This window comes from Typha angustifolia, chromosome 1 (genome assembly GCF_048772165.1).
Source record: "Typha angustifolia cultivar Huaian chromosome 1, ASM4877216v1, whole genome shotgun sequence".
NCBI lineage: Eukaryota > Viridiplantae > Streptophyta > Magnoliopsida > Poales > Typhaceae > Typha > Typha angustifolia.
The window spans coordinates 8,686,184-8,758,272 of record NC_133239.1 but is presented as its reverse complement, the minus strand read 5'-3'; the positions used below and the strand labels follow the sequence as shown (position 1 = coordinate 8,758,272).

General features: G+C 41.7%; 1 protein-coding gene across 1 annotated transcript; it reads right to left on the bottom strand.

Moving 5' to 3' along the window:
* Positions 1–35,429: 35,429 nt before the first annotated feature.
* On the bottom strand, positions 35,430–41,028 carry LOC140760036 (MACPF domain-containing protein At4g24290-like). Its single transcript, XM_073096819.1, has 7 exons — positions 40,595–41,028; positions 39,798–40,036; positions 39,071–39,272; positions 38,919–38,996; positions 38,664–38,847; positions 38,279–38,445; positions 35,430–36,304 (listed from the first exon to the last, which is right to left on the bottom strand). Exons 1-7 carry the CDS (start codon positions 40,862–40,864, stop codon positions 35,591–35,593), a joined length of 1,854 nt encoding a protein of 617 aa, XP_072952920.1. The 5' UTR covers positions 40,865–41,028; the 3' UTR covers positions 35,430–35,590.
* Positions 41,029–72,089: the final 31,061 nt, after the last annotated feature.

The window sequence follows — 72,089 nt, the reverse complement described above, 5'->3', positions numbered from 1 at the left end:
CTCCAATCCGTCGATTAGCATCACCGATCCCATTGGTTTAGAGCAACGATGCTCGAGCACAAACTTCTCATCACAACAAAAGCACAAGCCCTTGGCCCTTCGTTCCTCCACTTGAGCAGGTGTGAGTGCTTGTCTCGGACCTCAAGGTGTGTACTTCACATCTTGGGATGGCTTCAAGGGTGCTCGAGGATGTACCATTGCAGCGGCAATTCTTGGTACTTCGGTAGTATTTCCCGCCGCTATGGTTGGTTCAGCTTGATTGCGGCTCCCTTGGCTCGTCCAACACTATTTCAGGTGTAACCTCATGGCCCTATGTTTGTCTTTCATAAGCACCACATCTTCGAAGGCTTCCTTTAAGGTTCTAGGCCTTAAAGTCCTTACATCGGCTTGTATGTCTCCCCGCAGCCCGAAGATGAAGGTGCTGCGAAGTTGTTGATCTGTCCATGGTGGATGACATCGACTACTAATCCTCTCAAATTTTTCTTGGTATGCCCCAACCATGGTCTTTTGCACCGTCTTTGAGAGGAGAGCATCAAAATCTTCATACCTCGACGCTCCAAATCGCTGCGTGATATTAGCATAAAATTCATCCCCAGTTTCGATAACCTCAATGACATTGGCTGCTCGAAACCAATGAAGCGCCGCATCCTCAAGGTGGAAGCTCGCAAGCGTCACCTTGTATTCTTCCGTTGTACCTTGGTATGCGAAGAATTGCTCCGCCCTATACAACCAATCGATCGGGTCACCACCTTTGAACTTGGGGAATTCGAGACGCACAACTTGTCCAAAGATGTCGTTGTCTCATTCCAGATCATGTCCAAGTCCTTGTCTAACCGGGGGAGGATGCACCATGAAGGGTTGATGATCCCTCCTCCGGTTTTGATTAACTCGTCGTGGTTCCGGATCGTATTGACCCGCCCACGGATCTTGATCTCCAAGGTGATCTCCATAGTGGTTTGCTCGTCTAATGGGTTCACCTACAACTGGGCCTGGTGGAGCCATCCTTTCTTGTCTCTGCCCATAGGGTGGTGGCAACAGCGGCTCTTGTGGGTGCAAAGGCTGAACCGGTGGCGGTGGGTTCATGGAAGTAGACTCACGTCGTGGGGTCAATGATGCGTTCCCGTTCGCCATTGCTTCCCTTTTCGCCCTTAATTCCTGCATCATCTCTATCATCATTTGGTTGTTGATGGCCATTTGTTTGGAAAGAGACCCCAGCACGACTTGAACACTTAGTTCCTCCGTATTGCGATTAGATCGGGTGGTTCCGTGGTTGGAAGTCCCTACAACCATTTCCCCCTCCTCTATTGGGAGAATCTCTTCTTCATCATCTCATAATGCAGCCATGGATCTGGTTGTCGTCATAGGAAGTGCGTGTCCGAGGAACCTGGCTCTAATACCAAGCTTGATACGATCTCCCCTTAGGCTAAGGTTTGATCTCTTCTAATTCTCTGATCTGAACTAGATCTGGCACAAAATTTTGAAATAAGATCTCAAAAGATGGTGCCGTCAGATCAATGTGAAATTTTGATATGTTATAGCCTCGGAAAAGAGCTTTCCAACAAATCTAGCTGCAGGCAAATCGGATATGGGGATTTTGCGATATCGTCCGATTAGTGGACGAATGTCAAGGTGATCTGTTTAAGATCCGTGGATGGAGGCACATGATCCTAGGTGATGGTGGTTGGTGGAGGACTGGCGTTAATAGGGTGGCACCGGTGAAAAGTGGTGGTGGAAGGGTTATGGTTGATGAAAGGGTTAGGGCAAGTGTTGGATAGATTGGAAGAAGGGGGAGGAGAGGGCCGCCCCTCTCCGCCCCTAAGGGTCTAGGGTGATTGGCCAGTTGAGGGAGGTTAGAAACGGCATCGCCAAGGATTGAGGGAACGAGAGCGAAGAAGACGAAGGAGGCAAGGCAAACTCAATTCTCAATAATCAATAATGACGTCTGGTTGCCATCCACATCCTTTTAGAGGCTAAACAATAACTCAAAATTAACCCTAAATAATAGAATTTCGCCGATCGCATTCAAACGCGCCCGACCGCGTTCGAACGCACTGAGTTCACTCCTCTCTGGATTTGCGAACGTGATGCAGGTGTTCGAACACGCGATTGAACGCGCCTGTTTTACAGTTCTCTGGATTTGCGAATGCGATGCAGGCATTCACAATGCGTTCGAACGGGGCGTTCGAACGCACAATGCACACTCTTCACCCACGTTCACAACCACATTCACAACCGCGTTCGAACTCACTCCACCCACGTTCAAACACGACTTATAAAAAACTTATTTTCATGGAAATTAAACACTAAAACATGAAACAAAGAGAAAGTGAATCCATGCTCGAGACGATATTGGTGAAGTCCGAATCGTATCAGAATGTGAGGCCATATCGGTACCCACATGTGAAAAAGGAAGTTATCACTAAGATGGTAGCTAAGATGCTGGAGCAAGGCCTCATACAACCAACTCATAGCTCTTAGTCATCGCCCGTGCTATTGGTGCGAAAGAAGGACGGGACATGGCATTTTTGTGTCGACTATTGAGCACTAAATGCTATTACCGTCAAGGATCGGTATCCCATTCCGGTTATAGAGGAGCTACTGGACGAGCTTGTAGCGGCGACCACATTTAGCAAGCTTGACTTAAGGGTTGGGTATCATCAAATTAGAGTTCACCCGGCGGATGTACGTAAAACTGCATTTCGGACTCCGGACGGGCATTACTAATGCTTCAACTACTTTTCAAGGCCTCATGAATGATATTTTTTGGCCTCTACTACAAAGGTATGTCTTGATATTTTTTAACGATATTTTGTTGTATAGCAGGACATAATTGGAACATTGGCGACATTTAGAGGATCTGAATTTGTGGAAACAAATCCAGCTGAAGATCAAGAAGTCGAAGTGCCTATGGAAAGTACCATAAGTGGAGTATTTGGGCCACATTTTCTCAACGACAGATGTAGAGACGGATCCTCAAAAGGTAGCATGCATAACTGCTTGGCCTATTCCTACTACCACTATAGGATTGCGAGGATTCTTGGGGCTAACCGAATATTATCGCCGCTTTATTGTAGGGTATGGCAAGATCGCTGCTCCTCTCACTTCTTTGTTGAATGACTCTTTTAGATGGATGGATGAAGCTACTACAGCCTTTAAAAAATTGAAAACAGTAATGACGACAGGTCCCGTTTTAGCGCTACTAGACTTCACCAAAGAGTTCATTGTGGAATATGATGCATCAGGAGTTGGCATAGGAACTGTACTAATGCAAAGAGGACATCTCATAGCCTTTCTTAGCAAAGCTTTATCATAAAAATCTCAGCAATTATTGACCTATGAGAAAGAGATGTTGGCAATTCTGCATGCGGTGACAAAGTGGAGGCCTTATTTGATCGGTAGGAGATTCATTATCCGAACCGATAAAAAGAGCCTTCCATACTTTATGGGACAGCGTATTCACACTCTGGCACAGCAGAGATGGGTCACAAAATTGTTAGGGTATGATTATTAATTTCAATACAAGAAAGGAACGGAAAGTAGAATGGCGGATGCACTATCACGCTAACCCGATACCACCGAGCTTGCAGCCTATTCTTCTCCCACTTTTTCATTTCTTGATGAGCTGAGGTATGCATGTACATCTGACCCAGATGTTTTGAGATTATTACAGGAAGTGTTGGATGATTCAGAGTGCTATTGATACGATTCGGACTTCACCGACGTCGTCTCGAGTTTGGATTGAGTTTTAGGATAAGATTGAGTTTTAGGATAAGATTGAGTTTTAGGATAAGATTGTGTTTTAGGATAAGATTGAGTTTTAGGATAAGATTGTGTTTTAGGATAAGATTGAGTTGTTGGTTAGCCTATAAAAGTATGTGTAGGGCAACCAAAATTATTATTGAATATTGAGAATTGAGTTTGCCTTGCCTCCTTCATCTTCTTCGCTCCCATTCCCTCAATCTCCCCGGCGACGCCGCTTCTAATCTCCCTCGACAGGCCAGTCACCCTAGTCCCTTAGGAGTGGCCCTCTTCTCCCCCTTCTTCCAATTTTATCCATCGCTATCCCTAACCTTTCCATCGTCCATAACCCTTCCACCATCACTTTTACACCGGTGCCACCCCATCAACACCGGCCCTCCACAATCCACCATTACCTAGGATTTCGTGCCTTCATCCACGGAATCCAAAACAGAGTATCCTGACGTTCGTCCACTAAACGAACGATATTTCGAGATCCCCATCTCCGATTCGCCTGAAACTAGATCCGTTGGAAAGCTCTTTTCTGGGCCTACAACATATCAAAATTTCACAGCGATCCAACGGCAGGATATTTCGGGATCTGATCTCAAAGTTCCGTGCAAGATCGTATAAATCTTGAATCAGAGCCATAGCACCAAAAGAGGGTTCGTATCAATCTGGTATCAGAGCCTATAGCCGAGGAAGGATCGTAACAGCTATCTAGAGTTGAAGAATCGAGGCAGTTTGCTGCTGGACTGTAGATGCATTCGGGTGCCTGCAAATGATGGATTGCAGTAGAAATTATTGGAGCACTTCCACTAAACTCCAGAGGTTGGTCATGAGGGTGTCTTGAGGACTTATAGGAGGATATCTTAGAGTTGGACATGGCCAGAATTGAGGCGGGCTGTGAGGAGTTTTGTCTGTGCTTGCGATGTCTGTCAAAAGGCTAAGACAACCATATTGAAACCGGTCGGATTACTACACCCTCTACTGATACCGAACCGTGTTTGGGAAGATATTTCTATGGATTTCGTAGAGGGTCTTTCGCTAGTACGTGGTTATTCAGTTATTTTTGTAGTGGTTGACAGATTCAGTAAGTATGCACACTTTTCTGTATTGTCACATCCATTTTTAGTCAAGTCAGTAGCTAAAATTTTTTTAGAGATGTTGCTCGGTTATATAGCATGCCATGCACGAATGTCTCGGATCATGATCGTGTATTTATGAGCAATTTTTTGAAGGAGTTTTCCAGATTGCAGGGGACTCGATTGAACTTCAGTTCGGCCTACCGTTCACAAACGGACGGCCAAACCGAGGTGGTCAATCGAGGCATTGAGCAGTACTTGAGGTGCTTTGTTGGAGAGATGTTGAGATGATGATTGGAGTTTTTATCATAGGCGGAGTGGTCTTACAACACCGCCTACTACAGTAGCATTAACATGACTCCATTTGAGGTGGTGTATGGGCGCACGGCTCCGATATTATGCACTTATGACCCAGTGGCATCTGTAGATCGAACGAAGGTGAACTTAGCTTTGATGGATAGAGACCCCAGATTGAAAAGATTTTGTGCCCATCTTAAACTTGCTTAAAATCGCATGAAGCAAGTTTATGATCACAGCCATAGGGAGCAGGAGTTTGACATCGACAGTTGGGTGTTCATAAGGGTGCAATCGTATTGTAAGGTGACCTTGCGTCTGATGCGAAACCGGAAGTTAGCATATCGTTACTTCGGTTTGTTTCGTGTGTTAGAGCGTATTGGTCCGGTTGCATATCGTTTGGAGCTGCTACAGAGGTCGAGAGTACATCCTGTCTTCCATGTTTCATTACTGAGGGAGCGGATTGGAGATCATGGGGTCATTAGATCAGTTTTACCGAAGCCATTGGAGGAGATAGAGAGCGTAGAGGCAGTTCATGTACTTGCTAGGCATCGACGACGTCATGGTACCAGAATAGAGATGGAGATTCTAGTCGAATGGCTTGGCAAGCCATTCGATGAGGTGACATGGGAGTTGGAGACGGATATTTTGGAGCATTTCCCTGACTTTTCACCTTGAGGATAAGGTGGGGGAAGCATGATGGGCTGATACACTTAGTTAGAGTCTTTTCTTATTGCATTAGTTATTTATTTTCATTAAAATAAATTTTCTGTAGGTCACGTTCAAACACGGTTAAGGGCACATTCGAACATATTTGTGAACGTCTGCATCAGGTTCGCAAAACTAGAGAACGTGAAATACACGTTCGAACGTGGTCGGGCGCATTCGAACGCCTGCATCACATTCGCATCAATAAAGAACGCCTTTTGTGCATTCGAACGTGATCAAGCGCGTTCGAACGCAATCGACGGGAATCTATTAAAATTATGGTTAATCATTATTATTTTGGCTTGTTGGCTAGTCTCTATAAAGGTGTGGATGACAGCCAAAATCATTATGCTATTAGATTAATGGTTTCTTACATCTTATCTTCTCTCTATCTTTTCTACCTTAATCTCCCTCCTCCCTCTTCACTAACCTACCACCTCTGTCATTAGCAAGGTCTTTCCTAACTTCTAATCTCCTTCATTTGTCGAGTCCTCCCTTGTTTTTGGGATCTCGACCACCTCTTCCCCTTCGTCTTCATCACTTAAACAACATCTACCATCCACCCTCATCTCCATTACCATCCATAACCCTAACATCCACTCCACTCGTCACCATCACCATCATTTGTATTAAATAATAATTTCATACCAGTTGTAGTTCGAATCTATAAAGGGCATAAATACAAAAATCGTAGAACTAGGAGTTATGGATCGATTTCACTTAGTTTCGTAATTTCTAACTATAGAAGAATATTTTATGGATAGTTTCCTTCAGTTGCGCGGACTGCTTCTTTTAATAAATTCAGATCTTGAAGGAATTATTTCGTAGCCTATCATTGGTATCAGAGCCAGGCGAACCTTAGACCTCTATTAATGGTTGAAATAAGAAAGATGACATTGACAAGGAGACTAATGGAGAGCACACTTACAAGGGAAGACTCAATCCACGCTAACCCTAACCGAGTCAACCAATGTCCATGCATGTGAACATGAGTTTGGTGGATGAAGCTAGGGAGGTGTCGAGTACTGTGAAACGTAAAAATCATCCTTTTTAAAGTCGTGCACGTGTACAGGTGGCATAATAAAGTGAACATGACTAGCATATCATAATCATAAGCAAGGTATCTAAGTATGCGGATGAATGCATATCATATTTAAATTAATAAAAAGTCATGTCAAGCAACTTGTTAATCAAACAGGTTTCACTACAATACATGAATTAGCATGTCATATATGCTTATGTTGTCATTCATCACATCAAGCGAAAATCCAAGAGTTGATAAACCACTTGCTTGGATTCACTAAAATTTCAAGCAATGAGTAGTCCCCATTTAATCACGGCTGGCTTCGAGGTAAGCTCTAGTCCTAGGGTGATCTACGACACAATCATTAAGTTAGCACCAACTTCTTAAAATTAGGGGGTTAGAGAAAGAGGGGACAATTAATAATGTTGAAAATATCATTAAGGAGGAGAAAAAAGAAGACCCAGATCTGTCCTTACCTAGTCCAAGAATTAATGATACAAAACCCCAAATGGCTTGGCCTGATAAGCGAGGCTATACTAGCCCAAACAGAGCTGGTCGGGCCTATAGCCAAGGGGGCTTGGGATGGGCCAAGCCCATCCTACAACCAAGGCGTTCGAGCACCGCCTAGCCCAACCCAAGCCTGAATGCACAGGTGCGCTCAAGCTAGCATCGCTCAACCCAAGTTCCAAGCATGCTCGGGCCCAAGCCTACTGCACTCGGGCGCGCTCGAGCGACGCTCAGGCTGGGCACCCCTAGCTTGAGCTCGGTAGTCCCTAGCTTCAATAAGCTAGGGCAGTGCACCAGAAGGGAGGCACCACCTTCCCTCTGCCCACTAACCACCACCCCTAGGGGGAGTGGTGGGAAGAACTGATGCTGGCAGCCAACCACCGTTGCACCACCAATGACGAAGGGAAGGTGAAGATGAAGTGCTCAAAGGGTCGCTCGTCTAGAAAATAAATTGGATGAAGGGGGCAATAGTGGAAAGAGAAGCAAGATGCGCGGAGTGAACCTCGGGGAGGGTAAGAAATAAGGAGAAAGAGAGAAAGGAGGGGGGCGACTCTCTGCCCGAGGTCGGCCCTCCGTGCACGTCGACGGTGGCGTGAGCCCTCCTTCCTTCCCCTTGGCTTGACAAAGACACTACTTTGTTAGGCCAAGTAAGACCAAGGGAGAAGGGAGTGGGGTGAGGACGGGCATGTGCCCCGCCCTTCATTTTTTGGGGTGTTATATCTAGAGCCTCCAACTATCTACCTCCCCAAATAATTTTCGATAGTATTCAATTATATGGGTCTTAATTCTATCGATATCACACGCATGCTCCTCCTTTATTTATCATTGAAGCCATTTACAATCATGTGAAAATAAATAGTATTAATGTCTCCCTCTGTTAGCCATTGTTGTTTAGATGTTTACTACCACAATAGCTCCTCCTTTTTATAAACCTGATTAAGTTGTAAGATCAACTCATCTCTTTCCTTCTTCTCGTCTTTGTTGAGATGTCTTTCCTCCTCAATGAGGTTTAGTGCATTCAGGTTCTCAAGCCAACTTTTATTTTTCTGTGCTTGATTCATCTTTTTGTTATTCTTACTCCATCCTCACAGCCCTTGCCTTAGTTTCTTAATTTTCCCAATCCAAGTATTCTTAGTAGTTTGACCTCCCATAGGAGCTTTCCACCACTTGTTAACTAACCCCTCAAAATCCTCTTCGTAGAACCAATAATTTTCCAATCTAAAAAATATTATTCTTTTGAGACTCTTTCCCAATGTCCACTAAGAAGGGAACATAGTTCGAACAGATTCTAGGAAGGGCTGTAACCAATGTCATGGGAAACATAACTCACCACCTATTAGTAACAAAAACTCTATCTAAAAGAGCAAGAACAAGGTTTTCTCTCATATTTGATCAAGTAAATCTTTTGTCATTAAGCTTGACCTCCTCCATCAACTTCAGGTCATTTATCACCCAATTAGACAACCTTCTCTCCCTCTCCCCATTAGCATTGCCTTTTTTGTCGGTTATAAATCTTGTGGCATTAAAATCTTCTCCAGTAATCCACTTATCATCCTTCCACTGTGATATTATTTTATCATTTCCATCTCCTACCACAAGATTTTTTTTTCCTCCCAAGTTTGAGGTCCATACACATCGTTAGAACTTATTTCATAATTTTATCCCTTTTTTTCACCAACAATGTCATTGAGTGCATACATTTCACACAATCTAGTACTTCTAGATTATTTTCATTTATCCTAATTAGCATCCTACCCGAGGAGCCATCAGCAAGTAAGTGTTCCCATAAATTAATTGCCCACCACCCGAAGCCTTTAAACTTCTCTCACTCATGACTTATTCTTTTTGTTTCTTATAAACATAGAAAATTTAAATGTTCCTGAGAGAATCTTATTCAATCTTCTTTTCTTCTCACTACCTCCCACACCCTATTATTCCAAAATAAACTTTTCATGTGCCCCCATTTTGCACATCTTTCTTAATCCTTTCTTTTTCTTTCGATAATTCCATATAATTTTTAGCTCTATCTCTCTCAAAGGCTTTCAAAATTTTCAAGTTTTTCTCTTGTTCTTCAACAGAATTGCATAGATATACCCTACAAGTATTTGACTAATTCAAGTATTTGACTAATTCATTATCAAAAAATTTAAAAAACTAAGTCGCTATATAAAATGATCATTACATGAGTTATTTTTTCTCTTTCCTTACTCTAGAGCTTTTGTTCTTTCCTGACTCTTCTGCTCATACCCTCCTCTCGCAAGGAAATTTCTGGTACTCCTGATGGGAACTTTGGGGCACAAACTCTGCTTCTTCTGAGTATACTTTGTGACTCCTAGAGAGTGAACAGCTTGTAGGGGTTCAATGTCTAGAATATTTGATGGGGTACGGTACCAAAAGATATGCTACAGAATAATTCCTTCAAAATCTGGATTTATTACAGGAATCAGTCTATGCAACCGTGGGAAAATATTCACCTGTAGTCAACAAATTACGAAACCAAGTGGATTAGATTTGTAACTCCCTGATCTATAATTTTTGTATTTATGCCCTTCGCAGATTCGAACTACAATCAGGACGAAAACACAAAATAACGCGAGTGATGGTGGAGTAGATGTTAGGGTTATGAATGATAATGGAGATGAAGGTGGATGGTGGATGTGGTTAAGGGATATAGACAAAGGGGAAGAAGTGATCGAGATCCCAAAGAAGAGGGAGGGCTCGACAGACGAGGGAGATTAGAGGTTATGAGATACCTTGCAAATGGTTGAGGTGGAAGGATGGTGAAGAGGGAGAAAGGAGAGAGAATAGAGAGAAGATAGGAGGCAAAACATCAATAATCCAATAACATAATAACTTTGGCTGCCATCCACATCTTTATAGAGGCTAGCCAACAAGCCCTAATACAATAACTAACCCTAATCCTAGTGCAATCCCGCCGATCGTATTCGAACGCGCCCAATCGCGTTTAAACGCACAAAAGACATTCTCTGTATGTGCAAACGCGATACAGGAATTCGAACGCACTTTTTGCGTCCTCTGTATTTGCGAACCTAATGTAGGCGTTCGCAAGGGTGTTCGAATGCGTCCTCTCCTACATTCGAACGCGACTTATAGGAATTTTATTTTAATAAAAATAAATAACTAATGCAGTAAGAAAAGATCCTAACAAGGTGTATTAGCTCACCACGCTTCCCCCACCTTACCCTCAAGGTGTAAAGTCGGGGAAATGCTCCACGATATCAGTCTCCAACTCTCATGTCGCCTCATCGGATAGCTTACCAAGCTACTCAACTAGAATCACCATCTCTAATCTAGTACCATATCGTCGTCAGCACCAGCAAGTACACGAACTGGCTCTACGATCTCTATCTCCTCCAATGGCTTCAATAGAACTGATCCAACAACCTCATGATCTCTAATTCACTCTCTCAGCAATGAAACATGGAAGACAAGATGCACTCTCAACCCCTCCAGCAGCTCTAAACGATATGCAACCGAACAAATATGCTTTAACACCCAAAACGGACGAAAGTAGCGATGTGCTAACTTCTGGTTTTGCACCGGACGCAAGGTCACCTATCAATACGGTTGCACCCGCACAAACATCCAACTACTGATGTCGAACTCCTACTCTCTATGGCTGCAATCATAACTTCATGCAGTTTTGAGCAAGTTTAAGATGGGCACGCAACCTCCTCAATATGACGTCTCTATCCATCAAAGCTAAATCCATCTTTGTCCGTTCTATAGAGGCGACTAGATCATAAGCGCGTAATGTCAGAGTCATGCGTCCATATACCGCCTCAAATAGAGTCATGCTGATGCTACTATGGTAGGCGGTGTTGTAAGACCACTCCGCCCACGGTAAGAACTCCAACCATCGTCTCGGCATCTCTCCAACAAAGCACCTCAAGTACTACTCATTGCCTTGATTAACCACCTTGGTTTGGCCATCCGTATGTGGATAGTAGGCCAAACTGAAGTTCAACCAAGTCCCCTCCAATCTAAAAAATCTCAGTCCAAAAGTCGCTCATAAATACACGATCACGATCCGAAACAATCGTGCGTGGCATACTATGTAATCGAGCAACATCTCTCACAAAAATTTCAGCCACTAACTTAGCTGAAAATAGATGTGATAATATCGAAAAGTGTGCATACTTGCTCAATCTGTCAACTACCACAAATATAACAAAATAATCACATACCAGCAGAAGACCCTCTATGAAATCTATAGAAATGTCTTCTCAAACACGGCCCGGTATAGGTAAAGGCTATAGTAATCCAGCCGGTTTCAATGTGATTGCCTTAACCCTTTGACAGACTTCGCAAGCATGGACAAAACTCCTCACATCCCACCTCAATCCTAGCCACGTGCAACTCTAAGATATCCTCCTATAAGTTCTCAAGACACCCTCATGACTAGCCTCTAGAGTTTGGTGGAAGTGCTCTAATAATTTTTGCTGCAATCTATCATTTGCGGACACCCGAATGCATCCGCGGTCCAGCAGCAAACTACCTTGGTTCTCCAACTTTGGATGGCACTCCAGATCATCCATCACCTCCTGTAAGCTCGGTAGTATCGGGTTAGCGTGATAATGCATTCACCGCTCTATTTTCTGTTCCTTTCTTGTATTGAATTTCATAGTCATATCCCAGCAATTTTGTGACCCATCTCTATTGTGTTGGAATGTGTATATATTATCCCATAAAGTATAGAAGGCTCCTTTGATCAGTTCAAATAATGAATCGTCTACCGATTAAATAAGGACTCCACTTTGCCACCGCATGCAGAATCACCAACATCTCTCTCTCGTAAGTCGATAATTGCTGAGATTTTTGTGATAAAGCTTTGCTAAGAAAGGCAATTGAACGTCCTCCTTGCATTAGTACAGCTCCTATGCTAACTCCCGACATATCACATTTCACAATGAACTCTTTGGTGAAGTCTAATAACGCTAAAACAGGCACCGTCGTCATTGCTATTTTCAATTTTTCAAAGGCTGTAGTGGCTTCATCCGTCCATTTAAAAGAGTCTTTTTCAACAAAGAAGTGGGAGGAGCAGCGATCTTACCATTCCCGACGATGAAGCGGCGATAATATCCGGTCAGGCTAAAAATCCTCGCAATCTGATGGCAGTAGTAGAAATAGGCCAAGCGGTCATGCATGCTACCTTTTGAGGATCCGCCGCTACACCTTTCACTGAGATGATGTGGCCTAAATACTCTACTTGTTGTACTCCCCATAGGCACTTAGACTTCTTGATCTTTAGCTGGTTTTGCTTCAACAAATTCAGCACATCCTCCAAATGTCGTCAATACTCCAATTCAGTCTTACTATACACTAAAATATTGTCAAAGAATATGATAAGCTTTGATACCAATTTGATAGGCTCTGATACCAATTTGATAGGATGTAGAACTAAAAGATCGGCTACGGAACAATTCCTTAAGATCTGAATTTATTGCAGGAAGCAGTCCACGCAACCGTGAGAAAATATTCGTCTGATATTCTCCGGTAGTCAAAAAATGATGAAACAAATTGGGTTGGATCCAAACTTCCTAATCTACAGCTTTCAAATTTATGCGTTTCGCAAATTCGAACTGTAGCAGGGACAAAAACACAGAATAATGTGAGTGATGGTGGTGGTGACGGGTGGAGTGTATGTTAGGGTTATGAATGGGTATGGAGATAAGGATGGATTATGGAAGTGGTTAAGAGAAGTAGATGAAGAAAACGAAATGGTCAAGATCCTAAAGAAGAGGGGTGACTCGACAGACGAGGGAGATTAGAAGCGAGGAGAAACCTTGCCAATGGTAGAGGTGGAAGGATGGTGAAGAGAGAGTAGGGAGGAGTGTAGAAAGAAGATAGAAGACAAGAAATCAAGAATTCAATAGCATAATAAAGTTGGTTGCCATCCACATATTTATAGAGGCTAGCTAACAAGTTCTAAAACAATATGAAATCCTAATTCTAGAGGATTCCCGTCGATCGCATTCGAACGCGCCCGATTGCGTTCGAATGCACTCAAAAAGCCCCTTCTCTAGATTTGCGAACGCAACACAGGCGTTCACAAGGGTGTTTGAATGCGACTCCACTTACGTTCGAACGCGACCTACAGGAATTTTATTTTAATGAAAATAAATATCTAATGCAATAAAAAAAATCCTAACTAAGTGTATCAACCCACCACGCTTCTCCCACCTTGCCCTCAAGATGAAAAGTCAGGAAAACGCTCCAACATATCAGTCTCCAACTCTAATGTCGCCTTATCAGATGGCTTGCCAAACCGCTTAACTAGAATCTCCATCTCCAATCTGGTACCATGTCGGCGTCGGCATCTAGCAAGTACTCGAACTAGCTCTACGATCTCTCTCCTCCAATGGCTCTAGTAGAACCGATCCAACAATCTCATGATCTCCAATGCGCTCTCTCAACAATGAAACATGAAAGACAGGGTGCACTCTCGACCTCTCCGGCAGCACCAAACGATATGCAATCGGATCAATACGCTCCAACACCTGAAACGGACCAAAGTAGTGATGTGCTAACTTTTGGTTTCGCATCGAATGTAAGGTCACCTGTTGATACGGTTGCACCCTCACAAACACCCAACTGCCGATGTCGAATTCCTGCTCTCTATGGCTACGATCATAAACTTACCTCATGCAGTTTTGAACAAGTTTAAGATGAGCACACAACCTCCTTAATGTGACATCTCTATCCATCAATGCTAAGTCCACCTTCGTCCTATCTACCGATGCCACTAGATCATAAGCACGTAACATCGGAGCCGTGCGTCCATATAGCACCTCAAATGGAGTCATGTCAATGCTACTATGGTAGGCGGTGTTATAAGACCACTCCGCCAATGGTAAAAACTCCAACCATCGTCTCAGCATCTCTCCAACAAAGCACCTCAAATACTGCTCAATACCACGATTAACCACCTCGAGATGGCGCTCTAGATCATCCATCACCTCCTGCAATAATCTCAAAATATCAGAGTCAGATGTACATGCATACCTCAGCTCGTCAAGGAAAGGAAAGGTAGGAGATGAATAGGTTGCAACCTCGGTAGTATCGGGTTGGCGCGATAGTGCATCTGCCGCTTTATTTTTCGTTCCCTTCTTGTATTGAATTTCATAATCATACCCTAGCAATTTTATGACCCATCTCTACTGTGCTGGAGTATGTATGCGCTGTCCCATAAAGTATGGAAGGCTACTTTGATCGATTCAGATAATGAATCATCTACCGATCAAATAAGGCCTCCACTTTGTCACCGCATACAGAATTGTCAACATCTCTCTCTCATAAGTCGATAATTACTGAGATTTTTACGATAAAGCCTTACTAAGATAGGCAATGGGACATCCTTCTTGCATTAGTACAGCTCCTATGCCAACACTCGATGCATCACATTTAACAATGAATTCTTTGGTGAAGTCCAGTAGCGCTAAAACGGGTGCCGTCGTCATTGCTGTTTTCAATTTTTCAAAGGCTATAGTGGCTTCATCCATACATCTAAAAGAGTCCTTCAACAAAAAAGTGAGAGGAGCAGCGATCTTGCCATATCCGGCAATGAAGCGTCGATAATATCCAGTCAGTCCCACAAATCCTCTCAATCTGGTAGTAGTAGTAGTAGTAGTAGTAGTAGTAGTAGTAGTAGTAGTAGTAGTAGTAGTAGTAGTAGGAATAGGCCAAGCAATCATATATGCAACCTTTGTAGATCCGCCACTACACCATCCGTTGAAATGATATGGCCTAAATACTCTACTTCTAGTACTCCCCATAGGCACTTGGACTTTTTGATCTTCAATTGGTTTTGCTCCAATAAATTTAGCACGTCCTCCAAATGCCGCCAATGCTCCAATTCAATCCTGTTATACACCAAAATATCGTCAAAAAATACCAAGACATACCTTCGCAAGAGAGGCCGAAATATATCATTCATGAGGCCTTAAAAGGTAGCTGGACCATTGCTGAGACCAAAAGGCATCACTCGAAACTTGTAATGCCCGTCCGAAGTTCAAAATACAGTTTTGTGCACATCCGTTGGGTGAACTCTAATTTGATGATACCCAGCCCTCAAGTCAAGCTTACTATATATAGTCGTGCGATAACCGGAATAGGATACTGGTCCTTGACAGTAATAGCGTTTAGTACTCGATAGTCAACACAAAAATGCCATGTCCCATCCTTTTTCGCACCAAAAGTACGGGGGATGAGTACGAGCTATGACTTAGTTGTATGAAGCCTTACTCCAACATCTCAGCTACCATCTTTGAGATAACATTTTTTTGTACATGTGAATATCAATATGGCCTCACGTTCATCGGTGCAGCCCCGGGTACAATCTCTATGCCATGGTCCGTCGCTCTCCTCGGTGGCAACTCCTACGGCTCCTCAAACAGTCTAGAAAAGTTATCTAATAAATTAAATAATTTAATGATATTACCTGAACTCGTTTGAGGCTCATCTCCTGATGGTCCTAACTAAAGAAGATAGGTCAAATTATACGCACCAAGCAGCCCCACCATAGGCTACATCATAGGAATCGGCGAAGTCCAAACACCATCAAGCCGCACATCTTTGTTTCCTTGTTTATATTTCATCCACATGTTCCGAAAATCAAATGTGACGGGTCTCAAACTCTGTAACCACTGAGCACCAAGGACAATGTCCGCTCCTCGCAGCGCCAATGAATACAAGTCCATAATGATGTCATGTCCTTGCACCCGTATACCGACTCAAACACACAAGCTCTCCGCCCTAAGCTTCGTGCCGTCTCCAATAGCAACGTCAAACCTCGTAGTCAGTTCGGTATCCAAACCCAATCTCCTCACTAGCCTCTCATCTAGAAAGTTGTGTGTACTCCCCAAATTGATGAGGATGTACACATAATACTTTCTAACGAGTCTGTCTACTCGTAACATCCTCGGCACGAAAGTACCCGAATATGCATACATCTATATTTCAGCTTGAATATCTTCCTCAACGCCCTCTACAACGGCCTCCTCATCGGTCTCCTCTAGACACTCTCCATCATCATCAATCTCATCATCCTCCTCAAGACCATCGATAAGCATCACACTCCCGATCGGTTTAGAACACCGATGACCGGGGCTGAAACGCTCATCACATCGAAAGCAAAGATCCTTCGCTCTTCGCTCCTCCACCTGGGTAGGTGTGAGAGTTCGAACGAGGGGTCTAGTGCCTCCTCTAACATCGGAAGAAGGCCTCAAAAGTGGTTGTGGTCTAGTAGTCGCAGCCGCTGCTTTTGAAATATTTCCACCAAAAATGGCGGTGAGCACGGGACCCAGCAAGTAAAATCTAATAATAATCTAAGAATATTACATGATAAGTAAAAATGCAACTCATAACATGTCATATAATTAAATGCAAATATGAGATGTCATATAAGTTTCATAAGTAAGAAAACGATATTTAATTATCACAAGAAAGATATGACATAAGCATGCAGTTTTAAAGACTATTATAGAATTCTACTCGCCTGGGGTATTTCTGGAATCCGTCTTACTCTCCTAATCAGTCGGCTCTTCTTGAATTTCAAGATCCTTCCCGCACAATGCTGAATCTAATAATTTATAAATAAAATAAACATAAAATTAATGGACTTATAAACTAACCATCTTGTTGTGAATATTTAAGTTTGATTCTCTAGGTCTAAGATATTATTTGTCTTAATCAAAATAATAATGGTTATTAGAGCCGTTCACATTGTAAATGTGAAGATAATTGAGAAGACTAATAAATTCAAATACCTATTTTGATTTGTATAGTTCCTAATTTTATTAATAACATGGTTGAGAAAATTATAATAATTACAATTTAGGTAGCTAATAGAATTTAAGAAAAATAACAGACTCAAAATTAATTAGTCTAGGGTTAAAAATGTTAAAGGTTGGGTTGGGCTCAAGGCCCAGCAAATTAAGTGAGAGTGAGAGAGGGAGAGTGGGCTGCAGACCTACCTGTAGCCCACTGGACCAGAGTTAATGGATTGGGCTCAAGAGCCCAGTCTAGCAGGGTGAGATGGTGGACTAGGCTCCAGAGCCCAGTCCGACAACAAATAAGGAGGTGGGCTGCGGGGCCTCCCGTAGCCCACCAGAAACTAAGGGGGTGGATTGGGCTCAAGAGCCCAGTCCACCGAGACCTTAGAGAAGAGGGGACTGTGGACTTGGGCTGCAACGCAGCCCACGCCACAGCCCACAGAGAGAGAGAACGGTGGGGGGGCCCAACCTCCACCCTCTCCTCGTCTCCTCGACAGAGAAGGAGAAACAGAGGAGAGGGCTGTTGCTGCCGGTGATCCTCGTCACCGGCAGACCCCCCGGCTCCAGCAACTTCTCCCCAAGTTGACCAGGTCAACTTGGGCGCAGGAGTGGACAAAACCTCCGGCAAGTGCGGCCGGAGGGTAAGAGTTGAGGAACTCCATGGCCGACGGCCATGGAGTTTTCAACTCAGTGCTAGGTGGGCTCGAAGCCCTCTTCTCGGGTACCCACCTCTTCCAAGTGAAGAGGTGGGTCGGCCGAGGTTGACGAGTGAGGCCACCACCGTCGGTGGTGGCTGCTGGTGCCAAAGAAACCCGGCGGTGGGAGGCGACATGGCATCACCTCCCTCGCGCCCCGTGGGTACCCAATTTGGGTACCTACAGCAAGGGGGTGAAGCAGGGAAACTTCCCGAACCGGTGGGTGGTCGACCTGAGGTCGCCGGTCGGCGAGTTTCTCCGGTGAAAGTAGACGAAAATAAAATCCTAATTACACATGATTAACTAGGCTATTTTCAAATTGAACTAAAGAGGGGATGAAGGCTAACCTAACGATCGAGGTGAGGAGTTTTGGTTGGCTGCCGGCGCTCCGGTGACTCGCTGCCCGCGACGAAAACTTCAGCAGCTCGGGAGAGAAAAGAGAGTAGGGAAAAGCGAAGAAGGGGAGATTCCGAAAAGAAGGAAACTCGAGGGGGATGAGTGGAGATTATATAGAGAAGAGGTGGAGAGGGCAACGGAGTGGAGTTAACTCCACTCCGGCGCACTTCTCTCCCACCTCTTGCAACTAACTATGAGAGGTGGGGGAGGGGGAAGAAGGAGTCAGCGCACGCGTGATTAGGGTGCATGCGCATGGTGCGTGCGCTATTTTTTTTTTATTTTTTTTTAACAAGTGTTACAACTACTCCCAACAAAATAAAAATTTCGTCCTCGAAATTACATACCGGAGTTATCTAGTAAGTGAGGATAAGTGGACTGGATCTCATCCTCAAGCTCCCAAGTAGCTTCCTCTACTCCATGATTCCGCCAAAGAACTTTGATCAGTGGTACGTTCCTCCTCCGAAGCACCTTCACGCATCTATCAATGATCCGAATGGATTGCTCTTTATAAGACAAATCCTTCTTCAACTGAATATGTTCCTCTTTCAACACATGGGAGGGATCGTGTAAATATTTTCTCAATACTGACACATGGAAAACATTGTGAATTTAAGACAACTCTGAAGGCAGATCCAGACGGTATGCAACTGACCCTATCCGCTCCAGTATCTCATAAGGTCCAATGTATCGAGGGCTCAACTTACCCTTCCTCCCAAATCAGACAACTCCTTTCCAAGGTGAGACTTTGAGGAAAACTCTATCTCCAACCTGAAATTCTAGATCTCGACGTCGACGATCAGCATAGCTCTTTTGTCGACTCTAGGCTGCCCACAAATGTTCACGTACCTTTCGAACCTTGTCAATGGTTTCCTGGATCAACTCTGAGCTCTCTATCTTTCGCTCCCCCACTTCATCCCAGCTGATAGGTGTCCGGCATCTCCGACCATATAAAGCCTCATAAGGGGGCATCCCGATGCTGGAGTGATAACTATTATTATAGGCAAATTCAATCAAAGGAAGATGCTTATCCCAGCTAAGTCCAAAATCAGCAACTGAAGCACATAACATGTCCTCCAATGTCTGGATCGTCCGCTCTGACTGGCCGTCGGTCTGAGGATGATAAGCTGTGCTGAACTGCAATTTGTACCCAGAGATTTAGCAAATTGCTGCCACAATCTAGATGTAAACTAGGGTCCCGATCAGAGGTGATGGACACGGGAGCCCCGTGGCAAGCAAAGATCTCATCTCGAAATAAGGTAGCCCGTTGCTCCATGGAATCTGTGGTGTTAACTGGAAGAAAATGAGCAGACTTGGTCAACCAATCAACAATTACCCATATGGAATCTTTCTTCTTTATAGTCTTTGGCAGTCCAACCATAAAATCCATAGTAATATGCTCCCATTTCCACTCAGGAATGGGTAGAGTCTGAGAGTCCCTGCAGGTCTTTAGTGCTCAATCTTTACCTGCTGACATGTTAGGCATCGGGATACAAACTCTGCTATGCTCCTCTTTAGTCCTGGCCACCAGAAAGACCTGCGAACATCATGATACATCTTCGTCTCCCCAGGGTGGACGTTGAGCTTCCTCCAAAATTTCCTTTCGGAGTTCACTCACATCTGGCACACAAAATCTATCTCCAAACCTCAAGGCTCCTGTATCATCAATACAAAAACGTCCTTTGCCCGACCCTTGGACTTGCTGAATTATCTGCAGAAAGTGAGGATCCTCCACCTATGTAGTTTGGATCCTCTCAGCTAAAGTCGGTCTCACCACCAAATGAGCAAAAATTCCTGAGCTCGCTCTGCTGGAAATAATAGGAATATCAATCCTCTGCAGATCCTTTAAGATGCCCTCCTACTGAGTGATCAAACAAGCCAAGTTGCCTGTAGACTTCTGGCTCAGGGCGTCAGCTACCACATTTGCCTTTCCTGGATGATAGCTAATAGTGCAGTCATAATCATTTACCAATTCAAGCCATCTGCGCTGTCTCAAGTTCAGCTCCTTTTGGGTGAAAATGTACTTCAAGCTTTTGTGATCAGTGAAAATTTCACACTTCTCCCCATAAAGATAGTGCCTCCAAATTTTCAATGCAAAGACCACTGCTGCCAGCTCTAGGTCATGGGTGGGATAATTACTGATACGATTCGGACTTCACCGACATCGTCTCGAGTTTGGATTTACCTTAGGATAAGATTGAGTTTTAGGATAAGATTGAGTTTTAGGATAAGATTGAGTTTTAGGATAAGATTGAGTTGTTGGTTAGCCTATAAAAGTATGTGTAGGGCAACCAAAATTATTATTGATTATTGAGAATTGAGTTTGCCTTGCCTCCTTCATCTTCTTCGCTCCCGTTCCCTCAATCTCCCCGGCGACGCCGCTTCTAATCTCCCTCGACAGGCCAATCACCCTAGTCCCTTAGGAGTGGCCCTCTTCTCCCCCTTCTTCCAATTTATCCATCGCTATCTCTAACCTTTCCATCATCCATAACCCTTCCACCATCACTTTTACACCGGTGCCACCCCATCAACACCGGCCCTCCACAATCCACCATTACCCAGGATTTCGTGCCTTCATCCACGGAATCCAAAAACAGAGTATCCTGACGTTCGTCCACGAAACGAACGATATCTCGAGATCCCCAACTCCGATTCGCCTCAAACTAGATCCGTTGGAAAGCTCTTTTCCGGGCCTACAACATATCAAAATTTCACAGCGATCCAACGGCGGGATATTTCGGGATCTTATCTCAAAGTTCCGTGCAAGATCGTAACAATCTGGTATCAGAGCCATAGCACCAAAAGAGGATTCGTATCAATCTGGTATCAGAGCCTATAGCCGAGGAAGGATCGTAACAATCTGGTATCAGAGCCACCGTTCCTCGGACAAGCGCTTCCAATGACGATCACTCGATCTAATAGGAATACGGAAGAACCTAGCGTTCTATCCATGTTGGGGTCTATTTCCAAACAGATTGCCATCAACAAGCAAATAATGATGGAGATGATGCAGGAAATACGGGCATGGACGAAACCTTTTTCAACAAGCAAGGCAATCACAAGACAGCATTGGGAACCCTCCACAACATACCCAGCATCCTCCACGGCCTTCCCGCTCATCACAAAAATAGGGGAGAGTTCGGCTATCCGGCAAGATCGAGATTCTACACCTCGACCCATGGTCAGCCGCAACGAACTGCCACCGGCTACAATGAGATCCTCAACCATTGTAGCAGCCCTCGGAACCTCCACATCTTCCCATGCACCGGAGACCTCGTCGACAAACCGCGAAGTGCTGGCTACCCCACACCTGGTCGCTGGATATCCCTCATCAGGAATCCTCATCAGTGGTGAAGGAGATGATCCGAAATCGCGAATTTCGACACTTGGGCCGCCTTTCACTAGCTCCCTTTGCAACCATAGTGAGTCGGCAACTAAGAAGAAATCGCATATGGCCTCCAGCGATCTTCTACCATTCTCCTCGGTCAATCGACAGTCGACCACGACAGCTTCATCACCAGCGATGACGTTGCAGCTCCCTGCCAAGCTACCACTCAAAGGAGAAGGCCACGATCTTCCACCCATGGCAGCTGAAAGTGCAGATGTGGCTGGACATCGAGGAGAAGAAGTTGAGGAGCAACATCACGCGGAGGACACGATGGCCAAAATCTCCCTCCACGCCTATTCGGGGACGGCGGCACCAAAGACATTGCGGGTGAACGGAGTAGTCAAGAAGACCACAGTAAGAATCTTGATTGACACTGGGTCCACCCACAACTTCATTGACAAGAGGCTCCCTAGGAAGATTGGGCTCGAGTCGGAACCCACGGAGGGGTTCGATGTGACTATTGGAGATGGCACCACTTTGCGAGCAGATTCTATTTGTGGAGGTGCAGAATTGAAGGTGCAAGGCCAAACTTTCACATTGGATCTTTATCCGTTGGCCTTGCAAGGTGCCGATATTGTTTTGGGGACCCAATGGCTTCGGAGCTTGGGGCCCGTGACCTTTGATTTTATAAGCCTCACATTGACCTTTTGGAAAGATGATCAGAGAGTGTTGTTGGATGGAAGTAAACCGCTGCTTGAACTTTCAAAAGAAAGGGAGCTCGCTTCTTTCTCGGCACCCACTTTTCCTTTCTTTTCAGATCTACGAAGAGCCAGTGCAGAGGATAGTGATCTGGTCCGACTCATGGAGGAGTTGAGAGCGAACCCCTCAAGCAACCCCGAGCACGAGGAGCGCAATGGGTTAGTACTAGAGCACGGGCGAATCAAGGTACCCCGAAACGAAGAGCTACGGAGGCTATTGATGGCACACTTCCATGATACTCCTATAGCAGGTCATGAAGGGGTATTACGTACTTACAAGCGGCTGGCCCAAAACTGTACTTGGACTGGGATGAAGACGGACGTGAAGAAGTATGTGCGTGAATGTCAAATCTGCCAACGAACCAAATCAGAGGCACTCAAGCCTAGCGGGCTACTGCAACCACTACCTATACCAGAGCGTATTTGGGAGGATATCTCCATGGACTTCATTGAGGGGCTGCCGGAGGTTCGAGGACAATCGGTGGTGTTTGTTGTGGTGGATAGATTGAGCAAGTATGCACATTTCATAACATTGTCTCACCCGTTTTCAGCAAAAAGGGTTGCTGAAATTTTTGTTCGGGAAGTGGCACGCTTGCATGGGATGCCTAGGACTATCGTGTCAGATCGGGATCGCATCTTCATAAGTGAGTTTTGGTCCGAGTTCTTCAGATTGCAAGGGACTCAAATCAATCTTAGTTCAGCATATCACCCCGAGACGGATGGCCAAACCGAGGTGGTGAATCGTGGACTAGAGCAATACTTGCGATGCTTTGTGGCGGATCGACCAAAGGATTGGGTCAAATTTCTTCCCTGGGCTGAGTGGTCATACAATACCGCTCATCACTCAAGCATTGGCATGACCCCATTTGAGGCGGTTTATGGGCGCACTCCCCCTGTCTTGCGTGCCTACGATAGACTCGCGGCGACGGATAGGACTGAGCTTGACTTGGAGCTTGCTGATCGAGATGAAACATTGAGACGGCTCAAGACTCACCTAGCCACAGCACAAAACCGCATGAAGCAAACGCATGACAAAGGCAGACGTGAGCGAGAATTTGAGGTGGATCAATTGGTGTTCGTTCGAGCTCAACCGTATCGACAATCCACATTGAGGCCAATTTTGAACCAAAAGTTGGGATACAAGTACTATGGTCCGTACCGAGTGCTACAACGAATCGGTCCAGTAGCTTACCGATTGGACCTACCTGAAGGAACCAGGATACATCCCATCTTCCATGTCTCGGCATTGAAGGCCCAGATCGGGCCTAACCATGTAATGGGTTCGACCTTACCCGAACCAATGGAGGAAGATGGCTCCACTGAGCCGGTTCGAGTCCTAAGTCATAGGAGAAGACGCCAAGGATCCAGATTAGAGACTGAAGTGCTGATTGAGTGGTTGGGCAAACCTACTGACGAGTCTACATGGGAGCTAGAGGCAGACATCATGGATCGCTTCCCAAATTTCAAACCTTGAGGACAAGGTTGCGGAAGCGTGGTGGATTGATACGATTCGGACTTCACCGACATCGTCTCGAGTTTGGATTTACCTTAGGATAAGATTGAGTTTTAGGATAAGATTGAGTTTTAGGATAAGATTGAGTTTTAGGATAAGATTGAGTTGTTGGTTAGCCTATAAAAGTATGTGTAGGGCAACCAAAATTATTATTGATTATTGAGAATTGAGTTTGCCTTGCCTCCTTCATCTTCTTCGCTCCCGTTCCCTCAATCTCCCCGGCGACGCCGCTTCTAATCTCCCTCGACAGGCCAATCACCCTAGTCCCTTAGGAGTGGCCCTCTTCTCCCCCTTCTTCCAATTTATCCATCGCTATCTCTAACCTTTCCATCATCCATAACCCTTCCACCATCACTTTTACACCGGTGCCACCCCATCAACACCGGCCCTCCACAATCCACCATTACCCAGGATTTCGTGCCTTCATCCACGGAATCCAAAAACAGAGTATCCTGACGTTCGTCCACGAAACGAACGATATCTCGAGATCCCCAACTCCGATTCGCCTCAAACTAGATCCGTTGGAAAGCTCTTTTCCGGGCCTACAACATATCAAAATTTCACAGCGATCCAACGGCGGGATATTTCGGGATCTTATCTCAAAGTTCCGTGCAAGATCGTAACAATCTGGTATCAGAGCCATAGCACCAAAAGAGGGTTCGTATCAATCTGGTATCAGAGCCTATAGCCGAGGAAGGATCGTAACAATTACGCTCATAATCCTTGAGTTGCCGTGAAGCATAAGCGACAACTCTGCCTTCCTGCATCAAAACACAGCCCAGGTCCATGTGTGACGCATCGCAGTAGACATGATATCCTACTCCACTACAAGTCACTATGACAATAGGTGCAGAAGTAAGTCTCCTCTTTAGCTCCTGGAAGCTTTCTTCACAATCACCCGACCACACAAAACGCTGGTCCTTCCGAGTCAGTCTGGTAAGAGGACTCGAGATTTTTGAAAATCCCTCCACAAAGCGTCGATAATATCCAGCTAACCCAAGAAAACTGCGCACCTCTGCCACAGAGCTTGGTTGCTTCCAACCCAAGACTACTGTGATCTTGGATTGGTCAACTCGGATGCCTTCCCCTAACACCACATGCCCTAGGAACACCACCTCGTTCAACCAAAATTCACATTTTGAAAACTTGGCAAACAACCTTTCTTTCCTCAAAGTCTCTAGTACCACCCGAAGATGCTCCTCATGCTCCTGCTCTAAGGCTGAATATATCAAAATATCATCAATGAAGAACACAACAAACCGATCTAAGAATGGACGAAAGACTCGGTTCATTAGGTCCATGAAGACAGCTGGAGCATTAGTTAGCCCAAAGGCATAACCAAGAACTCAAACAAACCATAGCGAGTGTGAAAAGTGGTTTTGGGGACATCTGCTTCTCTAATCCTCAGCTGATGATATCCAGACCTCAGATTAATCTTCGAAAAGACCCGAGCTCCACGCAACTGATCAAAAAGGTCCTCAATACGAGGTAGGGGATATTTATTCTTCACAGTCAGCTGGTTCAGTTGTCGATAATCAATGCAAAGACGAAGAGTGCCGTCTTTCTTCTTAACAAAGAGAACTGGAGCTCCCCAAGGTGATGTACTAGGCCTGATAAATCCCCGATCCAGCAAATCATCAATTTGACCTCTAAGCTCCTCCATTTCTTTTGGAGCCATGCGATAAAGAGCCTCGGAGACTGGTCCTGCTCCTGGAATCAAATCAATGGTAAACTCAACTCCCTTGTCTAGTGGAAGCCCTCGAATGTCCTCAGGAAAAACATCCGGAAACTCCCGAACCACCAGTAAGTTAGTTAAAGCTTGAGCTCCACTAGACTCATCAGACATGATCGCCACTAACTGCAGGTGGTCCACCTGTCGATTCTTAAACAATCGACACTCCATGCCATCATTAAGCTGCAGAAAAACTTCCTTGTTGTAGCAGTTAATGCTTGCATGATAAGCAGCTAACCAGTCCGTACCCAAAATCAAGTCAAAATCATGCATCTCAAGGGGTAAAAGGTCTGCCCTAAATTCCCATTCGCCAAAAGTCAGAATGCAAGGACTATAAATTTGACGAATCTCCAAAGAATCACCCATCGGGGTAGCTATGAATAGAGGTTCATCAAGAGGCTCTGGTGTCATATCATCATATCTCAGAAATGAGGTAGAAATGAAAGAATGTGTAGCCCCAGGATCGAATAAAATCTTAGCAGTATGAGAAAATAATGTCATAGTGCCTGTATAAATAGTTATAAACAAAACTTCTTCTATTAAGCTTGTAATAATTATGACATCATTTCCTATTATTAGAAGGAAATAAGGAACAATTGAACTTCTATTTAAGCAGAAATTATAAATTCTAAAAAATATATATATATATTTTAATTGTTACCTGTCGCCACATCATTAGATGCCTCCGCATCTTGCTCCGTCATGGCAAATACTCGTCCAGTACGTCCGCCTCTACCCCTGTTAGAGGTCCTGGATCACGCCGCACCACGTCCTCTACTCGCAGCAGTACTAGCTCCTGAGGCTCCAAAAATAGCTGGCGTAGTGGTAGTGACTGACCCACCAGCTAACAGAGGACAACGGGGTCGAATATGTCCAGCCTGTCCACAATGATGACAGGTCACCTCCTGAGTACCAGGACAATCCCGAGATAGATGTCCTTTCCGACCACATGAATAGCAAGTTCTTTCCTCCAAGGTAGGCCGTCAAGTAGATCCTCCGCTACTAGTGCTGCCTGAAACCACTGCTGGCCTCCCGGTGCTGACAGAAGGTGATGCCTTACTAGGTCCGCCCGAACTCTGTGAGCCGGATCTGCTCGGAGCTGCACCAGAACTGGCACCACCAGCATAGGGGTGAAACCTCGGTCGATAAGATCCAGAGGGTCCACTCCAACTCGAACCACCTCCTCGCGGATGCCCATCCAAGCGACTTGGACGTCTGGCCACTCGCTCCTGCCGTTGAGAATACTCCTCTAGTAGATCTCTCTCGGCTATCCCTGCGTTCTCCACTAGCTCCGCATAAGTCAGGTTCCTTGCCATGTTAACCTGTTTACGGATCTCAATCCGTAGCCCCATCTTGAATTGCTCAACTCTGGCAGCATCATCTGGTACAACTCTAGGGCAAAAGGGGGACAAGGTATTAAACATTTCCTCGTACTGAGCTACAGTCATATTCCCCTGTTTTAACTGGGTAAACTCCCGTGTCAGCTCAACTCGGAGGGATGCTGGAAAGTATTTCTGGTCGAAGGCATTAGTGAACGCCTTCCATGTGATGTACTCTCCCATAGGCCGATCTGGCATCAAGCGCTCAGTGACCTTCCACCACTCTTCCGCTTCCCCACGAAGAAGAAAAGTGGCGAAGGTCACCTGCTGATCCTCTGGACATCTGAAAGCAGTCAAGATCTTCTTCACGTCCATAAGCCACCGGTTCGCCTCCATGGGATCAGTCGTGCCACTAAACACCGGAGGATTTAGCTGCATAAACCGATTTAGTGGCCACGAAGACCCCCCTCCAGCTTGATCGGCTATAGTGAGATGTTCAGACGATCCACTCAGCGAGTTTGTCCTAGCCGCCGTCATGCGTTCGCGAATTAGTTCCTCAATGAACCTCTCCTGCTGTCTGACCAAACACCCGAGGGCCTCTACACTCCTGGCTGAAGCATCAACGATCGGCTCATCAACTGGAGCAGAAGCTCCCTCAGAAACAATCGCACGGATCGATCTAGTGCATTTAGGCGGCATTCCTGTTAAGTTCAAGATAATTTATTTAAAATTTTCAAAATTACACCTACATGTCTATAACATTCTTATGTCCAAAACTATCATGGTCTTTAAACTCCCTAAATCAATATGTGGACTGTACCTTAGAGAACTTGTCGGATTATGGTAAACCTATGCTCTGATACCAAGTTGAAACACCCACTTCCAAAAATTCACGTGTTCTTCACGTGGAGCATGTCCACGTGATTCCCACGTGATCGGTCAGTGAAATAATCTCACCAAGTATCTGAATAAGTCAAGAAATACCATAATAATCCAACAAATAATCCTGAATTATAATATCACAGGCCTCAACAAGCCTCTAGGAATACAAGTCCATCACAAATTTGCTAAAACATAAATACCCTCGCAGGGGCTAAGTCCAACTGAAATAATAGAATAAACAAATGCTAAAAATAAGGAATGAATCTGCTACTCCTCAATGTCCGCATCCTCTATAATCATCTCTGAAATATTTCCACCAAAAATGGTGGTGAGCACGGGGCCCAGCAAGTAAAATCTAATAATAATCTAAGAATATTACATGATAAGTAAAAATGCAACTCATAACATGTCAGGGAAAAATATACATTATGACTTTTAATAGCTTTCATCATTATAGCTTATTTTACATAGAAATCCACACAGGAGTCGAGTCACAATAACATATCTCACATAGCATCATAAAAAATCGAGGGGGACTAGTCAACTAGCAGTATTATCGCCCATACATGCCTGGCGACGCTGCATATGACCGGTTGTCTGTGGCCATCAAACTAAGGACCCCAGTCGTAGGCCCATCAACACCGTTCTAGTAATCATTGCACAGAGCGAAATCATCACATACGGTTGATAAGAGCACACAGCTCAATAGACGCCCTGACCCTACGTCCTTGGGTACCGCTAGAACTACAATCCCTACCTCTCAATCATCTTTTCTAATATCATACTAGTCAAGTCTCCAACTAGGGCAGTGTAATCACCTGAATGCTCCACCTGCTACCGACCTCAGGTATAGACCGCTAATATAATACTATATAATATACACTCTGCCCCTAACCCCGGGTTGAGTAGGTAAAAAGGCACTGCCTAATTGGGACTTGACTAATAGTGATACGTGCACGTGGTGCCATGACTTCTATTAAATATACACAACAGATATTATAAATAAGCATAGAGTCTGTCATACATGTGCATTAAGTGATAAATAATACAAGTAAGAACTGACATGTAATTAAATGCAAATATGAGATGTCATATAAGTTTCATAAGTAAAAAAATGACATTTAATTATCATAAATAAGATATGACATAAGCATGCATTTTTAAAGACTATTATAGAATTCTACTCGCCTGGGGTATTTCTGGAATCCGTCTTACTCTCCTAATCAGTCGGCTCTTCTTGAATTTCAAGATCCTTCCCACACAATGCTGAATCTAATAATTTATAAATAAAATAAACATAAAATTAATGGACTTATAAACTAACCATCTTGTTGTGTATATTTAAGTTTGATTCTCTAGATCCGAGATATTATTTGTCTTAATTAAAATAATAATGGCCATTAGAGCCGTTCACATTGTAAATGTGAAGATAATTGAGAAGACTAATAAATTCAAATACCTATTTTGATTTGTATAGTTCCTAATTTTATTAATAACATGGTTGAGAAAATTATAATAATTACAATTTAGGTAGCTAACAGAATTTAAGAAAAATAACAGACTCAAAATTAATTAGTCTAGGGTTAAAAATGTTAAAGGTTGGGCTGGGCTCAAGGCCCAGCAAATTAAGTGAGAGTGAGAGAGGGAGAGTGGGCTGCAGACCTACCTGTAGCCCACTGGACCAGAGGTAATGGACTGGGCTCAAGAGCCCAGTCTAGCAACAGGAGGGGGCCTCCCGTAGCCCACCAGAAACTAAGGGGGTGGACTGGGCTCTAGAGCCCAGTCCACCGAGACCTTAGAGCAGAGGGGACTGTGGACTTGGGCTGCAATGCATCCCACGCCACAGCCCACACAGAGAGAGCGGTGGGGGGCCCAACCTCCACCCTCTCCTCGTCTCCTTGATAGAGAAGGAGAAACAGAGGAGAGAGGTGTTGCTGCCGATGATCCTCGTCACCGGCAGCCCCCCCGGCTCCAGCAACTTCTCCCCAAGTTGACCAGGTCGACTTGGGCGCAGGAGTGGACAGAACCTCCGGCTAGTGCGGCCGGAGGGTAAGAGTTGAGGAACTCCATGGCCGGCGGCCATGGAGTTTTCAACTCAGTGCTAGGTGGGCTCGAAGCCCTCTTCTCGGGTACCCACCTCTTCCAAGTGAAGAGGTGGGTCGGCCGAGGTTGACGAGTGGGGCCACCACCGTCGGTGGTGGCTGCTGGTGCCAAAGAAACCCGGCGGTGGGAGGCGACATGGCATCGCCTCCCTCGCGCCCCATGGGTACCCAATTTGGGTACCTACAACAAGGGGGTGAAGTAGGGAAACTTCCCGAACCGGTGGGTGGTCGACCTGAGGTCGCCGGTCGGCGAGTTTCTCCGGTGAAAGTAGACGAAAATAAAATCCTAATTACGCATGATTAACTAGGCTATTTTCAAATTGAACTAAATAGGGGATGAAGGCTAACCTGACAATCGAGGTGAGGGGTTTTGGTTGGCTGCCGGCGCTCCAGTGACTCGCTGCCCGTGACGAAAATTTCGGCGACTCGGGAGAGAAAAGAGAGTAGGGAAAAGCGAAGAATGGGAGATTCCGAAAAGAAGGAAACTCGAGGGGGATGAGTGGAGATTAAATAGAGAAGAGGTGGAGAGGGCAACGGAGTGGAGTTAACTCCACTCCGGCGCACTTCTCTCCCACCTCTCGCAACTAACTGCGAGAGGTGGGGGAGGGGGAAGAAGGAATCAGTGCACGCGCCAAGTGCATGCGCTGCGGTTAGGGTGCACGCGCATGGCGCGTGCGCTATTATTTTTTTTATTTTTTTTATTTATTATTTTTTTTAATGGATGTTACACAAGCTTTATAACCACTAAGTGTCAAAGACAATGTTCGCTCCTCGCAGCGCCAACGGATACTAGTCCACAATAATGTCGTGTCGATATACTGACCCAGCGACACAAGCTCTCCGCCTTAAGCTTCGTGCCGTCTCCAATAACAACGTCAAACCCCGTGGTCGGTTCAGCATCCAATCCCAATCTCCTCACTAACCTTTCATCTAGAAAGTTATGTGTACTTTCTGAATCAATGAGGATGTGCACATAATGCTTTCTTAAGAGTCCGTTTACCCATAACGTCCTCGGTGCGGAAGTACCCGAATATGCATGCATCGATATTTCAGCTTGGATATCTTCCGCCACGCCCTCCTCAACGGCCTCCTCATGGACCTCCTCTGGACACTCTCCATCTTCAACAACCTCATCATCCTCCTCGAGACCGTCGATGAGCATCACACTCTCGATCAGTTTGGAACACCAATGATCGATGGTGAAACGTTCATCGCATTAAAAGTAAAGACCCTTCGCTCTTCGCTCCTCCACCCAAGCAGGTGTGAGAGTTCGAACAGGGGTCTTGTGCCTCCTCTAACATCGGAAGAAGGTCTCAAAGGTGGTCATGGTCTAGTGCTCGTAGCCGCTATTTTTGAACTCGCAAAATTTCCAATCGGCGTTTTAGGTGCAAACTACCCATCTCGGTTACCCCAACTTGTTTTTACTGCCATCTTGAGAGCCTTATGTTTTTGTTCCATCCTCACAGCCTTCTCAAAGGCCTCCTCAAGAGTAGTAGGACAAAGAGCATGAACATCTGTTTGTATCTCATCCAACAGCCCTGAAATGAATGTGCTCATCAATGTCGGTTCAGGTCAAGATGGCTCACAATGACTACTAACTCTTTCAAATTCAGCTTGGTACTCCAATACGGTCATCCTCTGAACCATCTTGCTTAATATGCCGCTATCCCAAATCTGCGTGTAATCTTTCTACAAAACTTAGCCCAACTGGTAAATCCTTCACCACGAATAACTGATCTATACCAATGCAATGTCGTTTCTTGAAGGTAAAAACTTGCCATCTGGACCTTTGCGTCCTCTATTGTCCCTTGACAATCAAAGTATTGTTCAACTTAAAACACCCAATCTGTGGGATCACCGTCTTGAAATTTTGGAAAGTCCAAGCATGCGGTTCTCCTCCGAATAGCATTATCGGATTCACAAAAGACCCTTAGTTCAAGTCTGAATCTTTTTGCATGTTGATCACCTTCTCTAAATCCTTGAGCACGTCCATCACCATCTCTAAAAGGATCAACCTCAACCTCAAAGTGCCAATCCTCCTCTTCGACAAAGCGCACCGATGCCGCACGCCTTTCGAGTTCCACCACTACTGATCTTGGGTTTTACAACGGAGGTGAGGGATGATGTGTAGGCATAGGTAAAAGAGGATCATTGACACAAACATATTGCACCTGGACCTGTGAGGTATCGGTTCGGTGTGATCCCACCGCTGGTCCTTCTTAAGGCACCGATCATCGTCGAGGAGATGACAAAGCCGATCGGTTCATGACATATCCTTTAAATCATTATGATTTATTTGTATTGCATCAACTCTATGCAACAATGTTTAGAACATGCCCCTAAGTTCATCTGCCAAGCCCATATTCACACCCATGGACATTGGTTGACTCGGTCTTGCCATGGTCGCTTCAAAGGAATCGGCCTCACGATTAGGGTTATTGTGGGTTGAATCTTCTCTTGTCGATATGCTCTCCATTCGTCTTCTTGTTGACGTCATCTTTCTTGTTTCAACCATTAATGGAGGTCTGAGATTCGCCTGGCACTGATACCAAATTGATGGGTTACGGTACCAAAAGATAGGCTACGAAATAATTCCTTCAAGATCTGGATTTATTATATAAATCAGTCCACGCAACCGTGGAAAAATATTCACCAAATATTCTCCTGTAGTCACCAAATTATGAAACAAGTGGATTAGATTCGTAACTCCCTAATCTACAATTTTCATATTTATGCCCTTCACAAATTCGAACTGCAACTGGGGCGAAACACAAAATAACGCGGGTGATGGTGGTGGTGGTAATGGGTGGAGTGGATGTTAAGGTTATGGATGATAATAGAGATGAAGGTGGATAGTGCATGTGGTTAAGGGATATAGACGAAGGGAAAGAAGTGGTCGAGATCCCAAAGAAGAGGGAGGACTCGATAGACAAGAGAGGACTCGATAGACGAGAGAGATTAGAAGTTAGGAGAGACCTTGCCAACGGTTGAGGTGGAAGGATGGTGAAGAGGGAGGAGAGAGAAGATAGGAGGCAAGAAATCAATAATCCAATAGCATAATGAATTTAGCTGTCATGCACACCTTTATAGAAGCTAGCCAACAAGCCCTAATATAATAACTAACCCTAATCCTAGTGAAATCCCGCCGATCGCGTTCGAACGTACCTGATTGCATTCAAACGTACTTTTCGTATCCTCTGTATTTGCGAACCTGATACAGGCGTTCGCAAGGGTGTTTGAACGTGGCCTTTCTACGTTTGAACGTAACCTACAAAAATTTTATTTTAATGAAAATAAATAACTAATACAGTAAGAAAATGTCATAACAAGGTGTATCAATATTCTCCTCAAAAAGTACAATCATTTCCTAGTCTCCTTTAAGTAATTTCCTCTTGGATGTCAACCTCCTCATTTTCACTTTTATCCTCTCTCTCCATTCTACAAATGATGCAAACCGACTCATCTTATGCCAACTCTCTTCTTCCACCAGAATTTTTCTCCCTTCCAAATTCTTTCTTTAATAATTATCTTTGATTCTCCTTCCTTAATTTCAGATAAATAGACTGGAGAATTCTTTTCTAGGGAATTCACATAGGAATTCTCCATCAATTTTCTCTTTCCTTTATTGTCCATTCTCATAATCCCCTCCTCCCGAGTATCCTTGGAAAATGTTACATCATCAAGTACCATAGTAGCCAACTCAGTTTGCTCTTCCGCTAGGGCATGTTGACAAACACTTGTCATGTCTTCTTTCCCGGTAGAGCATTTTCCAGGTAAACTTTGCTTTCTTCCTCTAGCTTCACCATGATCTATTACTACTGCAATCCATGTTTTGTATAGGCTCTTTTCTGAATCAAGGACATTTTACTATACTTACCTTAAGGTTACGTAATACATTATATAACTACTAATAAGTTAAAGAAATAACAAACTATGTAGTGGTTTTGTAGCATTATTAACTTCAAACTAGTAGGTTATCTATGTAATCGATACTTATAAAGACACAATTTGTACGTTAACAATGAATTACGCTGTTATTTGTGGTAGTCCACGTAAATAGTGTGTTTCCATAGCTTGCAAGGGTCCGTTCTATTTTATATTGGTTCGCTTTTACAATGGTAATTCGGATGGTTTTAACATTTCTGATCAGATAAAAATTTGCTATCTGTAAATCATACAGTAAATGAGTATACAATATAAATAAATAAGCGAAGTTTTGTCGAAGACTAGAGGATCCATTCATTCAAGGACTTATAGAATCATTAATAAGAAAGGCAAATGCAGGGGAATATTCAGTACGCCTCGATCTAAGAGATCCATTTATCCACAAATCCGGTACACCTCAACATCCTTCCAACTTAAACTACATGCTTCATATGGTTAATTAAAAATCTTGGTCATTACTCTATATAACAAATATTATAGATATCTCGCAGCTTTGGTTGTGGAATAAGAGAAAATTGGTGAGTGGAATAAAATGAGGACTTATTCTAGAATAAAGAATTGTTTTTTATTCCAATTCTGATTGGATTTTTGGTTGAAAAAAGAGAAATAAGTGTAAAAATAAAATTTTGGTTTTTAGTTGAATGTAGATAAGCATTTGCTATTTATTTTTTCTTTTTGGAGAAAGATAAAAAATAGGTTTTAAATTAAATATAAATTATATTTTATTTTATTAATATTATATTATCTTCTCATAGTTATTTTGACAATTCGTGGCCAAAAAAAAATCTAACTTAATACGTCATAATTTTATGCAATATAAATATCATCACAAATAACAAATGAATATATCATGCCCAAATATTTTTCACTACAGACCTATTATAATTTACATTATATTGTTCAACCGATTTTAAACCATAATATATCCTCATATTTTAATATATTACAAGAAGGCAAATGAGTCATTTTAGTTTTGAAATAAGTGGCGAGTTATTTCAGAAAACTTATCATAACCAAAATATGGAATAGATATATCCAAAACAAAGCGAATTACTTCAGAATAGAGGCTCTATTCCATTTAACCAAATAGGCATGGGTCAGGGACTACCAAAACATAGAACAATGTAGGTTCTTCCCCCAGAGTCTTTGAAATTGAAGGAGAGCCTCAAACACACATGCATAATATGACAATAATTTATTTAAAAAAATTACATACTTATCATCCGGTCAAGAATTTTGTAGTAATGCAGAGACCAAAAGGCTTGATTAGATCATCATTGCAATAATTCTCAAAACATGGTAAATGCGGCAAAAGTCATCCTAAGGTTCTAAAATTTTGAAAAGAAAATAGATCTAGGTACAATTATAATCACAACAAAAGATACTTTATTGTATAATCTATGTAATTCATGAATGAAATAGCACAATGAGCCAAACCTAATCAAGCAGAGGCAGACTCTGTTCAGCTTAAATCGACTGATAACCTTGCTTCTATCTCACGATCGAGCAGCTATAACTCCATCACTGCCCAAGTTAGCCTCCTTGATCAATACCCACAGGAAATGATCAATGAAAAATCAATAGTACCTTGATTCAGAAAACTCATACAGTGGCAAGCCAGTGAAAGAGAATTGAATTTGCACAAACCAATCCTCGCTTGTTTTATTACTGTCCACTATACAAGTATCATCACTCAATAAATCAATAATAAAATGCAAAAGCCTAAGAATGTTGTCAAAACCCTGAAATCTACAACAGACTGCTATATGTACATCAATTGAGAGTCTCAGCCTGTGTTGAATAATTCAAGAGAGCAAATTTCACATGTAACCCTATCTTTCCACCTTCTTTGACAAGCTTAGCAGCTGTGACTAGCCAATATCCTGGGACATCATGGGGTCCCCGAACCACCTCAGCCATGTCCACGAACTTTAAGAGCTTTCTTGATTGAACTGGAACAGGTGGGCCATCAGGGAAGACTCCCGAGTTCAGTTGAGCAGGCTCATGCTTTGGAGGAGGGGCAGCATCACGTGTGAAAGGGGTGCTAAAGGTTGTGCTTAGAGTTGTCAGAAAGCTACCCTTTTGAGAAGCAGCCGGTGACTGAGTCCACTGGGTTCTTCTAATCGTGCAGTTTGGTATGTGTGTGAAGAGGAGACGAAGATGAAGAACTTTCTTTGCCCAATTCCCTTTTGTAACAAGTTGAGCACCTGTGACTACAAACACCCCATCAGATGTTCTCTGAAGCCACTCTGGGTTGTGCTTTACGACAGATGTGCACACACATGAGTATCTCTTCCACTGGATGGGCTCAAAATATCCCGCATCTGCATCTTCTGATCCATGCCACTGGGACATACCTGGTGACATTGAGCTACTGAGCATGCTTGGGATGCTTGAAAGGTGTTGCACGTGGATGGCCAACCGGTTACATTTCCTTCCCTCCAAATACAACCGTAGACCAACAACTGGCTTCTGACCACTAGATACCTGATATCATAAGAGAGGATTCTCAGTGGAACAGAATCAGATACTAGATTGTCATAAATACAACGGCATGTAATATTTGAAATTTTCACAAATAAATGATCCTCTTAGTAATGATATAACACCGGCGGTCAAGATAAAGAAGAAAAGTAATAGCATGTTTCCATCTCATGATATTGGTCTATTAAAAGGTCATTAATAGATCCATGTGGAAGGTGAGCATAATCTCCTCTCGAGCATCATAGACCACAAAAATAGATCTTGTCGAACCTTCTTTGATTCACATATTAACTTCAACAAGCATATTTTTTAACAAGAGCACTGCATATCAAGTTATCTCAGATTGGAAGGTTACATGATAATTTTAATGGAGCAATTTTTTTTCTTTTTTTTGGTTTTAATATTTCATAGAAACAAGATGTGCTAGGGATTTTAATGAAAAAAATGAAATTTTCACATAGGGGAAAGATAGTAAATACTTATGGAAAGGGAAAGTGGCAAGAGTTAAAGATTGAGGGTACTTGATAAATTTATGACAATATCTCAATGCAACTGCTTGGGTTTTATAATGTAGACTATCTTAGGACAGGCTTATTAAGTAGTATCTCCATTGTTTTCATGAAACAATCACCTCACCCGTAGGAACCTGCCTTAGAAGAGAGCCTAATCTCCAATTATGTCTGCCTAAGCACCAGCCTCAATATCTTTTATCATGTTTTATCATGTATAATGACCTTGAACTTTAAATTTAATGTAGATCACGCTATATCTGCACATTCTAATGGCTTACAATGACTTTTCATAGAAAATGGAACAATTTAGTTTATCAACACTGTTGTTTAACTATAACCTTGTATTTGTTTACCCTTTACCGGCTTGATTTCTATGTGGCGATCACTAGCACTAAGTCTTAGGTGTCCCCCTTGTTTAACTGTCTACCACCTACAGTCTTTTAAAACAATAAGCATATTGCTAGCGAATCTTGAAAGTAGCACCTTCTTCTTTCTTTTGTACCCTAATGATTCAAACTGTAAAGGAGAGTAATTTGTTCCAACTCAGTCTTACTAGAAGACCATGCTATAGAAAATCATGATTCCGTTTGATTTCCTGATAGCGTTTCAATTTGTCCAATGAGAAAGATTATTCACTCAATGCTCTTTCAGTCTATATGTAGGCACATTATTTGACTAGAAACTAGATACTGTCAAGAGGCTGTTCCGGGTCGCACTCGTCGCCCATTTGGGACCCATCGAGGGGAGGGAAGTGGAAGGTTGACGTGATAGAATTAGGTATCTTTACGTGCTAGCTAAAATATACTATTGCATCTCCTCATGACAAAATTAGAAGTCTAAACATTTTGTCCCACCTTTAATTGCTGTCATTCTCAGGAGCTTAGGGCATCTATGCATTGTTTAAGTAAATACTACACACAAAGAACTTTATACACCTAGAGACTAAACACTCATTAAAACCAATAAAGTTACAAGGATTAATTCAATTGCATGTAATTCAACCTGACATATAAGAAACGATTACCAAGACTAAGTAATTCAAACAGTAACTTACTTCCTTTCGTATGATATCATCATAAAGTCTGGTTAATTTTACTTCCACTCATGACTAAGTTTATTTCTTCTACTGCAGCAAAATTTTCTTTTCTATTTCTCACTTGACAAACTTAATTCTTTTTGACTCTTTTCTAAAATTCTCATCAAGTCTATCCAGCACTATGAAGGCTCAAAGTATGCTTACTAGCTTACAAATTCTAGCACCCATTCACTAATCTTTTCTTTTATCTGAAATATTTTTTAGACAAAGACCCCAAATATTTTCTCACAATTGGTGATCATAGTGGATTATCTATAATCTAATATAGAAAAGGAAAGGGATTAAATTGTTAGGATGTTCATAAAATGCTAAACTTTGTGAAAAGATTGTGTTAGAAGAAATTCAGACCATAAAAATTTATAGTCATACCTGAGAAGTGCTAACTTGAAGTTTAGGCCCCAAAAGTCTAAATTGCAGTGAAGGATAGGAGGCTTTTCTTTTCTGTGGTCCAAGTGCCAGCTCATTGAACATTGGTGCCCATTGAAGAGGGACTTGAAACTCCAAGAAATATTGTAAATCCTCTAGATCTGGTTTATCTGACAATGAAGTAACATATTAGACAAATTCTTCTATCATCAATCTTTTCTATAAATAATCAAACTCAAAGCATGAATCAGTGATAGCTTTGTACTCTGAAAGTATGTTTAGTCATTTAGCAATAATGAGGGATCAACAGACAAATTCTGAGTAAAATTACTTTAAAATATGAAACTTCTAACTAAGAGAAATCAGTTATTTTCCTTGGTGAACTTACAGCGGAGATATAGATTGATTGCATGACTAAGGTATCCACTGCCAGGAATTCCAGTAAGAAGAGAAGTGATAGGAACAAATTTAAAGAGAATGGCATCAGGGTTGGTGGATACAGTCTGTAGCCATTTGGCATGACTAGACAAATAGACATCTCCTCCTCTTTTCGAGCAAATGACAGTAAGGCCCTGTTTGGAAGAAAATCTGAGTTCAGTGCATTGTAAGTGGGCAAATAAAAATCAATGTCAATGACACTTACATCCTTGCTTGAAGTCTCTGAATAGCTAGCCAGCTGTAAATTGTTTGACTGCAGAATCCTAACGAAGATCTCAGGCACCTAAATAAGATGGAACCCATCAACCAACTTTATCCTAGTATAAATTAGGACTCAAAGCGGTCTTATCACAGTACCTTGCTCTTGCCCTCTCTAGTCTTTCGATGTAGGGGAGAAAGGTTTCTCCCATCAGAAAATAGGAAATCCCCAAGATCCTCTAGATGCACTTTAAGATCAGCAGATGAGATGGTTGAAGAAGGACTCTGTCGAACACACACTACATCTTGACCTCCAACTGCCATTTCAATAATGATGTGTGTTCCATATGTCTGGATGAACCTGCAAATATGTAATGTCATATTTAGCTAAATGAGACATAGGAAATAGGAGAACATGCTTATCACTTTTAAGACCACTGTTCCTCACGGAATTAATGATCTCATAGCATAGAATTCTTCAACTGTATACACAAGTTAAACTCTAGGTTATATATCATAGTCTGGAGATTTATATACTCAACTTAATCCTAATCTAAGAGAAGAAATTCAAGACTAATCTAGTCGGGTTGTATAACTTACCTTCTAATTATCTATAAACTCATCTTTAGATTTATCTAAATGACCATGTTGAATCAAGTATATCCATAGAAGTTGCATGCGTAGCCTAATGTGCATTAGAAATGGTCCAGATCTATAGGTCTTTTGGAGCCAATAATGGGGGGTAATTTTAAAAACTACCTAAAATTAGACAACATTAGACAAAACATAAAATTATTTTCCAATATATAAGTAGAAACTAACATTAGACAAACCTCAATGACCATAACCTCTGTGACCGTAAATAACACAATATTATAGTTTCTACCTAGATAGTGCTACAGGATCCCACTTTGATGGAACTGCCTTCTTCACTTCCTCTCGAAGAACCAACGGAGAAGCTCTTAGATGCAAATTGTACAAGGAAATGAAGTAACCATCAAATGCCAGACATTTGGTCTCCTTGGCATCATCCAGCCATGCTCCACTTAAACCGAAAAGAGCATTAAAATAACCTGAAGGCACTTTCCCTTGGATTGAAGATTTCTGATTGAGTAATTCAGACATCTGTCAAAAAAGTAAGGTAAAGTGGTTAGCAAATGGATTGCATTGCAGGGTGTAAGAAAGAAAATATTTTAGATCTGCCAGAAGATTCAAGTATAGAATTTAATCTCAGACAACAGTCATTATGTCAACCCTTGGTTCTAGCACACTAGTTCTATTAAATCTAAGGATTCACGTAAAACAACGACTGCACATATTTTGACTGCTCAGATATCAGGTTAAATCTGCAACTCAATACAAAGGAAGAGGTCTTTTCAAGATGGCAACCACCATAAGTTGTTCAATGAGTCTTACCAGTGGTTAGTTAAAATCATATCCCCTGATATTCTTACGAGCAAGAATTATGCTAGATATTCTTACAGTAGCTGATAACTACTACAAGTCTATACTAATTCAGAGCAACGAATTTTACTACTCGAGGATAACTTGGTGGAAAACCTCTATCCCCTGGCCATTCTACAAGATAAAAGATCACGTCCTCTTCCTTCTAGCTAACAACTTCCAAATTTGAAGAATCCAACAGTCGGTAAAACAAGACCAATTAATTAATCAATCAATCACCTGGTTAAACTCGAGCACATCAGACCGGAACCGAATTCGATCACCCTTATCACAGCCAATATCCTTGGAGACGCCACGAATAGTGGCGCCCCCCGGAATCACGATATCTCTCACCTCCCCCTCATCGAGCTCCACGAGCCGGCGACCCGGGTACCCCTTCGCGAACCTGAGCCGGAAGTCCGCTGTCAAATCGAACCCTAGACCTAGCGACCGGAGCGCCGCCACCTCCACCGCCTCCCGCGGCGGCGCCGCCCCCGCCTCGTCCGCCATCGATCGAGGTTTCTAGGATGGGGGCAAGAGAGGCATCGAGGAAGGGTTCTATCGGGGGATCTTATTGGGGAGGGGAGAGAGGTGGGGGAGGAGAGGGAGGAGGGGAGAGAGTTTGGGGGAATTTGGAACGGGAGGGGCTTCGAGGCGGGGGCCCACCGTAGCGTACCAGGGTGGACTGAGGGGGAAGAAGGTGAATTAAGGGAGAGGGGTGGGGACCACCGGAAGTTGACGGGATACCCTGTTTGGAAGGGTTTGTTTAATGCGAGCAGACCAGGTCGAAGCGGCGCGGATGACCGGCGACTTTCCAGTCGCTCCTCGGTCGGTTGGTGGTGACGGGTTTGAGCCGGTAATATCCCTCAGCCCATCGATTGCGGTATCGTAGTATAAAGGAATTTATTACATTTTAAGCCCTAAACCTACTCAATGTTTAAATTCTGAGCCCCACTGTCTTTGGATTTTATTCTCATATAAGAGAATCCCAAACATAACATCGGAAACAAAGTTTGATTTTCCAAAAATAGTCAAATACCATCAAAGGCAGTAAGAATTATACCTTCGTAATATTACCTATCTACATTTTGCAAATAACTCCCCGTAATATACTTATATCATTATTTTGTAAATCAAAGCACAATAAATACACACTTTTTTTTTTTGCAAAACACGAGCATGAACTGCTAATGCTCGCTAATATACGGAGTAATTTGCAAATATATATCGGTACTTGCAAAAATCATCTTTCAAATTAAATATCAAATTAGAACTCCTTTTTATCACTTTAGAGTAAAATTGTAGTTTACCCGTATGTGGTTGGACTCAATTTTAAATTATCACCTATGTAAATTAAATTTAAACACTTAAAACTTTTGTGGTTCTTACTGTACGAGTACGAGTGATATTTTTATGACAGGAAATTCGTAGACAAAAATATATGTCGTACAAATTAGATTTATATATGGTCGAGTCCCATGGCTTATGAAAAATTAAATCATACAAAGAAAATTGAGTCAAATATTAAAAAAATATTAAATATATTTTATCTTCTTGTATTTATACATAAAATCACTTTACCCTTTTAATTTGAAAAGTCTCAAATTAGTCTATATACTTGCGACTAAATTGAAAATTAATGAAGCACACTCAAAGGACTAAAATACCTCTGTCGTATTTATTAGATAAAATAATAAGTTTTGAATGTGATTTTGTTAACCCATATTTATCTTTTTCTAAATAAGATATAACTATTAAATTTTCTAAAAGCAATAAAAGTTACTATATAGTAAGCACGATTTATAAAATGAGAGAAGAAAACGTGTGAGTATTATTTGAAGAGAAATAAATACTATAGGAAAGGAATCATATTTTTGTCCATAAAAAATAAATAATTGAGGGAATTCAGCTCATCATTTAATTTTAAAATTTTATAGACGTGTTCTATTAATTTGGATAAAAAAAAATTTAACTGTTTTATTTTAGTCGTAAGTATATAGACTGATTTAAAATTTTTTAAAATACAAAAAAGAAATAATTTTAGGCATATATATACGTGAGGTTAAAATATATTTAACCTTTGAAAAATTAAGTTTTCAACTAATATATCGGAACCTTGTCCTTATCATTCTCTAGTTTCCTCCTAGAATTTTGTTTAATTATTGAGTAAGGAGACTTATACACATATCTAATTAGAAGCTACAACTAATGATGATCCAATAGCGTTGGAAGGAGCAAAATTTGTTTGTTACAATCTACCACCATGGACTCCTACATTTGAGATTGACCCGGCACTCCGATCCCGACAAAGAAAGCAATCTTTTTCACAAAGTAATTAGTCCGGTGATTCCTCTTCGACGGGTTACTTAAATACTTTGACATTAAAGTATTGGGAGCCGTTGTAGGTAAGTCTTATTTTTATTGCTTGATGATATAAGGTCGATTGGCTTTAGACCTCTCCATGTGTCTTAGTGAGTCAAGTCGTGTTTTATTTATCCTATATTCGTTTTGGCTTTTCGTTTTCTATTCTTAATGGTATTTTTCACTCGTCCAACTTGAGTTCAGTTTGTATCTTCTACTCATTTTGGTAGAATGTGATTTTTCTAAATCAATTTGGATTTAAATTTTTGACTTGAAGACTCTTACTTTTTATATCTCTAAATTTGGTCAAACTAGAAATTCTATCTCCCGTGAGTTTTCAGTTACAACTATTAAAGCAAGCTGTTAACTATGACATAAAATGACTTTATTATCCCATAAAAATACATCTATGATTTGAAGATGGTAAAGAAATTGGCGCTAATAAACTATAATTCATTTCATCATTTTTACGGTTAGTTTTAGATAATAAATTGAAGTTTCAGATTTAGACCAACGGGAGTTACAGCATGACAAATTAAAACCAACTCTAAATATCTTTCAATTTTTATAAATAACACCCTATATTTTGTCTATTTTATGATTCGTACTCATCTTTAGAGATTTTATAACTCAACTTCTTATTTTATTTCTATAATGTTCATTTAATACCCCGACGTTACTTTAGCTAACTGAAATTAACCATGTTATATGATTTATGTGATTCTAGTTCGAAGATTACTAAAATACCCTTAAAATCCTTTTTCAGAACAAAGCCCTACTCTACAAAATCATTTTCCCCAAACTAAACCTTATCTTACAAAATCTAAATCCTCTTTTCTAGAATTAAACCCTACTCCACAAAACTAAGATATCAAACACTACAACCCTATAGTAATCCTCAAAATCCCTACGACGTACAAGCCTTAACAACTTCCCCCTACTCATTTTTCTCCATCTCTCTAATTCAAACTCCATTTTTCTTCGTCTTTCTCCAAATTTTCTCCATCTCGCTCTTCGTCTTTGAGGTCGCAAAGAACAAAGTTAGGCAATATTCTCCACAGCTTGGAGTTTGGAAGCTTTGAGGTCGGCTTGACTTTAGGCGAGGTTCTCCATGGTTTAGGAAAAGATAATAAATTATAGATATTCAAGTTATGAATAAAATTAGAGATGAGTATAAGGATAATTTAGAAATGTTATAAGTTACATAATAGATTATAACATAATTCTCTTTCTGTTTGATTATGGTTAAGTTAAGTTAACTCAGGATGTTAAATAAATATTATAGGAAAAAAGAGGAGTCGCATTATAAAATCTTTAAAATGGGGTATAAATCATAAAATATACAAAATGTATGATGTGATTTGTAGATATTTTCTAGAGAATCTTTACTGTTGGTGATGTGAACCAAGGAGGGGTGAAAAAAAGAGTTCTATTGACTCTAAGCAGACTTGCTATCCAACCCCATTCGGATAGTATTTGAATAAAAATTTCTTATCCAATCCGAATACGAATTCCGGTTGGATTTTGAAAAAACTCAAATATGAATTTGGATACGAGTAAAAAACTCAGATGCAAATATGGATATAGATTATATATAATTTTTGGATATGGAGGCGAATATCGAATATTCGTTTACCTGCATATCTTTTTAAATGTGTTCTATATTATTTCTAGAGATTGATTTTATTAAATTTAAATATATTTGACATGCAAACCTTTTTTAACTCTTAGTATTTTGTATTAATTATCTCTAAAAAAATATCATAATTTATTTAAAATTTGATTCGCATAAAATTAAGATCTAATATTTTATCTTAAAATTATTCGATCTATATCCGAAAATTATCTATATCCCTTCTAGTTAGGATATGATTTTAAATTTTGCTATTCGTCCAATATTCATATTCGTATTCATATTCAGATAAAAAATATGGATCCTAATATGGGTTAAGCATTATCCTAGTCCGTATCTGATTTGTTTTTGCCCCTAGTATACAAAATGATTTTCTTTGCAAAATTATTGGATAAAATAACTTAAACCCCGTTGGCGAACCACGCATATTTTTATGTAGTATTTTCCATAGGTCGCTTGAATTTACCTTCTACTTTCATATGCTTTGGGATTTATCCCAATTAAACCAAACGTAAATTAACTGCTAGTAAGTAGTTAAAATATAATTTACAACCCCCTGTGCTATTGTCGCTAATATTCAGACTGCCTTACTGAACATTAATTTTAATAAAAAATAACTAAAATGTCCTGTTTTATTTTATATCAATTAATTGGAAAAGTAATTTTTATGAAATGTCTCTTTTATCTCGATTTTTTTTCACTTTTACATTTTTGACATTGTAAATAATAGTAATAAAATTCAATATAAAGGAAAAACAGTTAAATGTTTTACTGTTAGTTTTGATAAAAAAAATAAACAATTTTCACATATATTAGAACTGTTAGGAGATTAAGTTATATAAATAAAGACTTTAGAATTTGGTCTAACTTAACGTAATCTGCTAAAAAATATGAAAATATCCTTGTCTGAGAGATTAAAAAAAGACTAAGTATACTTAGCTCTTTTGAACTATCTTTATTTTTTACCATAAAGACCTCTTGGCTTAAGAAAATGCTTATTTAGGAGAGTCGGTATATCTACTTTTTTCTTAGTTAGGGACTCTATCTAAATTTTTTTCTTAGTTCAGGGTCTATATTGATAATGAAATAGTTCAAGGGCGTACGAGGAAAACCCTGATAATTCAGGGGCTAAATGTAATTATCCCTTAAAAAGGACAAATGGTGGACTCTGGTTGGCTTCTTCCGTAGCAGGTCATGGTTGGCGTGCTACGGGTCCCTTGAAGGCAAAGTGAATAAAAGAAAAGAAATAAATATGTCGTATGAAGTAGTCCTAGAGGTAACAACACACCTTTGACTAATTTCTCTAATAGCGACAGTTAATTAAACTGTGAATAGGCCGGAAGGAAAATTTTAGATACCAATACTACCCCTTGCAAACTACTCATAGCATCATGCTTACCTAAACTAACAAATAAATTACCAAGCTTTTATTGGGATTTACGCCTAGTTCACTTGTGAATAAATCTTCTTATTTTGGTATAATAATTAAATATCAACTTAGCTTTTTCTGGTATATTAATTTATTATTATCTCTCTTCCTATTTTATACAAATTCTAAAATTTAAATTAATAATAATATAAAATTACTATTTTGCCTAAAAGGTATTTTTATTATTTGATTTAAAATATTACAAATTCGCTATTTTTATTACTGTATTATTAACTTTATATCACATTAAATTTAGTTATTACTCTTTATACTAATATTCAACTAAATATTAGAATAATTTGTGCTAGTATTAGCTATCTTATTCTATTCTGGTATTAAAAATTAGAATAATTTTTCTAGAATTAATTTTATTCTACGAGTGAATGAATGAGGCTGAAGGAATATCATATCATTTAATTTATAAGAAATATTAGTAATACCAAAAAAAAGTTGAAGACCCAAATAGTTTTGTTACCTTATTAAGACGGTAAATTACGATGTGTGTGTTGCCGATCGAGTTTGCCTATTTTGATATATTTTTATAAAAGGTTTAATCTAGTTGGTCAACCTAACTATTTGACATATTATAAGCCTAGTTTCTTATGCTACTAAGAAGATTGACCTTAATGTTCAACTTATTCTTCAAGACTTTTTGAATTATTGAAAGAGAAAAAAATTTGTACTATTTTACGAGATAACCTAAAATATTTTAGAATAATATATGTTATAGAATTCTAAAAAGTTGACCGAGAATAGGAAAATTGAGATGTTTGAGGGATTTCTTGGCTAGTTCTAGCATTGGTGGGTCAAATTCTAAGATCTTCTCAAAAAATTTCAAATAACACCCTGTACATTTAATAAATTTTTTTTTAACAAATAGGTCGCAGCCCCATTTTGTTAAAACTTAAAAACCATTAATCTCCAAAGAGATTAATACACAAAATCATCAAATATCGACTACAACATAGAAACTCCAACAGAACTAAGCAAACATACTACCAAAGTTTTAGGAGTTCTATCACCATCCATAAGACCGTCATACAATCCAAGTATCCGACATATCAAAACAACTACAAAACCGTAGAAACAAGCTCTCAAAACTGGAGCTAAATCATCCAAATATTTACTAGTGCCTACATAATTATAGTTAACAATTAGGCAGTACATTCAATAGAAATAGCAACAATAACCTCCAAAATTAGCCCACATTAATTAGATTCTTCTCCACATCTCCTTGCACAAGCCGTCTCCTCTCTTCACATCTTCATTCCCTTGGATTCCTACCTAGCATAGAATAGCCTTATTATTTTGTGAGATAATATTTCCCAAGATTTAGAAAGGCTGTTGAAAATTCTATTATTTCTTTCTAGCCAAATAAATCTGAATAAAACACTAAACCAAATCAGCCACCATTTAGAATTTCCCTTTTTCACTTGATACTCTTCCTTTGAAACTAGTCTCTCAAATTTTTTTATTCTACTGTTTACTATATATATATATTCATGTTATCCATAATTTGTTACATGCCAGATTTAGATTGATTCCAATATAAGAAAAAATTATGAAAATTTAGGTAATCATAGCCTCATGAGATATGATTCTAATAGCTTTAGTTTCACATCAATCAGATATTTGGATATAAAGATATAATTAAAATTGTAGAGTAAGGCCAAAATGGGGCATAATAGTAAATATTTGATGTTGTTGCGGTTGTCGGAGAGTGGCAGACGACCAAGGGTGGCTGATAGAGAGGTGATAACTAGGGTTTAGAGGCTTTAGAGGTTCTATAGCTATGATCTACTTCTGAAAATATAAAGTTGATCTAATGACTATAATAAAAAAATAAATGCAATAATAAAAAAATAACTAAATTCAATTAATTCTCAATGCTTAGATGCTTAGATGTTTGAATAATTAAATAAAGAAGCCCATCTCCTCTATATATAGAAGTCGGGTACAATGAGTTCTACCCAGACTTAGCCCTAAAGGCTTATACGACTCAAACTAGAACTTATCTTGGAAGCTTACATAACTTAAATAACTTGCTTTAGTGGCTTACGTGAGTTAATTAAATATTACGGTTCTTAATATAGATACACAGTAGACATGATTAAGCCGCTTCAAATTGTATGAATTTCTATTTATGTTTTAAGAAATTAAGATAGCTTCTGGCAAGTGTGTTCGAATGCCTGATTCGTGTTTGCACATCCAAAGAATGGTTTTTAGCTATTTGAACGCCTGATTTTACGTTCGCACATCAAGATCCATGTTTTAGGGCGTTCGAATGTGATCGGGAGGAGTTCGAATGCACGATTGACAAATAAATTAAGTCATAACATGATTTGTTTAGGATTTTTAGATGATTAGTTACCCTCCAAATATGTGAAAAGGCAACCAACTTAGAATTATTGATTATTAGAACTTATTTTGCATCTAGGCTTGAGCCAACTTCTCCCTACTCCGTCCGCCCCCTCTGAATCCAATCCAATTTCTCGTTTACGACCGAGGTTAATCCTCCGTCTCTTCTCCCTCCTCACTCCAGCAACCAGTCCTACCTAGAAGCTCCCTTCTCCCACCTCATCTTATTCAAAGCATGGATTAGGAGTATTTCCTTCCATTCATCTTAAACTCCCTTACTTTTAATTAATTAATCACCATATTAAAGATTCTTCTCTCCTTATTATCGCCTTTTGTTTCTTTTCTATTCTCCACAAATTTAGTAGGCATTAAAATACCCTCTTATTAGCCAGTAATCACTCTGTCGGTAACTCTTCCCACAACCTCAGTTTATCATCCTAATTCTGAAGCCCATAAATATTAGTGATAATCCATTTCAAATCCATATCTTTATTATACACACAAAAAGAGAAAGTATGAATCCTTTTTTTCCAAATAATAATTCCCAACTTAATTTCATTAACTCCAGTGAGAATACCACCAGAATAACTCAGAGAATGGATATAGAACCACATCTTGATCCTACCACCTCCCATAGCCAAAATCATTCTTTTCTTCGACACATTATGCTTAGTTTCTTGAACACACAAAAAGCCTAAATTTTCTTATAGAATAAGTTTCTTTGTTCCCTTTCTTTTTTAGGTGCTCTCACATCACTTATATTTCAAAATAAGTCTTTCGTAAATTCTCATTTTGTTCCCTCTCATTTTCCATCCTTAATTTCAATGAATCAATATATTTTTTAGCTCTTTCCCTTTGAAGGGCTTTCAAAATCCGTAAAGTCTCTTCTTTCTTTTCTTAGATAATTTATAAGTTAACTCCATAAGGATTAGTAATGGAAACTAATTCAGAATCTGAAAACTTAGAAAAACACAAACATCGTGAAAATAGAACTTTATCTATCAAGGTTTTTTTCTTCCTCTCCAAATCTAAAGATTTTGCTTGACCAGCCTCCACCATTTATTGTTGAATAAGCTTATTTTGATATTCTAATTTGATAATATTTTAAATGCTCCTCCATATTGCTATTTGTAGAGATTTTCTAGCCTTCTTTCTAGCATATTTCTTCATAAACTATGACCCCACTACTTACAAAAGTTCCATATCCAAAATACTACCATCAGAGTAAACTGCGACTTGCCAATCTTCATACTTCTCTTCGTTAGTGTCTTTTTGATCCTCCTTCATATCCATATTTATATTCTCTCGTTCCATTGCTTCTTCAATTGCCACCATTTTGTCCCATATAACTTTTTCAACAAATATTTTTTTAACTACCACTATTTTTTTCCTCTATCTGTGTCGTTCTATATTCAAACTCAAGGGAGTTTAGTGAACCATCTTCTTCTATCTTCCTCTTGCCTTCACATCTATATATTTTTTGGTCTCTCACTCTCCTGTCTTCTCTTTTTAGACCTTGCACATTTACCACCTCCTCCACTGGAGCTTTTCGCCAAACATTCTATGTGTGGTTCTCATTCTTCCTAATCTTCTCACTTAAAGAACTCTTCTTGAAGCCATCATAGAGAAATTATTATCGCAGTTCCCTTAGTCATGACTGTTACTTTGATCCGGATTCTATGTTGGCTTCCTTACTAGGTATATGATTTCAATCCTTCTGTCTTCTATTCATTTCCTTCAATTTCACATCTTACTTCAAACACTATATTTTCAATCATAACAGCAAGCTAACAGACACATCCGTAATGTCTTTAACAATTACTTTCAACTTGCTACTTTGAGATATACTATTTTCATAATTTTTTTCATCCACCATTACCGGTTTTCCAAAATTTTCCACAATTTTTATGGAAAAAATGTAATTCCAGCAGTATAACGAAAAACCTACAAATCAAATCCAGATCAGTTCCTTTAGACACAGCATCAGTTCTTTCATCATTGAAAGATAATCACTACTGCAATACTAAGATATCTACTTCTCCTCCCCTCACGATGTCCTCCATTTTCTGCAAAGAAGGAAAATCCACCAAGTATTCATAATTCCAGACTCTAGCCCTCCAATTATATTATTAATAAATCATATAATAAACACTGTCATAAAGCTGTTTGGGATCAAACTTTCTTTTTCCAGCTAATTTTCTCTATTATTACTTTCACTAACTACTATTAATCCTAGAATATAATTTGTTTAACTCTATGGATGATGTATTAAAATATCCATAAGAAGCTTTCCAACATAACTCCCGCACAGGCCATATTAACTAAAATATTTTTCGTGATTTTTTTTATAAATCATATGCTCATAGACTATTTGTAATGGAACCCATTTCTCTGACTTAACTACTACGCTACAAAAATAATTTAGAAAAAAAAAATGCAAACAAGGGGTATTTTAAGTATTTACGTGTTCCAGAAGTAAAGCTTAGTATCCTTAACAAAATATTCTTGTTTTGATACCATTTTATGAGAGATTGACTACTTTAATTTAACATGGATTGTCAAATAAAAATTATGGTCAAAATAGCAGGGTTCAATTCTAAATTCATCAAAAGATGGAATGTTACTCATAGAATTATTGACATGTAGAGTGTTATTTAAGAATTATTGACATATTGACGTCCTTTATTTAAGAATCATGGAATGTTACTCATAGTATTATTGACATATTGGCGTCCTTTATTTGGTAAGTCAACTGGTTACGTTCATTGGAAATCTCCCACATAAGAGGATCCAAACTCATTAATTAGCATGAAAGGTACTAATATTATTTATTTACGATCGTGACGCGGTTGAGGCCCATTTAGTTATGTGCTCAACGATTTGTTTACAGTTAATTAACAGTACCTTAGATTTTCTAAACATAACTTTATAATTATTCGAGATAATTATGTTTATTATATCTTAATCATGGCTCTAACGTGCACTCCTCTTAGCTGCATTATCAAATAAATAGGACATGAGTTGACTCTTGATTGAATTATTTAACTGAGGGAAACTTATAAAAACAACTTATGTCTTGCCTTTATTATCATTGACATATATATATATATAATTTTTATAAACACTTATACTTTATTTGCTTTGAGTTTATAAACACTTATACTTTATTTGCTTTGAGTTTAAGGATTTCTGAACTAGTTAATGGACTTCTAAATTATTTGGTGGTTTGGTGGCTTTGTTCAATTTGGTTGATGGATCGACAATGCGATTAGCTTGAAGGAACAACTCGCCAGCGTAATCACTTGGAGCAGGTTTCGGCGGTGTTTAGTTCGAAGCAATTGTTTGGCGACACATATGACTTGAAGCCTAAACAAGGCAGTTAAAACTCAGTGGAGCCTAAGTGCCTCTATATCTAGGGAGGGTTTGTCCACCCTATATCTAGCCTCGAGGCTCATGAATGATCAAAAGGTTAATAAACTCCTAAACTAGTTAAGTAACTAAACATTTTTTTTTATCTTTTTCATATCTAATCAAGTTTACTCTTCAAAAAATTAAGACTAAAAAATGAGACTAACTAATCGAGTTCGAGGCCAAAATAACCTTAATCTTCGTGTAAGTTTTTTAAAGTACTTAAAGATAAATATAAAAGGGTAATCATATTTCAAAATTAAATGAGAGGTATTTGAATTATTATTCCCTTAGCTGCTATTAGGTTAACTCAGAATATTTTTGATGTATTAAGGGTGAGATTAATAATAAGGACAAAAAATATATAGTATTTTTAACAAATTTTCTTTAACTAATTAAGTATACATGACTAATAGTACTAGTTTTGCATAAATAAACTACCATACTTGCGCCACTAAATGATGCTATCTGAATCTTATTGCCCATCTATTGGAATTTCATTGTACTTTTTTATTTGTGGTGGAAATTTAATAACTAATTAAAGTCTACGCAAATAAAGTTCTTTAATCGGATTTTAGTTATGTGCTAATTGTTCAAGGGGGACTTTGTATTATAAATCCATAAATTGTTTTATTATAGTTCTAAACTGTGTGCAGAAATTAAATGTTTCAATTATAAAAATAAAAGTCAACAAACCATCCTCCAAGTTCGAGTATGATGAACCTAGGATAGGAGAATTGGATACGTTGGTCGTCTCAATAAATGAGGCTTATATTGAAAGGTTAAAATGAAGTCGTCTTAGTACAAAATGGGGCCTTAGTAATGATCTACTATGACTGTCTTATTTATCACTCTTCCACCATTTTGAGATGTATTACTAATAATTAATCGAGTTTTTCTATTCAAGTTTCGCTAAAATATCTTCTCCAGTATATGACAAAAGCAAACAGTAAGATATATGACAAAGTGCATCTCTTTTTCATGGAAAGGAATAATATCATTACGGCTTAACAACACAATAAAAATACATACAGGTGTTCTCTCTCTCTCTCTCTCTCTCTCTCTCTCTCTCCAATTTTACTCCCTCGTAGCAATGTTAGGCCTAGCTTATTCTGTAACATCCCATACCAAGATTTAAAAAAAAAAAAAATCTTGTGCAGGTGCCCCACTTCTCCACGTTGTCCCCCTCCCTCTCTTATCTCTTCTTCTCTCCCGTAACCACCACCTTAGTCGCCATTTTGCATGGCACTATTATCTCGTCAGAGAGTCGTCGAAGGATGCAAACCCTGTGGAACAACTCGTCAGAGTGTTCTGTTCAATCAAGTATGAGTAATTTGGGTTTAACAAAGTATTTTATGTTTTATCTCTTTTATCTTTTCCTCTCAGTTGTGCCAGTGATGCTCTTTGTGGGCTGCCACATCCCGTGGTGCAGGCTACACGTGGTAGCCTCCCCTCGTCAGCTTTGAGCCATTTTTCGGCCATCATCGGCGACGTCTCCTCCTTTTGACCATTTGGGAAGATTCCCTTCTGCAAAGGGAAGTCAGTGGCACCTTATTTTGGGGCTCTCGTAGCCCTGATAGTAGTGTGGGCTAACTCTATGGCTGTCAGCCATGGAGGAGCCCTTCTCCCTTGTTATTGACCACCTAGGCTAGCCATCCATGTGCTATGCACACTCCCCCAACTAGAGATAAGGGGGTGAGCATGTGTTGGTTGGCTGTGTTAGGTTTTTAGTATTAGCAAATGTATATAAAATAATTTAAGTACATTTATATATGTTCATGGGCATATCTATAAGTTTAGATAAGATTTAGGTTAAAATTTTAAAGTTTTAGAGAAGATAAGTCACCGCATTCACATCGCATTCAAACGCGAACTTAGGCGTTTACACATACAGAGATGCTATTTTGGCCATTCGAATGCATTTGGGCCGCGTTTGAATGCACCCATGTAACATGCATTTTCTGAAGTTATGTGAGTTCTATTTTGGTTTGGATTTGGCCATATCCTTTTGATTTATATAAGGGTTGGGATGCCCTAACCCTAAGGAGGTTGTGATTACTTTTGGAAATAAATTCTTAGAGTTACAATGTTCTTGCATCAACAAGATCCGTCTCTTCTTCAACGCACCAAGCTTTTCACTTTAAAGGTCATCTAGATGAAGGATCAATCTTGAGGGATGCTAAGATTGGAGATCAATCACTAGAAGCGGTGAGCAAGACTGAATGAAATAAAGTCACGGGGATCGACGGATTGTTTTATAAGTCAATCTTGCAACTGCTACAAGTTTAGTGATTGATTTTGATCCGAGTTTGGATTCATAATTTGTTTTTCTCGTTTAGGTTTTTCCATGTAAAAATCTTGGTTTCATCTTTGTTTTACTCTTTGATATTTTTTTTGGTTATTTACTTAAACAAATAGTTAGAATCATTGCCTAGGGTTTAAATACATACACGTGTCTAAGTTATTTCAGGTTATCGGCAGTAGTGTTCACCAGCAACCATTTGCCTCCTCCTTGGCTTACATTGGGAGAGGAGGGAGGGTGTAATGTGTGGTTGGGCTGGGCTATGTGCGGCTTGTTATGGTCCGTATGCCCGCTTCCTAATCTAGATTGAATATAGAAAAACAACCCACATAGTCGGAGGAAAATATTCACTAGATATTCTATTGTAAACAGAAAATTACGAAACCAATGGTGATCGATCTGTAACTTCCTGATCTATGTTTTTTGTATTTATACCCCTTACAAATTCTGACTGTAACTAGGATGAAAGTACATAAAAGTGAGAGTGATGGTGGAAGTAACGGGTGGTGGTGGTGATGAGGTCAGGGATGATAATGGCGATAGGGTGGATGGATTGTGGTGTTTAGGAATAATGATGATGGGGGAGAAGGGGTCGAGATCTCAAGAAAGAGGAAGGACTCGATAGACGAGGGAGTTGAGAGGATCACTGACGTCGAGATGGCACACGACTAGGGCTTGAACGAAGGGGAAAGAAGATTAGGGTGGAGAGAAAGGGAAAGGGATATAATTCGATATTCATTCATCATAATGTTTTTAGTTGTCATCCACACCTTAAGAGGCTAACCAAATAAGCCAAAAATGATAAATAATAACCCTAGAAATAATAAATTCTTGATGATCACGTTCGAATGGGGTCGAGTGCATTTGAACGCCGATTTCACGTTCTCTGCCGATGCAAACGTATATAGGCGTTCGAACGGGGTGTTCGAATGCAATCCCCCCGGGTTCGAACGGGGCATTCGAACGCAATCCCCTAGTGTTTGAACATGACATACAGAATCTTTATTTTTCTAAAAGAAACAACTAAAACAAATAAGAATAGATCCCCATAAGTTGTATCCATGCTCGAGATGACTCAGTGTGGTTCGAATCACATCATTCTACCATGCTTCTGCTTACTTTGTCCTCACAGTGCAAATTCAGGATATCGGTCCATCATAGCAAGCTCCCTTAAACTTTGATTTATTGGTATGATCTGGACGCGAAAGAGGGGCTAAGTTGGCCAACCCGATTTGACACGTATTCGACTTGTCCTGTCGTAATGTCGTGCTCACCATAGTCTCAAGTAGAGCTACCAGTGACTGAGGCAAGTCCAGAGTGTCTTCCTCAGCCTAAGGAGGTTTTGATAGCCCAAACATATTTCATAAGTCTTCATGACACCCGATTTGAGGTAGCCCAACTATCGATTGTAAATTGGCGCTCTGATACGATCTCCCATTGGGCTAAGATTCGATCTTTTCCAATTCTCTGATTTGGATTAGATCTGGCACGGAACTTTGAAATAAGATCCCAAAAGATACCGCCATCGTATCAACGTGAAATTTTGATATGTTGTAGCCCTAGAAAAAAGCTTTCCAAAAAATCTAGTGTAGGCAAATCGGATGTGGAGATCTCGAGATATCGTCCGATTAGTGGACGAAGGTCAGGGTGGTCTATTTAGGATCTGTGGATTAAGACACGTGATCCTAGATGATGGTGGTTGGTGAAGGACTAGCGTTAATGGGATGGCACTGGTGAAAAGTGGAGGAAGGGTTATGGTCGATGGAAGGGAGAGGGCAAGTGTTGGATAGATTGGAAGAAGGGAGAGGAGAGAGCCGCCCCTAAGGGTCTAGGGTGATTGGCCGGTCGAGGGGGATTAGAAGCGGCGTCGCCGGGGATTGAGGGAATGAGAGTGAAGAAGACGAAGGAGGCAAGGCAAAAATCAAATCTTTAATAATCAATAATGATCTCCGGTTGCCATCCACATCCTTTTAGAGGCTAATCAACAACTCAAAATTAACCCTAAACAATACAATTTCACCGACCGCGTTCGAACTTGCCCGACCGCGTTCAAACGCACTGAGTTTGCTCTTCTCTAGATTTGTGAATGCGATGCAGACGTTCGAACACGCGATCGAACGCGCGATCGAACGTGCCAGTTTCCCACTTCTCTAGATTTGCGAATGCGATGTAGGCGTTCACAGTGCGTTCGAACGGGGCGTTTGAACGCACAATGCACACTCTTCACCCACGTTCACAACCCCATTTACAACCACGTTCGAATTCACTCCACCCGCGTTCGAACGTGACTTACAGAAAACTTATTTTCATGAAAATTAAACACTAAAACAAGAAACAAGGACACTTCTAAAGTGAATTCATGCTTGAGACGACATCGGTGAAGTCCGAATCGTATCACGCTCGTACCTTGTTGAATCCCATTCCACCGCACATGTTACACTTTAAACTTGAATTCGAGCCACATATCCTTAAAGTCAAATGTAACAGGACCCAAGTCATGGAGCCATTGAGTACCTAACACGAGATCTGCTCCGCGAAGAGCCAATGAGTGAAGATCCAATTCCAAGGCATGTTCTCGGACTTTCAAGGTTACCCACCGACACATGCTATTTGCTAAAAGGGCCGTGCCGTCTCCAATCATCACGTCGAAGCCTAAGATTGGCTCTAGTGGCAAGCTCATCCTCTGGACTAGCCTGTCATCCACAAAGTTATGGGTGCTTCCGGTGTCGATGAGTATTCGCATGACATAACCCTTAACGGTGCCATCAACCCGGAGAGTAGTCGTTGCGGTGAATCTGGCATAAGCATAGAATGATATTTTGGCTTGGACTTCCTCGCTGCTTTTTAGAGGTCTTTGGACAGCAATCTCTTCATCTAAAACCTCCTTCTCTAATTTAGCAACATCATTTGCATCCACGTCATCTAACACCATCACAGTTGTTGTCTGTCGAGCACATTTATGTCCCAACATGTATCTTTCATCACAATAGAAGTCAAGCCCCTTCGCTCCTCTATCTTCCATGTGAGCTTGTGTGAGTTTCTGTATAGGGGCTCTCAGAGGTCCCCTCACCTTTGAAATCATTCATGGAAGGGGGCGAATACCCGTTGTACGCGATGAGCTAATCAGCACAATGGGCGTTACTACGGGCTGCCAGGGTGCATCCTTCACCTCCAGTTCTATCTAGCTACTCCTTGATGTATTCCAAAGCTCTCATAACTTCTCCTCCATCACTTGAGCAGTAGAGAAAGCTTCGAGAAGGATAGCTAGTCTGACCGCCTTCACCTCAGCTTGGATGTCCCGTTGAAGGTCGCTAATGAACATGCTCCTGAGTTAGGAATCTGTCCAACCTCGTACTCTATTGCTTACACGTTCGAACTCCTCTTGGTACGCCCTCATTGTAGTCTTTTGGGTTAGCTTGGTAAGGGTGGCTTGAAAATCTTTGTATCCAGAAGGTTCAAAATGAATGCAGATGGCATCAACGAATTCTTCCCACGTTCGATAGGGCTGAGCTTGTTTCTCGCTTGGTACCAACGGATGGCAATTTCTTCAAGGTGGAATGATGCCAATAACACCTTTTGTGCATTAGGTGTTCATTGGTACTCAAAAAATTGTTCCACTCGATAGACCTAATCTAGTGGATCGTCTCCATTAAATTATGGGAACTTGAGGCGAACGGTCCCTGCACGGTCCCTGCGTTCTTCTTCTTCTTCTTCATGTTGGTTGGGACTTCTTTCCCTTAGGTTTAATCTAGCATCCCTAGGATGATATCGAGGGGTTGCTGGTTCTTCATAATCAGCCCACTTGTCATCGTCATCGTGGTGTGGTGGATCTGATGCTTGGTTGCAGTAAAAAACTATCGGTGGTACGTTGCGCCTTTCAGTCGGCATAGGCAACAAGGGTCTCCTAGTGTGAACACCCATGGGGTTTTCATGATCTTCCTCCCTCCTGGTACGGAATGGTGGAGGTAGTGTCCCTTGGCCAAAATGTAGTTCTATTGGTGGTGCAGCTCGGGCTCGAGTAGGAAACTCGATTGCCGCCATACTCGTTGGCATGCCTAAAAGGACTTGAGGCTTGTTGTGTCTCCATCATATCCGCAAACATCTTGATTAGATTTGAGTTGACCGTAGAGGTCGTTGGAGATGTTCCGATCAGTGAGTTAGGGTTGGCCTTCGATCTGATAATCTCCGTGGTCTCTCCCTCCACGGAGGTGCCTTCATTGGGTCTCGATGCCATGGATCTAGTGGTTGGCATGGTGGCTGAGGAACGGTGGCTCTGATACCACTTGTTATGGTCCGTTCGTCCGCTTCCTGATCTAGATCAAATGTACAAAAATAGCCTGCGCAGTCGGGGAAAAATATTTACCAGATATTCTATCATAGATGAAAAATTACAAAATTAATGGTGGTCGATCCATAACTTTCTGATCTACATTTATGGTATTTAGCCCCTCACGGATTCTGACGACAATTGGGACGAAAGTACGTAAAAGTGATGGTGATGGTGGAAGTGATGGGTGGTGGTGGTGATGAGGTAAGGGATGATAATAGTGATAGGGTGGATGGATTGTGGTGTTTAGGGGATAAGGATGAGGGGGGAGAAGGGGTCGAGATCCCAAGGAGGAGGGATGACTTGACAAACGAGGGAGGTTAGAGGATTACCGACGTCGAGATGGCACATGGCTATGGCTTGAACGAAGGGGAAGGAAGATTAGGGTAGAGAGGAAGGAAAGGGGATAGAATTCAATATTCACTCATCATAATATTTTTTATTGCCATCCACACCTTAAGAGGGTAACCAAACAAGCCAAAATGATAAATAATAACTCTAGAAATAATGAATTCTCACTGATCGCATTTGAACGGGGTTAAGCGCGTTCGAACGAGAATTTCGCGTTCTTTGTCGATGCGAATGTATGTAGGTGTTCGAACGCAACCCCTGCGTTCGAAAAGGGCTTTTGAATGCAACCCCCCTGTGTTCAAACGTGACATATATAATTTTTATTTTTTTGGAGGAAACAACTAGAACAAAATAAGAATGGATTCCATTAGGTTGTATCCATACTTGAGATGACTTAGTGTGGTCCGAATCACATCACAGCTCAGCCTAGCATAGACTTGGTTGCAAGTTACGATGAGTTGGGCTATGACCTAGCCCAATTCTTTGGTGGGTAGGGCTGTAGGTAGCCTATCCCATATTTGTTGTGGGTTGGTTTGCGGACCAACCTAATTCTTTGGTGGCTTGGGCTCCAGGCAGCTCAACTGATACAATTAGGGATGGACCAAGTTGTATTGGAAGAAATAAATTTTGTTTGAAGAATAAAGCTTGTTGTCGGGATGTGTTCAAATGCCTGCATGTGTTCAAACATATAGAGACGTGTTCACACATACAAAGAATGCGTTTTGAGCATCGAGGCCATTCAAACATGCCGCGGTGAGAATGCTTTGTAATTAGGGATTTCTTTTAGTTGTTTGGGTCAATTGGGTAGCCTCTAAGTACTATAGAGTGCACTCTAATTGGATTATGATAGGTACGAAATGTCCTCTTTAATGTCTAATACGATTTGGACTTCACCAATATCGTCTCGAGCATGGATACACATTAGGGATTTCTTTTATTTTTATTTTATTGTTTAACTCATAGAAAAATAAGTTTTTCGTATATCGCATTTGAACGCGGGTGGAGTGTGTTCGCAAATACAGAGAGTGCGAAATGTGCGTTCGAACGCGCCTACGAACGCTTGTATCATGTTCGCACATATAGAGAACGCAAAATGTGTATTCGCGGGCATGTTCGAACACGGTCGGCGAAAATCTACTGTTTTAGGGTTAATAATTGCCATTTTTGAATTATTTGGTTAGCCTCTGAAGGTGTGGATGGCAACTATGGAATCATTATTGAATGAATTGAGTTTTGCCCTTGTCTCCTTTGTCTTCTTCTCTCTCGTTTTCTCGTTCCCCGACGATGCCGCTTCTAACCCCCCATCAACCGGCCACTCACCCTAGTCCCTTAGGCCCACTCCTCCCCCTTCTTCCAATCTATTTATCACCTTGCCCTAACCCTTTTCATCATGCGTAATCCTTCCACCTCCACTTACTCACCGGTGCCACCCCATTATCGTCGGTCCACCACCCTCCACCATCATCAAGGATCTCGTGCCTCCATCCACGAATCCAAAGATGGACTCCTTGATGTTCGTCCACTAATTGGATGATATCTCGAGATCCCACCGTATGATTCGCCTGAAACTAAATTTGTTTGAAAGCTATTTTCCAGGGCTACAACATATCAAAGAAGTTTCACATTGATTCGATAGCTTCATCTATCAGGATCTATTTTCAAAGTTCCGTGTCAAATCCTATCCAGATCTGAAAATCAAGATAGATCGAGCCTTAGCCTAAGGGGAGATCGTATCAAAGTGGTATTAGAGCCACCGTACCTCGGACACGCACTTTCTATGATGACAACTAGAGGCACAGCTGCATGGCGAGATGAGGAAGATGAGATTTCCCCAATAGAGGAGGGGGAAACGATTGCGGGGACTTCCACACGTAGAACCGCCCGACCAAACCTAAATACGGAAGAACCTAGCATTCAAGCCATGTTTGGGTCCTTTTCCGAACAAATGTGATGGGTTACAATAGCAAAAGATAGGTTATAGTATAATTCCTTTAAGATCTGAATTTATTGCAGAAAGCAGTCCACACAATCGTGGAAAAATATTCTTCAAATATTCTCCTATAGTTAGAAAATAACAAAACCATATAGATTAGATTTGTAACTTCCTGATCTACAACTTTCGTATTTACGCCCTTCATAGATTCGAATTACAACTAGGACAAAAATATGAAATAACGTGGGTGATGGTGATGGTGATGGTGATGGGTGGAGTGGATGTTAGGGTTATGGATGGGTATGGAGATGAAGGTGGATGGTGAATGTGATTAAGGGATATTGACGAAGGGAAAGAAGTTATCGAGATCCCAAAGAAGAGGGGTGGCTCGATAAACGAGGAAGATTAGAAGTCAGGAGAACCTTTGCCAACGGTAGATATGGAAGGATGGTGAAGAGTGAGGAGGGAGAGAGTCTAGAGAGAAGATAGGAGGCAAGAAATCAATAATCCAATTCCATAATGAATTTGATTGCCATCCACATACTTATAGATGCTAGCCAACAAATCCTAATAACAATAAATAACCCTAATTCTAGACGATTCTCGCCGATCGCGTTCGAACTCATAAAAGATGTTCTCTATATGTGCGAACGCAATGCAGGCGTTCAAACGTGGCATTTGAACTCACGTGACTGCATTTGAACGCATTTTTTATGTCCTCTGTTTTTGCAAATCTGATGCAGGCATTCACAAGGGCGTTCGAACGCGACCCCATCTACGTTCGAATCCGATCTACAAGAATTTTATTTTGATGAAAATAAATAACTAATGCAATAAGAAAAGATCCTAACTAAGTGTATCAGCCCACCACGCTTCCCCCACCTTGCCCTCAAGGTGAAAAGTCAGAGAAACGCTCCAAAATGTCAGTCTCCTCCCAAGTCGCCTCATCGGATGGCTTGCCAAGCCACTCGACTAGAATCTCCATCTCTAATCTGGTACCATGTCGTCGTCGACGCCTAGCAAGTACACAAACTGGCTCTACAATCTCTATCTCCTCTAATGGCTTCGGTAGAACTGATCCAATGACCTCATGATCTCCAATCCGCTCCCTTAGCAATGAAACATCGAAGACAGGATACACTCTCGACGATATGCAATCGGACCAATATGCTCTAACACTCGAAACGGACCAAAGTAACGATGTACTAATCTTTGGTTACGCATTGGGCGTAATGTTACCTATCGATACGGTTGTACCCTTATAAACACCCAACTGCCGATGTCGAACTCCTGCTCCCTTTGGCTGCGATCATAAACTTTCTTCATACGGTTTTGAGTAAGTTTAAGGTAGGCACGCAACCTCCTCAATGTGGCGTCTCTATCTATCAAAGCTAAGTCCACCTCCATCTGATCTGCAGATGTCACTGGATCATAAGCGTATAATGTTGGAGCCATCCGTCCATACACCGCCTCAAATGGAGTCATGCCAATGCTGCTATGGTAGACAGTGTTGTAAGACCACTCCGCCCACGGTAAGAACTCTAACCATCGTCTCGGCATCTCTCCAACAAAGCACCTCAAGTATTGCTCAATGCCTCGATTGACCACCTCAATTTGGCCGTCCGTCTATGGATGGTACGCCGAACTGAAGTTCAATCGAGTCTTCTGCAATTTAAAAACCTCCGTCCAAAAAGCGCTCATAAATACACGATCACGATCCGAGATAATCATGCGTGGCATGCCATGAAACCGAGCAACATCTTTAATAAAAATTTCAGCCACCAACTTGGCTGAAAATGAATGTGACAATACCGAAAAGTGCGCATACTTGTTCAATCTGTCAACCACCATAAAGATAACGGAATAACCACGTACTAGTGGAAGACCCTCTATGAAGTCCATAGAAATGTCTTCCCAAACATGGTCCGGTATAGGTGAAATTTGAAGTAATCCGATCGGTTTCAACGTGGTTGCTTTAGCCCTTTGACAGACTTCGCAAGCATGGACAAAACTCCTCACACATCCCACCTCAATCCTGGTCACGTGCAACTCTGAGATATTCTCCTATAAGTCCTCAAGATACTCTCATGGCCAGCCTCTGGAGTTTGGTGGAAGTGCTCCAACAATTTCTACCGCAATCCATCATTTGCGGGCACCCGAATGTATCTGTAGTCCAGCAGCAAACTGCCTCGATTCTATAACTTTGGATGGCGCTTCGGATCATCTATCACCTTTTGCAACAATCTAAAACATCTGGGTTAGAAGTACATGCATACCTCAGCTCATCAAGGAAAGAAAATGTAGGAGAAAAATAGGCTGCAAGCTCGGCGATATCGGTTTGGTGTGATAGTGTATCCATCGTTCTATTTTCTGTTCCCTTCTTGTATTGGATTTCATAATCATACCTCAGCAATTTTGTGACCCATCTCTGTTGTGCTGGAGTGTGTATGCACTGTTCCATAAAGTATGGAAGGCTCCTTTGATCGGTTCATATAAAGCCTCTACTTTGTCACCGCATGCAAAATTGCTAACATCTCTCTCTCGTAAGTCGATAATTACTGAGATTTTTATGATAAAGCATTACTAAGAAAGGCAACGGGATGTCCTCCTTGCATTAGTACAGCTCCTATGCCAACTTCCAATGCATCACATTCCATTCCACAATGAACTCTTTGGTGAAGTTCGGTAGCGCTAAAACGGGCGCTGTCGTCATTGTTATTTTTAGTTTTTCAAAGGCTGTAGTGGCTTCATCCATCCATCTAAAAGAGTCCTTCAACAAAGAAGTGAGAGGAGTAGTGATCTTGCCATACCCGGCAATGAAGCGACTATAATATCCGGTCAGCCCTAAAAATCTTCTCAATCCGGTGGTGGTAGTAGTAGGAATAGGCCAAGCGGTCATACATGCAACCTTTTGAGGATCCGCTGCTACACCATCTGCTGAAATGATGTGGCCTAAATACTTTACTTGTGGTACTCCCCATAGGCACTTATATTTCTTGATCTTCAATTGGTTTTGCTTCAACAAATTTAGTTCGTCCTCCAAATACCGCCAATCAGTCATGCTATACATCAAAATTTCGTCAAAAAATACCAAGGCATACTTCACAATAAAGGCCAAATTATATCATTCATGAGGCATTGGTGAGACCAAAGGAATCACCCGGAACTCGTAATGCTCGTCCGAGTCCGAAATGTAGTTTTGTGCATATCCGCTGGGTGAACTCTAATTTGATAATACCCAGTCCTCAAGTCAAGCTTGCTGAATATGATCGCCCCTGCAAGCTCATTCAACAGCTCCTCTATAACCAGAATGGGATATCGGTCCTTGACGGTAATAACGTTTAGTGTCTGATAGTCGACACAAAAACGTCATACCCCATCCTTTTTTCGCACCAATAGTACGGGGGATGAGTATGAGCTATGACTTGGTTGAATGAGGCCTTGCTCCAACATCTCGGCTACCATCTTGGAGATAACTTATTTTTTCGCATGTGGATATCGATATGGCCTCACATTCGCCGAGCCAGCTCGGGGCACAATCTCAATGCGGTGGTCCATCGTTCTCATTAGTGGCAACTATTTTGGCTCCTTAAACAGTCTAGCAAATTTGTCTAATAAATTAGGTAACTCGATAGTAGTATCTAGATTCATTTGAGGCTCATCTCCTGCTGGTCCTAATTGAAGAAGATAGGGCAAATCGCTCGCACATGGTAGCCCCACCATAGGCTGCATCGTAGGAATCGGTGAAGATTGAACGCCATCAAACCGCACATCTTTATTTCCTTGCTTAAATTTCATCCACATGCTCCGAAAATCAAAAGTGACGGGTCCCAAGCTCTGTAACCACTGAGTGCCAAGGACAATATCCGCTCCTCGTAGCGCCAATGGATACAAGTCCATAATGATGTCGTGTCCTTGCACTCGTATACCGACCCGGCAACACAAGCTCTCTGCTTTAAGCTTCGTGCTGTCTCCAATAGCAACGTCAAATCCCATGGAGACAGCACGAAGCTACTCACCAGCTTCTCGTCTAGAAAGTTGTATGTACTCCCAGAATCGATGAGGATGTGCACACAATGCTTTTTGACGAGTTTGTCTATCCATAACGTCCTCAGCGTGGAAGTACGTGAATATGCATGTATCGATATTTCAACTTGGATATCTTCCTCCACGCCATCCTCAATAGCCTCCTCATGGACCTCCTTTGGACACTGTCCATCATCAACAACCTCATCATCCTCCTTAAGACTGTCGATGAGCATCACATTCTCGATCGGTTTAGAACACCGATGATCGGGGGTGAAACGTTCATTACATCTAAAGCAAAGATTCTTCACTCTTCACTCCTCCACCTAGGCAGGTGCGAGAGTTCGAATGTGGGGGGGGGGGGGGGTTTGTGCCTCCTCTAACATCGAAAGAAGGTCTCAAAGGTGGTTGTGGTCTAGTACTCACAACTACTGTTTTTGAACCCGTAGAATTTTCAGTTGGCATTCTAGGTGCAAACCGCCCATCTCGATTGCCCCAACTTTTTTTTGTTGCCATCTTGAGAGCCTTATGCTTTTGCTCCATCCTCACGGCCTTCTCAATGGCCTCCTCAAGAGTGGTAGGACAAAGAGCACGAACATCCTCTTGTATCTCATCCCATAGCCCTAAAATAAATGTGCTCATCAATGTTGGTTCGGGCCAAGGTGGCTCACAACGACAACTAACTCTTTCAAATTCAGCTTAGTACTTCAATACGGTCGTCCTCTAAACCATCTTGCTTAATGTGTCAGCAAAATCTTCACAAGCCGCTGTCCCAAATCTACGTGTAATTCTCCTACAAAAGTTAGCCCATCTGGTAAATTCTCCACCACGAATAATCGATCTATATGATACACTTAGTTAGGATCTTTTCTTATTGCATTAGATATTTATTTTCATTAAAATAAAAATTTCTATAGGTCACGTTCAAATGTAGGAGGGGTGGCGTTTGAACGCCCTTGTGAATACCTGCATCAGGTTCGCAAATACAGAGAACACATATTGTGGGTTCGAACGCGGTTTGGGCGAGTTCGAACGCTCGCGTTCGAACGCCTACATCGCGTTCGCACAGACAGAGATGAAGCTTTTGGGTGCGTTCGAATGTGATCGGGCGCATTCAAACGCAATCGACGAGAATCCTCTAGAATTAGAATTTTATATTATTTTAGGACTTGTTGGCTAGCCTCTATAAATATATAGATGGCAGCCAACTTCATTATGCAATTGGATTATTGATTTCTTGCTTCCTATCTTCTCTCTAGACTCTCTCCCTCTTCCCTCTTCATTATCCTTCCACCTTTACCGTTGGTAAGATTTCTCCTAACTTCTAATCTCCCTCGACTATCGAGCCACCCCTCTTCTTTGAGATCTCGACCACTTCGTTCACTTCGTCTACTTTCCTTAATCACATCCACAATCCACCCTCATCTCTATACCTAACCATAACCCTAACATCTACTCTGCCCGTCACCACCACCATCACCCATGTTATTTCATGGTTTCGTCCTAGTTTTAGTTCGAATCTGCGAAGGACATAAATATGAAAGTTGTAGATCAGAAAGTTATAGATCTAACCCACTTAGTTTTGTAATTTTCTGACTACCAGAAAATATCTGACAAATATTTTTTTATTATTGCACGGACTGATTCCTATAATATATTCAAATCTTAAAGGAATTATTGTATAGCCTATCTTTGGTACGAGAACCCATCAATTTGGTATCAAAGCCATGCGAACCTTAGACCTCCAGTTGTGGGACCTCATCGAACCGATACCCCACAGGTGCAAGGCCACTGATACGATTCGGACTTCACCGACGTCGTCTCGAGCATGGATTAACTTTAGGAGTGTTTTTGTTTCATGTTTTAGTGTTTACTTTCCATTAAAAAGTTTTTTGTAAATCGCGTTCGAACGCGGGTGGAGTGAGTTCGAACGCGGTTTGTGAACGTGGGTGAAGAGAGTGGCACTGTGCATTCGAACGCGGTGTGTTCGAACGCACTGTGAACGCCTGCATTGCGTTCGCAAATACCAATAGGCGCGTTCGATCGCGCGTTCGAACGCTTGCATCGCGTTCGCAAATCTAGAGGAACGAACTGGGTGAGTTCGAACGCAGTGCGTTCGAACGCGGTCGGGCGAGTTCGAATGCGGTTGGCAAAAATTGTATTGTTATGGTTAATTTGAGTTGTTGGTTAGCCTCTAAAAGGATGTGGATGGCAACCAAAGTTATTATTGATTATTGAGATTGAGTTTTGCCTTGCCTCCTTCATCTTCTTCGCTTCCGTTCTCTCAATCCCCGACGACACCGCTTCTAACCTCCCTCGACCGGCCAATCACCCTAGTCCCTTAGGGGTGGCCCTCTCCTCCCCTTTCTTCCAATCTATGCAACACTTGTCCTAACCCTTGTATCAACCATAACCCTTTCATCACCACTTTTCACCGGTGCCACCCCATTAACGTCGGTCCACCTTTAACCACTATTACCTAGGATCACGTGCCTCCATCCACGGATCCAAAACATACCACCCTAACCTTTGTCCATTAATCGGACGATATCTCGAGATCCCCACATCCGATTCGCCTAAAAATAGATTTGTTAGAAAGCTCTTTTCTGGGGCTACAATATATGAAAATTTCATGTTGATCCAACGACGGCATATTTCGGAAACTTATTTCAAAGTTCCATGCTAGATCTAGTTCAGATAAGGGAATTAGAAGAGATCGAACCTTAGCCCAAAAGGGGAGATCGTATCAACTTGGTATCAGAGCTCCATAGCCAGAGGTGAGATCATATCAAACTTGGTATCAGAGCTCCATAGCCAGAGGTGAGATCGTATCAAGCTTGGTATCAGAGCCACCGTTCCTCGGACAAGCGCTTTCTATGACGACCACTAGATCCATGGCTGCACAGCGAGATGATGAAGAAGAGATTCTCCCAATAAAGGAGAAAGAAACGGTTGTAGGGACTTCCACTCACGGAACTGCCCGATCTAATCGGAATACGGAAGAACCTAGCGTTCAAGCCGTGTTGGGGTCTCTTTATGGCCATCAATAATCAAATGATGATGGAGATGATGCGGGAGCTACGGGCGACAAGGGAAGCAATGGCGAACAGGAACGCACCATCGACCCCACGACGCGAGTCCACCCCCTTGAACCCACCGCCACCAGTTTAGCCTGTGCAACCACAAGAGCCGCTGCTACCACCACCCTATAGGCAGAGACAAGCAAGGATGGTTACACTAGGTCCCGTTGCAGGTGAACCCATCCGACGAGCGAACCACTATGGAGACCACCTTGGAGATCAAGATCCGTGGGCGGGTCAATACAAACCGGAACCACGACGAGTTAATCAAAACCGAAGGAGGGATCATCAAACCTTCACGGTGCATCCTCCCCGATTAGACAAGGACTTGGACATGATCCGAAACGAGACAATGATATCCGTGGACAAGTCGTGCGTCTCGAATTTCTCAAGTTCAAAGGTGGCGATCCGATCGATTGGTTGTATAGGGTAGAGCAATTCTTTGCATACCAAGGTACGATGGAAGAATACAAGGTGATGCTTGCGAGCTTCCACCTCAAGGATGCGGCGCTTCATTGGTTTCGAGCAGCTAATGCCATTGAGGCTATCGAAACTTGGGCTGAATTTTGTGCTGATATCACACGGCGATTTAGAGCATCGAGGTATGAAGACTTTGATGCTCTCCTCTCAAAGATGGTGTAAAAGACCACGGTTGGGTCATACCAAGAAGAATTTGAGAGGATTAGTAGCCGATGTCATCCACTATGGACGGATTAGCAGCTTTGCGGCACCTTCATCTCCGGGCTGCGTGGTGATATACAAGCCGATGTGAGGGCTTTAAGGCCTAGAACCATAAAGGAGGCCTTCGAAGATGTGGTGCTCATGGAAGACAAACATAGGGCCATGAAGATACACATGAAACAGAGTTGGACGAGCCAAGGAAGCCACAATCAATCTCAACCAACCATAGCAACAGGAAACATCACTGGAGTACCAAGAGTTGCTGCTACAGTGGTACCTCCTCGATCACCCTTGAAGCCATCCCAAGATGTGAAGTACACACCTAGAGGTCTGGGACAAGCACTCACACCTGCCCAAGTGGAGGAACGAAGGGCCAAGGGCCTATGCTTCCGTTGTGATAAGAAGTTTGTACCCGGGCATCGCTGCGCTAAACCAATGGGATCGATGATGCTAATCGATGGATTGGAGGAAGCTGAGAATGAGTTTGTAGCTGAAATTGCAAGTGTGGCTGGACATCAAGGAGAAGAAGCTGAGGAGCAACCCATGGAGGATATGATAGCTGAAATCTCTCACCATGCCTACTCGGGGACAGCTGCGCCTAAGACCTTACGGGTGAACGGTGTAGTCAAGAAAACCACAGTGAGAATCTTGATTGACATCGGGTCCACCCACAACTTCATTGAGTGCCTCCTCGAGTGCCCCTAAAGCCATCCCAAGATGTGAAGTACGCACTTAGAGGTCTGAGACGAGCACTTACACCTGCTCAAGTGGAGGAATGAAGAGTCGAAGGCCTATGCTTTTGCTGTGATGAGAAATTTATACCCGGACATCATTGTGATGCTAATATATGGATTGGAGGAGGCTGAGGATGAGATTGCAGAGGAAGAGGTAGTGGATGGACAACAAGGAGGAGTAGCTGAGGAGCCACCGGTGGAGGACATGATAGCTAAAATCTCCATCCACGCTTATTCTGGGACAATCCCGCCAAAGACTTTTCTTAACTTCACCATTCACCCGCAAAGTCTTCGGCGCGATTGTCCCAAAATAAGCATGGATGGAGATTTTAGCTATCATGTCCTCCATCGGTGGCTCCTCAGCTACTCACACCCGCCATCTTGCCTCAGCCTCCTCCAATCCGTCTATTAGCATCACAGCGATGTCCGGGTATAAATTTCTCATCACAGCAAAAGCATAGGCCTTTGACTCTTTGTTCCTCCACTTGAGTAGGTGTGAGTGCTCGTCTCGGACCTCTAAGTGCGTACTTCACATCTTGGGATGGCTTCAGGGGCACTCGAGTAGGCACCATTGTAGCAACGGTTCTTGGTACGTCGGTAACATTTCCTGCCGCTATGGTTGGTTGACTAGATTGTGGCTTCCTTGGCTCATCCAGTTCTGTTTCAGGTGTAACTTCATGCTCGATGTTTGTCTTCCATGAGCACCGTATCTTCAAAGGTCTCCTTTAAGGTTCTAGGCCTTAACGCCCTCATGTCAGCTTGTATATCTCCCGACAGCTTGGAGATGAAGGTGCTGCGAAGTTGCTAATCCGTCCATGAGTAATCCAATAATAATAATATTTATATTATTTATAAATTCTAATCTCATTTTACTCTTTCACAAATGAATCTAACCAAACATAAGTCTTTGGATTTTATACCATACAGATGAACATATATATATAGGCAAGGAATCTCTATTATTAAATCATTCATAATTCATATCATTATCCTTACATTTGATGAATAACCAATATCAATAATAGTGTTTATTAGTGTATAATAGAAATCGAAATGGGGCATGGCCAAGCGGTAAGGCAGATTTCGAGTAAGTGTTTATAGAATCTTCGACACGGGAGCTCCTCTAAGTGTGCCAGTTGGCGGAACTACTCTCGGACGAATTTTCAATGTTCTTAGGGAGCCTGTTGATAATTTAGGTCCTGTAGATACTCATACAACATCTCCTATTCATAGATCTGCGCCTGCTTTTATACAGTTAGATACAAAATTATCAATCTTTGAAATAGGTATTAAAGTGGTAGATCCACAAACTCTGCTTGTGGTGGGGGTACCTATTATTGTAGGCGGGGAGGCTCACGTAGGGCCTCGGTTTGCTGCGTGGGCTTCCTATGCATTTCCTACAGAGTGTAATGGAACCCAGCTCAGCTCCACTGAGCCAAAAGGAAAGAAGAGAACCGCCGGAGGCGAAGAGTAGAGTATAGCCAAGAGGCTTTCGTTGTCCGTAAAGGACCTAATAGAAGACCGTGCTCCGAAGTGCACTGAGAGTTTAGTTTGAAGAACACTTGACCTTACCCCTGAGTTTTGAGCCATGTGACGTTGGAATCGGCAAGATTGAACCGAGGCCTGCCCGGCCACATTAGAGGGGACAACCAAACCAACCAGTAGGCTTTCTTTCCGAAGTTTCCTCCCGGGTCCAAAAAATCATTGAATTCATAGGCATAGGGGCATCCCAGGCAGTGGTTCATTCAATGAGAAAGAAAGACAGGAGGGCAGGATTCGTCGTGGTCGGGCGAATTCATTGGCTGCTCGAAACCAATGAAGCGCCGCATCTTCAAGGTGGAAGCTCATAAGCGTCACCTTATATTCTTCTGCTGTAACTTAGTATGCGAAGAATTGTTCCGCCTTATACAACCAATCGATTGGATCGCCACTTTTGAACTTGAAATTTTGAGACGCATGATTTCCCCATGGATACCGTTGTCTCAATCCAAATCATATCCCAGTCCTTGTCTAACTGGAGGAGGATGCACCATGAATGGTTGATGATTCCTCCTTCGATTTTGGTTAACTCGATGCGGTTCTGGTTCGTATTGCCTCGCCCATGGATTTAGATCTCCAAGACGATCTCTATAGTGGTTCGCTTGTCGGATGGGCTCACCCGCAACTAGGCCGGGTGGAACCATCCTTGCTTGTCTCTGGCCATAGGGTGGTGGCAGTAGAGGCTCTTGTGGTTGCAAGTTCTGAACCGGTGGCAGCGGGTTCATGGGGGTGGATTCGCATCGTGGGGTCAATGGTGCATTCTCATTCGCCATAGCATCCCGTGTCTCCTATAATTCCCGCGTCATCTCCATCATCATTTGGTTGTTGATGGACATTTGTTCGAAAAGAGACTCAAATATGGTTTGAACGCTAGGCTCTTCCGTATTCTAATTTGGTTAGATGGTTCCGTAAGTGGAAGTCCCCGCAACCGTTTCCCCCTTCTCTATTGGAAGAATCTTTTCTTCCTCATCTCGCCGTGCAGCCATGGCTCTGGTTGTCATTATAGGAAGCGTGTCTCTGAAAAACGGTGGCTCTAATACCAGCTTGATACGATCTCCCTTTAGGCCAATGCTCAATCTATTCCGATTTTTAGATCTGGACAGGATCTAACACAAAATGTTGAAAATAGATCCTAAAAGATTCAGCTGTCGGATCGATATGAAATTTTTATATATTGTAGCCCCAGAAAAGAGCTTTCCAACAAATTAAGTTTCAAGCGAATCGGATGGTGGGATCTCGAGATATTGTTCGATTAGTGGACGAACATCAGAGAGTCCGTCTTAAAATCCGTGGATGGAGGCACGAGATCCTTGGTATTGGTGAAGGTTGGTGGACCAACGTTAATGGGGTGGCACCGGTGAGTACGTGGAGATGGAAGGGTTATGGGTCTTAGTGGGGTTAGGGCAAAGTGATGGATAGATTAAAAGAAGGGGAAGGAGTGGGCTGCCCCTAAAGGACTAGGGTGATTGGCCGGTCGAGGGAGGCTAGAAGCAATGATGTCGGGGAACGAGAGAACGGGAGAGAAGAATATGAAGTAGACAAGGCAAAACTCAACTCATTCAATAATGATTCC

Excerpts from the sequence above, each read along its gene's own strand:
- LOC140760036 (XM_073096819.1), bottom strand. The coding sequence starts at position 40,864 with ATGGCGGACGAGGCGGGGGCGGCGCCGCCGCGGGAGGCGGTGGAGGTG. Across the intron at positions 40,037-40,594 it reads ATGTGCTCGAGTTTAACCAG|ATGTCTGAATTACTCAATCA; the intron begins GTGATTGATTGA and ends CTTTTTTGACAG. Across the intron at positions 38,997-39,070 it reads CTAGAGAGGGCAAGAGCAAG|GTGCCTGAGATCTTCGTTAG; the intron begins GTACTGTGATAA and ends CATCTTATTTAG.